At 43.5% G+C, this 72,089-nt stretch overlaps 1 long non-coding RNA gene across 1 annotated transcript; it reads right to left on the bottom strand.

The window, feature by feature from the left end:
- Nucleotides 1-28,848: 28,848 nt before the first annotated feature.
- Nucleotides 28,849-35,673, bottom strand: LOC138649380 (uncharacterized). Its single transcript, XR_011315299.1, has 2 exons — nt 32,460-35,673; nt 28,849-29,312 (listed from the first exon to the last, which is right to left on the bottom strand). It is a non-coding gene; the product is annotated as an uncharacterized lncRNA (long non-coding RNA).
- Between the last annotated feature and the right edge of the window lie 36,416 nt (nt 35,674-72,089).

The raw sequence follows: 72,089 nt of genomic DNA, 5'->3' as shown, positions 1-72,089 counted from the left end.
TGTCTAGTGAAGATTGTCTTCTGTCCCATGCTGTGAGAACCGCTCTTTGTAAAGGCCCCTTCACATTAAGCGACGCTGCAGCGATACCGACAACGATCCGGATCGCTGCAGCGTCGCTGTTTGGTCGCTGGAGAGCTGTCACACAGACCGCTCTCCAGCGACCAACGATGCCGGTAACCAGGGTAAACATCGGGTAACTAAGCGCAGGGCCGCGCTTATTAACCCGATGTTTACCCTGGTTACCATCCTAAAAGTAAAAAAAAACAAACACTACATACTTACCTACAGCCGTCTGTCCTCCAGCGCTGTGCTCTGCACTCCTCCTGTACTGGTTGTGAGCACAGCGGCCGGAAAGCAGAGAGGTGACGTCACCGCTCTGCTTTCCGGCTGACCGGCGCTCACAGCCAGTACAGGAGGAGAGCAGAGCACAGCGCTGGAGGACAGACGGCTGTAGGTAAGTATGTAGTGTTTGTTTTTTTTTACTTTTAGGATGGTAACCAGGGTAAACATTGGGTTACTAAGCGCGGCCCTGCGCTTAGTTACCCGATGTTTACCCTGGTTACCAGTGAAGACATCGCTGGATCGGTGTCACACACGCCGATCCAGCGATGTCCGCGGGAGATCCAGCGACGAAATAAAGTTCTGGACTTTCTTCAGCGACCAACGATCTCCCAGCAGGGGCCTGATCGTTGGTCGATGTCACACAACGATTTTATTAACGATATCGTTGCTACGTCACAAAAAGCAACGATATCGTTAACAATATCGTTATGTGTGAAGGTACCTTAACTGACGGGAATGAAATTGGCTCCATCTGACACATGGAATGAAGGCTGTCATTAAACCCAGGATCTTCATCGCATCCCTGAATGATACTCGACTTCTTGAAAACTGACGAATTCTTTTTATCAGGTCGGACAGCCTCTTGTCCGGAAGAAAAGACTTTCTGACCTTCGAATCTAGTATGACACCTAGAAACTGTATCTTTGATTTTGGAATCAGGTGTGACTTTGACCAGTTCAACACCCAGCCTAATTTCTGTCGTGTGGAGATCACCAACCGACAATCGATTTTGAGCTGCCCCACAGAGTCTGCCACTAACAGGAAATCGTCCAGATAGGGTATTATGGTGACGTCTCGTTTTCTTAGATAAGACACAATTTCTACGATGAGTTTTGTAAAAACTCTGGGTGCTGACGCCAATCCAAATGAAATAGAACAAGCCCAAAATGAAAGATAAGTGTCTGATTTTCTCCAACATGCTCTCAACCACAGTGGGGGAGCCTACAAAGGAGAAGTGTATCTAGAAAATGCGCATAGGACACTCCCACAACTAGATCCATAGAAAAAAACAACGGAGTACATGTCCATAAATAAACACGTTACAATTTTATTTAGTCACAAAATCACAACAATTAAATATATACAAATTAGTTCACACAAAAATAAGAACTATTTCAGACAGAGAGAAACCAGGTAGCACAGACCACAAACCCAGTGTGGATCACAGCTGATGCCACATACAAACGTAAAGTGCATAGTGCAAAAATAGACAGGCATGAGACCGGGGGTATAATAAATCCATATGGGAAGATCACTTAGCCCTGTACACAGGCTACAAAAGTTACTAGATAAACAGTCACTCCCACCCCGGGTTCTTACCCATGTGCTGGCATCAAAAGGGATCCACACCGTAGAACGGGAGTCTCTTGCTGAAGGGGTAAGTGCCGCTCCACCTCCTATATCAGCCAGATGTACCACATTTCCCCCCTTCTCCCTTTGCCCACAGGTCGAAATTTTTACAAAATTAGTGATGGAAGATTTTAATAAAATAACTAACTATAAAAAGAGAGATAATCTTACGGCCACGCAGAGGGAGGCGTTACAGGAAATCAAAATGTGGGATGACGTTGTTATAAAACCGGCAGATAAGGGGGGAAATGTGGTCATCTGGCCTGTGGAGAGATACGAGAAAGAAGCCTTCAGGCAATTAAGAAATCGAGACACCTATACTCCATTATCACAAAATCCCCTTCCTAAGTTTCAAACTCAACTACAGAACATCCTTGTAATTGCATTTGAAAGGGGTATCATTAACAAAAAAACTTTAGGTGGACTATTGGTCAAATGTCCGGTGATACCCACTTTTTATTTACTCCCCAAGGTCCACAAAGATCTGGTTTCTCCCCCAGGGCGTCCGATTGTTTCTGGCATGGGAGGGCTGTGTGATGCAACATGTAAATTTATTGAATATTACTTAAAACCACAGGTTGAGCTGCTGCCCTCCTATGTCAGGGACACCACGGACGTCCTGCGATGGGTTGATGGCCTTATCGTGGAGAAGGACATGTTATTGGTTACGGCGGACGTCGAATCATTATATACCAGTATCCGCCATGTGGATGGGATGAGGGCCACCAGGTTTTTTCTAGAATCCAGCAATCTGGATCCTGATTTACGTGAGCTGGTGTTGGAGTTCATCCTGACACACAATTTTTTTGTTTTTAAGGATCGTTTTTTTCTCTAGCGACAGGGCACCGCTATAGGGGCGGCCTGTGCGCCGTCCTATGCTAATTTATTCCTAGGATACTGGGAAGGTGAGATTTTTCAGGGTGGCGCACAGTCTGCCCCCCAAATTCTTGGTTGGTACAGATATATCGATGATGTTTTGTTTATATGGCATGGACCTGTCCTGGAGTTACAGGAATTTATGGTGGGATTGAACAACAACGGCTCCAACATCAGGCTCACGTATCTGTACCATCATAGAGAGATCTCCTTCCTGGACATTGTGCTAAGGGTTCAAGAGAATGGGTTTATTTACACTATGTACCGGAAGGAGACCTCTGTTAATGCATTTATGCATTCAACCTCATCCCTGTTGTGAATTCTGTGGCTGAGTTCACTTCTGTGGTCACAAGTGGTATTGCAGTCTCTGGGCTTCCTCCCTCAGGTGTTTTGGTGAGCTCGTTGGCTGCCTTGCTATTTAGCTCCACCTGAGTCTGTCTTCCTTGCTCCTTGTCAATGTTCCAGTGTTGGATCTGAGCTACTGCATCTTTCCTTGGGCCTGCTGCTCTGCTAGATAAGTGCTTCTAGTTTGTTTTCTGTTTTTTCTGTCCAGCTTGCTATTAACTTTTGCTGGAAGCTCTGAGAAGCAAAGGGGTGCACCGCCGTGCTGTTAGTTCGGCAAGGTGGGTCTTTTTGCCCCTTTGCGTGGTTTTCGTTTTAGGGTTTTTTGTAGACTGCATAGTTCTCTTTGCTATCCTCGCTCTGTCTAGAATATCGGGCCTCACTTTGCTGAATCTATTTCATTCCTACGTTTGTCTTTTCATCTTGCTAACAGTCATTATATGTGGGGGGCTGCCTATTCCTTTGGGGTATTTCTCTGAGGTAAGTCAGGCTTGTATTTCTATCTTCAGGCTAGTCAGCTCCTCAGGCAGTGCCGAGTTGCATAGGTAGTTGATAGGCGCAATCCACTGCTGCTTATAGTTGTGTGAGGATAGATCAGGTACTGCAGTCTACAGAGATTCCACGTCTCAGAGCTCGTCCTATTGTTTTTGGTTATTGCCAGATCTCTGTATGTGCGCTGATTACTGCACGCTGTGTTGCCTGATTGCCAGCCATAACACATCCCATCCACCCTCCACGATAAGAACCATCCCCATAGGACAGTTTCTTCGGGCCCGAAGGACCTGTGCCTCTGACACACTGTTTGAAAGGCAAGCCGTGGACCTTGGGGAGCGTTTTAGGCAGCGTGGCTACAGTGGTCGGGTTGTTAAAAAAGGCTACCTAAGGGCTAAAAAGACCAGTAGGAATGACCTTCTGGCCGAGAGGAGGAAGACTAAACAAAAAACCTGGGATGTTCAACCTAGATTTGTGTCCACATTCAATCACAAGTGGGAGGAAATGAGGCGTATTTTGAGAAAACATTGGCCCGTTTTAACAACTGATCCCTTGCTTGGGAGATGTTTGTCTGACCAACCTCTTATGACAGCACGAAGGTGTAATAATATTAGAGACATACTCGTGCACAGTCACTACGTGGCTAAAACACCAGACCCATTTAAAGCAGGGAGACAAAAAAATGGCTTTTTTCCATGTGGTGACTGTCTCGCGTGTAAAAACCTTGTCAGATCCTCAGTATTCGTGTCATCAGACGGAAAGCGCGAATTTAGAATAAAAGAATATATCACATGTAGTACAACTCACGTTGTATATTATGCCACCTGTACATGTAAGTTAGTCTGTATTGGGTTGACGTCTAGAGAGTTGCGTGTTCGCATACGTGAACACATAAGAGACATAAAGGCAGCACGTGATGTGGAGGATGAAAACAGCTTAAGACCCATTCCGAAACATTTTTGCCGATATCATAAATGTAATCCTAAAGATCTAAAGGTTTGGGGGATTGACAGGATTCGGGTAGGCATAAGATGTGGTGACGCAAAACAGAAGATGGCACAGAGAGAATGCCATTAGATTACGGTATTAACCCCTTCATGACCCAGCCTATTTTGACCTTAATGACCTGGCCGTTTTTTGCAATTCTGACCAGTGTCCCTTTATGAGGTAATAACTCGGGAACGCTTCAATGGATCCTAATGGTTCTGAGATTGTTTTTTTTCGTGACATATAGGGCTTCATGTTAGTGGTAAATTTAGGTAAAAAATTTTGTGTTTATTTGTGAAAAAAATGGAAATTTGGCTAAAATGTTGAAAATTTCGCAATTTTCAAATTTTGAATTTTTATTCTGTTAAACCAGAGAGTTATGTGACACAAAATAGTTAATAAATAACATTTCCCACACGTCTACTTTACATCAGCACAATTTTGGAAAAAACTTTTTTTTTTTGCTAGGAAGTTATAAGGGTTAAAATTTGACCAGCGATTTCTCATTTTTACAACGAAATTTACAAAACCATTTTTTTTAGGGACCACCTCACATTTGAAGTCAGTTTGAGGGGTCTATATGGCTGAAAATACCCAAAAGTGACACCATTCTAAAAACTGCACCCCTCAAGGTGCTCAAAACCACATTCAAGAAGTTTATTAACCCTTCATGTGCTTCACAGCAGCAGAAGCAACATGGAAGGAAAAAATGAACATTTAACTTTTTAGTCGCAAAAATGATCTCTTAGCAACAATGTTTTTATTTTCCCAAGGGTAAAAAGAGAAACTGGACCCCAAACGTTATTGTACAATTTGTCCTGAGTACGCCGATACCCCATATGTGGGGTGGGAACTACTGTTTGGGCGCACGACAGGGCTCGGAAGGGAAGGAGCGCCATTTGACTTTTTCAATGAAAAATTGGCTCCAATCTTTAGCGGACACCATGTCGCGTTTGGAGAGCCCCTGTGTGCCTAAACATTGGAGCTCCCCCACAAGTGACCCCATTTTGGAAACTAGACCCCCCAAGGAACTTATTTAGATGCATAGTGAGCACTTTGAACCCCCAGGTGCTTCACAAATTGATCCGTAAAAATGAAAAAGTACTTTTTTTTCACACAAAAATTCTTTTAGCCTCAATTTGTTCATTTCCACATGGGCAACAGGATAAAATGGATCCTAAAATGTGTTGGCCAATGTATCCTGAGTACACCGATACCTCATATGTGGTCACAAACCACTGTTTTTGCACACGGCAAGGCTCGGAAGGGAAGGAGTGCCATTTGACTTTTGAATGAAAAATTAGCTCCAATCGTTAGCGGACACCATGTCGCGTTTGGAGAGCCCCTGTGTGCCTAAACATTGGAGCTCCCCCACATGTGACCCCATTTTGGAAACTAGACCTCCCATGGAACTAACCTAGATGTGCGGTGACCACTTTAAACCCCCAAGTGCTTCACAGAAGTTTATAACGCAGAGCCGTGAAAATAAAAAATCATTTTTCTTTCCTCAAAAATTATTTTTTAGCCCGCAATTTTTTATTTTCACAAGAGTAACAGGAGAAATTGGACCCCAAAAGTTGTTGTCCAGTTTGTCCTGAGTACGCTGATACCCCATATGTGGGGGGAACCACTGTTTGGGCACACGTCAGTGCTCAGAAGGGAAGTAGTGACGTTTTGGAATGCAGACTTTGATGGAATGGTCTGCGGGCATCATGTTACGTTTGCAGAGCCACTGATGTGCCTAAACAGTAGAAACCCCCCACAAGTGACCCCATTTTAAAAACTAGACCCCCCAAGGAACTTATCTTGATATGTGGTGAGCACTTTGAACCCCCAAGTGCTTCACAGAAGTTTACAACGCAGAGCCATGAAAATAAAAAAATAATTTTTCTTTCCTCAAAATGATGTTGTAGCAAGCAATTTTTTATTTTCACAAGGGTAACAGGAGAAATTGGACCCCAATAATTGTTGCCCAGTTTGTCCTGAGTACGCTGATACCCCATATGTGGGGGTAAACTACTGATTGGGCACACGTCGGGGCTCGGAAGGGAAGTAGTGGCGTTTTGAAATGCAGACTTTGATGGAATGGTCTGCGGGCGTCACGTTGCATTAGCAGAGCCCCTGATGTGCCTAAACAGTAAACCCCCCCCACAAGTAACCCTATTTTGGAAACTAGACCCCCAAAGGAACTTATCTAGATATGTGGTGAGCACTTTGAACCCCCAAGTGCTTCACAGAAGTTTACAACGCAGAGCCGTGAAAATAAAAAAAATCATTTTTCTTTCCTCAAAATTGATGTTTTAGCAAGCAGTTTTTTATTTTCACAAGGGTAGGAGGAGAAATTAGACCCCAATAGTTGTTGCCCAGTTTGTCCCGAGTATGCTGGTTCCCCATATGTGGGGGTAAACCACTGTTTTGGCGCATGTCAGGGCTCGGAAGGGAGGGAGCACCATTTGACTTTTTGAACGTAAGATTGGCTGGAATCAATGGTGGTGCCATGTTGCGTTTGGAGACCCCTGATGTGCCTAAACAGTGGAAACCCCTCAATTCTAACTCCAACACTAACCCCAACACACCCCTAACCCTAATCTCAACTCTAGCCATAACCCTAATCACAACCCTAACCCCAACACACCCCTAACCACAGTCCTAACCCCAACACACCCCTAACCCTAATCCCAACCCTAAACATAATCCTAACCCTAATTCAAACCCTAACCACAACCCTAACCTCAACACACCCCTAACCATAACCCTAACCACAAGCCTAATCTTAACCCTATTTCCAACCCTAGCCCTAATTCCAACCCTAACTCTAATTCCAACCCTAAACCTAAGGCTATGTGCCCACGTTGCGGATTTGTGTGAGATTTTTCCGCACCATTTTTGAAAAATCCGCGGGTAAAAGGCACTGCGTTTTACCTCCGGATTTACCATGGATTTCCAGTGTTTTTTGTGCAGATTTCACCTGCGGATTCCTATTGAGGAACAGGTGTAAAACGCTGCGGAATCCGCATAAAGAATTGACATGCTGCGGAAAATACAACACAGCGTTCCCGCGCGGTATTTTCCGCACCATGGGCACAGCGGATTTGGTTTTCCATAGGTTTACATGGAACTGTAAAGCTGATGGAAAACTGCTACGAATCCGCAGCGGCCAATCCGCTGCAGATCCGCAGCCAAATCCACACCGTGTGCACATAGCCTAATTCTAAGGGTATGTGCACACAATGCGGAAAACGCTGCGGTTCCACAGCGTTTCTGCCGCTGCGGGTCCACAGCAGTTTCCCATGAGTTTACAAAAACCGCTGCGCACATGCTGCGGAAAAAACTGTGCGGAAACGCAGCGGATTTACAACTGCTCCAATAGAAAACCGCAGTGAAATCTGCAGAAAAACCGCGGTAAATCCGCGATAAATCCGCAGCAGTTTTGCACTGCGGATTTATAAAAACCGCTGCGGAAAAATCCGCAGAGGACCAGAATACGTGTGCACATTCCCTAACCCTAACCCTAGTTCTAACTGTAGTGGAAAACATTTTTTTTTTCTTTGTTTACATTTATGATTATACTGTTTTTTTTCACAGTGTCACCTTCCTTTCTCCCTTTTCTTATCTTATAGACATGTATATAGGGTTTTTTTTTTATAGAGATATTGTATATTAAGTAGATTTTTCTTAATATCAGCACCTTGCACTTTTTTGTGGGTTTTTCCCCTCCTGTGATTTAGGATATGTGGGATCAATAATTCTTTCTATTTTTATGATGGCATCATCTGTCATTAGATTCGGGTGTTCTTGGCATTTTACCGGCTTGATCCATTGTGCGCATGTCCCCTGCCGTCTTAAGTTCGGGGCATTGTGGGCGGCGCAGTTTAATGATGCGTGCGGTGCAGTGACGTCATCGCGACGAAGCTGTGGACCGCGGCGCCATGTTGGACACCGTTCGTGATGCAATTCCTGGCCGGGTGAGCGGGGGACATGCGCCGCAACAGGTGGAATCAATACAACTATTGGGGGACCTATAAATAGTATCTATGGACATTCAGCAGCACCGCCCCCTGACGAAGCCGACGCGAAACGCGCATTGGGGCTATGGTGTGGATCCCTTTTGATGCCAGCACATGGGGTAAGAACCCGGGGTGGGAGTGACTGTTTACCTAGTGACTTTTGGAGCCTGTGTACAGGGCTAAAGGTACCGTCACACATAACGATATCATTGCTTTTTGTGACGTAGCAACGATATCGTTACCGAAATCGTTATGCGTGACAGCGACCAACGATCAGGCCCCTGCTGGGAGATCGTTGGTCGCTGGGGAAAGTCCAGGACTTTATTTCGTCGCTGGATCACCCGCTGACATCGCTGAATCGGCGTGTGTGACGCCGATCCAGCGATGTCTTCACTGGTAACCAGGGTAAACATCGAGTTACTAAGCGCAGGGCAGCGCTTAGTAACCTGATGTTTACCCTGGTTACCATTGTAAAAGTTACAAAAAAAAACACTACATACTTACATTCCTGTCACGTTCCTCAGCGTCAGCTTCCCTGCGTCCCCCAATGTCAGCGCCGGCTGGCCGTAAAGCAAAGCACAGCGGTGACGTCACCGCTCTGCTTTCCGGCCAGCGCTTACCCAGTGCAGGGAAGCTGACGCTGGGGGACGCGACAGGAATGTAAGTATGTAGTTTTTTTTTTTACTTTTACAATGGTAACCAGGGTAAACATCGGGTTACTAAGCGCAGCCCTGCTGCGATGTTTACCCTGGTTAACCCGATGTTTACCCTGGTTACCCGGGGACTTCGGGATCGTTGGTCGCTGGAGAGCTGTCTGTGTGACAGCTCCCCAGCGACCAAACAGCGACGCTGCAGCGATCGGCATCGTTGTCTATATCGCTGCAGCGTCGCTTAATGTGACGGTACCCTAAGTGATCTTCCCATACGGATTTATTATACCCCCGGTCTCATGCCTGTCTATTTTTGCACTATGCACTTTACGTTTGTATATGGCATCAGCTGTGATCCACACTGGGTTTGTGGTCTGTGCTACCTGGTTTCTCTCTGTTTGAAATAGTTCTTATTTTTGTATGAACTAATTTGTATATATTTAATTGTTGTGATTTTGTGACTAAATAAAATTGTAACGTGTTTATTTATGGACATGTACTCCAGTCCAAATGGAAGGCAACGAAATTGGTAATGGAAAATTGACCCTTCTTTTTCTACCGCAAACCTCAGGTATTTTTGGTGATCTGGAAAAATTGGTACGTGATAATATGCACTTTTTAAGTCCAAAGTACACATTACCACGTCCTTTCCCAATAGGGGAATTGTGGTGCGTATAGACTCCATTTTGAACCTTTTGTACTGTAGCCACTTGTTTAGGGGCTTGAGGTTTATTATGGTTCCGGATTCCCCCGAAGGTTTCTTTATTGAGAAGAGCCTGAGTAATGACCTCTTCCTATTTGGTGAGGAGGGACGGGAGATATTGCCTCCATCCGGAGGAGATCCTGTATGTCTGACCACATTGGGGAGACCGAAGAGACATGGGCGTTGGAAACAAAATATTTTTCTGGGGGAAGGGAGTCGAATTCTATCCTGTACCCCTGGGAGATAATCTGGAGGACCCAAGGACTTGTGGTAATCTTTTCCCATTCCCCTAGGTAGTTCAGCAACTGCCCCCCTATCCTGGTGGCGTCATTTTCTCTGGAACTCTGACCTAGAGTTTGAGGGATCTGAATCCCTATTTCGGTTCCTATTTTCTCCCCCTTTTTGGTATCTCCATCTCCCCTGTTTTCCCTTACCCCTATAGTCTGATCTCTGTCCGTAATAGGGTCTGCGAAAGAGCTGGAATTTTTTCCGTTTTTCCTCTGGAAACCCCTTCTTTTCATCAGAAGCTTTCTCCAGAATATCGTCTAATATGGGGCCAAAGACCCTGCCCCCTGAAAAGGGAATGGGACACAACTTATTTTTCGAATGAACGTCTCCCGACCAGCTCTTTAACCATATAGCCCTTCGGGCTGCGTTTGATAAAGATTGGCCTATAGCTGTAAACCTAACCGATTCTGCAGTAGCATCTGCAAGAAAACCGGTTGCTAGTTTGAGTAGAGGGATAGCTTTTATAATAGAATCTCTAGCGGTTCTGGCTGACAACTGATCTTTTAATTCATCTACCCACAAATGCATTGCCCTCACCACAGATGTTGCTGCTATATTTGTGCGGATCACTGCAGCAGAGCTTTCCCATGCTCTTTTTAGGAGTCCATCCGCCTTTCTGTCCATAGGCTCCTTTAAGTTGGAGGAGTCCTCAAATGGTATGGCGGTTCTTTTAGACACCTTTGCAAGTGGGATGTCAATTTTAGGTATATCTTCCCAATCTTTGACCTCCTCATGGTCAAAGGGAAGACGAAGTCTAAAGTCTCTAGGAATGGATATCCTTTTTTCTGCCTCTTCCCACTCTTCTAAAATCATTGAACAAATGTGGGCATTTACAGGGAAGACTTTCGATGTTTGCGAACGCAGCCCCCCAAACATCTCATCCTGAACTGATTGATTGATAGGTTGAGGGTTCCTCAACCTGCATAGTCTGTCTGACCGCTCCCAGAAGCTCATCTATATCATTAGACGAGAACAATTTTTTTTATCCCTTTTTGAGGAGGGTCCCTACTCAATTCCTCCTCTTCCATATCAGATTCAAAAGAGCTGTCCTCAGATGACAGATCCGACTCCCTCTGTCTTTTCCTGGACCTGGGAGGATCCTGGGGGTCAGACTGGACAGAGTGGGGAAACGATAAGTTAGAAATCGAAGCCTGCACTTCTTCTCTAAGAATGGCTCTCATGCTCGTCATCAGGGAAGCATGTTCCTCTCCCACAACACGATTAGTGCAAAACTCGCAGAGCGACTTCTGCCAAGAGTCCTTAAGTTTTACGGCACAAATAGGGCACTTCTTAGTCTTGCCGGTCTTCTTACCCCCCCGATGAGGGAAGCCCCTAAAATAAATAACAAAGATCGCTGATGGTATCTTTATTGGAGGCTATAGGGAGCATACACCTAAGTGGGAACTCACATGTGCCTGGGTGTCCTGCAGTGCGTCGGATTTTGCCTCCTCCATACTACTGCTGCTGGCTAGGCTGGAAACCTAATGTGTACCCCCCGTAGCCCACACATGCCTCTTTATCCTGGAGCTGTCGGCGCCACCTGTCCCGGAGCTCCTATCGTTACCGAGCATAGGAGTGAAGAGGATGCAGCCCCCTGCTGCCGGCCGCAACCCGGAAGTGACGCGCGCAGCAGCGGCGAACCGGAAATGACTCGCCGCACTGAGCTCCATGGACCCCGGCATTCCCGGTCGGCGTCCTGAGATGCCTGCACACACTATGTCACCGGATTCACTTGCGAAGGGAGCGCCCTTGCAGGAGCGAAAAGAGGCAGGTACATCTGGGGTTTAATCCCGTGTCGGGAGGCCCCCCCCCAGGGGGAAGCGACCCTTTCAACCAGGAGCAGCGCTACACAGGTGCTGCTGAGGGACCCTATTACTCGGGTGTCAGCTACGCAAAGTCCATGTAGTGGGAAGGAAGAGGCCGAGCCCCCCCGATCCTCACACTCTGCACGGGACAGACGGAACTCTCGTCGTTTCCATCCACAGTGGGACAGGAAAAACACTGAAGGGTGGAAGGGGGAGGGTCCTTTTAAACTCTCGTGGTTTCCTGTCCCACTATGGATAAGAAGGACGTCCTCCATGGTGCTGTCAGGTGGTGACCTGGAAAGGAGGCTTTTACAGAGACTGCCTCTTAACAGAAACTGTTGTTAAATCTTGCTGTAATAATTGCTTTACAGACCTGAAGAAAAACCCGTTGGTGTGGCAGAATTCCGGGTCAGGATTACACGTCTTGTAGCCCACCCAAGATCAACGTTGGGGGTTTGTCACGGGTCCCTCGCTTCACGTCGCCTTTAAATAGACTTGAATATTGATGATGTGATTAATGCTTTGCACTACCTCAGAAAAAGACTTGACTTTGCCCTTAAAGGGATTGGTTACTTGTTGCACTGTGTTGAAAAGTTAATATATTATAGAAGTAATATAATAGATAGTGAGTTAATGTAATAAAGAGAAAGTAGATAATAATGTTTACATAGCTGATAGTATGCAGCTAATGTGGTAAAATTAAGGTTAGATAGTTAAAATGATGTACTGAGAATAAAATTGGAAGAAAGATACAGTGAGCCCATAAGGGAGGTGATATCTGTTCTGCGTTTCAATAAAGTGAACTCGTGGGGGTCAGTGAGTCATTTAGTGAGTTACTTAGTTAGCTAGTTGGTTGCTAAATTTGCACTTAGGAAAGAATAATTGTTGCACTTGAATAAAGAAATGTTTGCACGTCATAGATAGTATACCTCTATGGGTAATAGTATTTTATAGTTAACACAAGATGAGCCAAGCAGTCATGTAAATATGTTATTGTTTGCAACGTTCAAATGTCCTCACCTCCCATAAAGGGAAGCACAGTTATATAAAATTGTTTTATAGCATTTTAAAAATTTGCATGACTTTTACTAATGTATTGTTGTTTTCTTTTCCCAGTCCGGGAGTACTGGATTTAACGGGGGGGTGGAGTGCAGCGCCCCAGGGTCCTGGTCGTTGCAGTATTGTCATTCTTCCACCGGGAAGAGTGATGTTACGTCTGATGGCAATAAAGGAGATCACCTTACCAGGTATCACAAACCACACAACACACTTCACACTCCAGGCCGCCAGTGGGAGCCATGTTCCTATTTAGTAGGGCACTTCTCACAATTAGGTAAAACTGGTGGTTTGGACAGGAAGTTAGGCAGAAGCTTACTGGGCTTCACCCAGGCAGCACCTGTAAGGCAGCCAGTGGGGAAAGGAGGAACATCTAGCAGCTGCAGACAGGAGGGTCCCTGACAAGGGTGGGATCCTAAATAAATATAGAATCACTGCACTCGATGAGAAAATATGCTTTCAAGTGAATAAATTTTATTAACGGTGGTGGGTGAAGCGACAGTTTTTTTGACGTTTCGGCCGGAACTGAGAAGAATTGGTGGTGTAGTAGTCCTGCAGGAGCAACGGCGTGCTAGTGCAGTATATGTGTACTGCACGGGAGCGGCGAGCCAGGGGAGCGCTGTCCTGCCCGTGATAACTGGACTGTGGATGCTGAACCTTCAGTAAAAAGGTAAAGAGACTGCACCCGTGTCCTCGTTCTTCACTGCGCCTCACACCATCTATCACTTGTTTTTTGTTTGGCTTTTTTGCTAGGTTCACTAAATGCTAAAACTAACCTGCCATTATGATTCTCTAGGTCATTACGAGTTCATAGACACCTAACATGTCTAGTTTATTTTTTATCCAAGTGGTGAAAAAAAATTCCAAACTTTGCTTAACCCCTTTCTGCCATTAGACGTACTATTCCGTCCATGTGGGGTGGGCTTTACTTCCCAAGGACGGAATAGAACGTCATAGGCGATCGGCCGCCCTCACGGGGGGAGCGCGGCCGATCGCGGCCGGGTGTCAGCTGCTTATCGCAGCTGACATCCGGCACTATGTGCCAGGAGCGGTCACGGACCACCCCCGGCACATTAACCCCCGGCACACCGCGATCAAACATGATCGCGATGTGCCAGCGGTGCAGGGAAGCATCGCGCAGGGAGGGGGCTCCCTGCGGGCTTCCCTGAGACCCCCACAGCAACCTACCTTCCTCCCTGCAGCAAATCCCGGATCCAAGATGGCCGCGGATCCGGGTCCTGCAGGGAGGGAGGTGGCTTACCAAGTGCCTGCTCAGAGCAGGCACTTGGTAACGCTGCAGCGCTGTTTGACAGATCGGTGATCTGTCAGAGTGCTGTGCAAACTGGCAGATCACCGATCTGTATTGTCCCCCCCTGGGACAAAGTAAAAAAAATTTTTTTACAAGTGTGTAAAAAAAAAAAAAAAAAATCCTAAATAATGAAAAAAAAAAAATATATATTATTCCCATAAATACATTTCTTTATCTAAATAAAAAAAACAAAACGATAAAAGTACACATATTTAGTATCGCCGCGTCCGTAACGACCCCACCTATAAAACTGGCCCACTAGTTAACCCCTTCAGTAAACACCGTAAGAAAAAAGAAAAAAAAACGAGGCAAAAAACAACACTTTATTATCATACCGCCAAACAAAAAGTGGAATAACACGCGATCAAAAAGACAGATATAAATAACCATGGTACCGCTGAAAGCGTCATCTTGTCCTGCAAAAAACGAGCCGCAATACAGCAACATCAGCAAAAAAATAAAAAAGTTATAGTCCTCAGAATAAAGCGATGCAAAAATAATTATTTTTTCTATAAAATAGTTTTTATCATATAAAAGCGCCAAAACATAAAAAAAATGATATAAATGAGGTGTCGCTGTAATCGTACTGACCGAAGAATAAAACTGCTTTATCAATTTTACCAAACTCGGAACGGTATAAATGCCTCCCCCAAAAGAAATTCATGAATAGCTGGTTTTTGCCAATTCTGCCTCACAAAAATCGGAATAAAAAGCGATCAAAAAATGTCACGTGCCCGAAAGTGTTACCAATAAAAATGTCAACTCGTCCCGCAAAAAACAAGACCTCACATGACTCTGTGGACTCAAATATGGAAAAATTATAGCTCTCAAAATGTGGTAACGCAAAAAATATTTTTTGCAATAAAAAGCGTCTTTCAGTGAGTGACGGCTGCCAATCATAAAAATCCGCTAAAAAACCCCCACTATAAAAGTAAATCAAACCCCCCTTCATTACCCCTAGTTAGGGAAAAATAAAAAAAAAAATGTAAAAAATGTATTTATTTCCATTTTCCGGTTAGGGTTAAGGCTACAGTTAGGGTTAAGGCCACAGTTAGGGTTAAGGCCACAGTTAGGGTTAAGGCCACAGTTAGGGTTAAGGCCACAGTTAGGGTTAAGGCCACAGTTAGGGTTAAGGCTACAGTTAGGGTTAAGGCTACAGTTAGGGTTAAGGCTACAGTTAGGGTTAAGGCTACAGTTAGGGTTAAGGCTACAGTTAGGGTTAAGGCTACAGTTAGGGTTAAGGCTACAGTTAGGGTTAAGGCTACAGTTAGGGTTAAGGCTACAGTTAGGGTTAAGGCTACAGTTAGGGTTAAGGCTACAGTTAGGGTTAAGGCTACAGTTAGGGTTGGGGATAAAGTTAGGGTTAGGTTTGGATTACATTTGCGGTTGGGAATAGGGTTGGGATTAGGGTTAGGGGTGTGTCTGGGTTAGAGGTGTGGTTAGGGTTACCGTTGGAATTAGGGTTAGGGGTGTGTTTGGATTAGGGTTTCAGTTATAATTGGGGGGTTTCCACTGTTTAGACACATCAGGGGCTCTCCAAACGCGACATGGCGTCCGATCTCAATTCCAGCCAATTCTGCGTTGAAAAAGTAAAACAGTGCTCCTTCCCTTCCGAGCTCTCCCGTGTGCCCAAACAGGAGTTTACCCGAACATATGGGGTATCAGCGTACTCAGGACAAATTGGACAACAACTTTTGGGGTCCAATTTCTCCTGTTACCCTTGGGAAAATACAAAACTGGGGGCTAAAAAATAAGTTTTGTGGGAAAAAAAAGATTTTTTAATTTTCACGGCTCTGCGTTATAAACTGTAGTGAAACACTTGGGGGCTCAAAGTTCTCACAACACATCTAGATAAGTTCATGGGGGGGTCTAGTTTCCAATATGGGAGCCCTCCCATGCGCCCAAACGGTGGTTCCCCCCCACATATGGGGCATCAGCGCACTCAGGACAAATTTTGGGGTCCAATTTCTCCTGTTACCCTCGAGAAAATACAAAACTGGGGGCTAAAAAATAATTTTGAGGGGAATTTTTTTTTTATTTTCACGTCTCTGCGTTAGAAACTGTAGTGAATCACTTGGGGGCTCAAAGTTCTCACAACACATCTAGATAAGTTCGTTGGGGGGTCTAGTTTCCAATATGGGGTCACTTGTGGGGGGTTTCTACTGTTTAGGTACATCAGGGGCTCTGCAAACGCAATGTGACACCTGCAGACCATTCCATCTAAGTCTGTATTTCAAATGGCGCTCCTTCCCTTCCGAGCCTTCCCATGCGCCCAAACGGTGGTTCCCCCCCACATATTGGGTATCAGCGCACTCAGGACAAATTGCACAACAAATTTTGGGGTCCAATTTCTCCTGTTACCCTCGGGAAAATACAAAACTGGGGGCTAAAAAATAATATTTGTGGGAAAAAAATGTTTGTTTTATTTTTACGGCTCTGCATTATAAACTTCTGTGAAGCTCTTGGTGGGTCAAAGCACTCACCACACATCTAGATAAGTTCCTTAGGGGGTCTACTTTCCAAAATGGTGTCACTTGTGGGGGGTTTCAATATTTAGGCACATCAGTGGCTCTCCAAACGCAACATGGCGTCCCATCTCAATTCCAGTCAATTTTGCATTAAAAAGTCAAATGGCGCTCCTTCGCTTCCAAGCTCTGTCATGCGCCCAAACAGTGGTTTACCTCCACTTATGGGGTATCGGCGTACTCAGGACAAATTGTACAGCAAGGTTTGGGGTCCATTTTCTCCTGTAACTCTTGGCAAAATAAAACAAATTGGAGCTGAAGTAAATTTTTTGTGAAAAAAAGTTAAATGTTCATTTTTATTTAAACATTCCAAAAATTCCTGTGAAACACCTGAAGGGTTAATAAACTTCTTGAATGTGGTTTTGAGAACCTTGAGGGGTGCAGCTTTTAGAATGGTGTCACACTTGGGTATTTTCTATCATATAGACCCCTCAAAATGACTTCAAATGAGATGTGGTCCCTAAAATAAAATGGTGTTGTAAAAATGAGAAATTGCTGGTCAACTTTTAACCCTTATAACTCCCTAACAAAAAAAAATTTGGGTTCCAAAATTGTGCTGATGTAAAGTAGACATGTGGGAAATGTTACTTATTAAGTATTTTGTGTGACATATCTCTGCGATTTAATTGCATAAAAATTCAAAGTTGGAAAATTGCGAAATTTTCAACATTTTCGCCATGTTTCCGTTTTTTTCACAAATAAACGCAGGTAATATCAAAGAAATTTTACCACTATCATGAAGTACAATATGTCACGAGAAAACAATGTCAGAATCACCGGGATCCGTTGAAGCGTTCCAGAGTTATAACCTCATAAAGGGACAGTGGTCAGAATTGTAAAAATTGGCCCGGTCCATAACGTGCAAACCACCCTTGGGGGTAAAGGGGTTAAAAAAAAATAAAATAAAATAAAATAAAAGTGCCATTTTCCGATACCCGTGGCGTCTCCATTTTTCGTGATCTGGGGTCGGGTGAGGGCTTATTTTTTGCATGCCGAGCTGATGTTTTTAATGATACCATTTTTGCGCAGATACGTTCTTTTGATCGCCCGTTATTGCATTTTAATGCAATGTCGCGGCGACCAAAAAAACGTAATTCTGGCATTTCGGATTTTTTTTATTGTTTTATTTAGAATGGGGCGAAAGGGGGGTGATTTAAACTTATATTTTTTTCATATTTTTAAAAACATTTTTTTTAACTTTTGCCATGCTTCAATAGCCTCCATGGGAGGCTAGAAGCTGGCATGGCCTGATCGGCTCTGCTACATAGCAGCGATCATTAGATCGCTGCTATGTAGCTGAAATGCAGGTGTGCTGTGAGCGCCGACCACAGGGGGGCGCTCACAGCAGGCCTGCATCAGTAACCATAGAGGTCTCAAGGACCTCTATGGTTACCTTCCTGATGCATCGCCGACCCCCGATCATGTGACGGGGGTCGGCGATGACATCATTTCCGACCGCCCGGCCGGATGCTGTAGTTAAATGCAGCTGTCTGTTTGACAGCGGCATTTAACAGGTTAATAGCGGTGGGTGAATAGTGATTTCACCCGCCGCTATTGCGCACACATGTCAGCTGTACAAAACAGCTGACATGTCGCGACTTTGATGTGTGCTCACCGCCGGAGCCCACATCAAAAGGGGCGACACGGCATGCGCTGTACTAGTACGGCGCATGTCGTGAAGGGGTTAAGCTCTTGGCTGTGAGATAACTTCCTGCTGGCCATGATTTCTCTGCACAAAAATGCAGCAAATAATGCTACATGCGTTTTTGCAGCGTTTTTTTCCCATCACCCATTCAAGTCAATGGGTGAAAAAACGCTGCAAAAACGCTGAAAGTAGTGACATGCCCTACGTCCAAAAAAAACGCAGCAAAGCAGAAAATACTGATCAAACAAAAACCCAGTGTGCATGAGATTTCTGAAATCTCATAGGCTTTGCTGGTACTGTAAAAAGCAGCTGAAAATTAGCATAAAAAAAGCAGCAAAAATACGAAGCAAAAAAGTCCTGTGTGTAGTTACCCTTAAGGGCATGAAAATTCAAAGTTGGAAATTTTCAAAATTTTCACCAAATTTCCGGGTTTTTTTTTTTTACAAATAAACTCAAGTAATGTCAAGGAAATTTTACCACCATCATGAAGTACAATATGTCACGAGAAAACAATGTCACAATCAACAGGATCTGTTGAAGCGTTCCAGAGTTATAATTTCATAAAGAAACAGTGGTCAGAATTGTAAAAATTGGCCCGATCATTAACATGCAAACCACCCTTGGGGGGGTAAAGGGGTTAAAGCCACTTTCTCCTGTTTCTGGTCAGACCTTCATGCTGACATCTCCCAGCCACGACTTGTCTTGTCACAATGATCATCACAGCCCTGAAAATAACAAGGTCACATATTGTATACATACATGTGTATCCCCCTGAATACAGATATGTACCCCACCATTAATATACTATTAGCCACGCAACATTAATAATATAAAGTGATAAGCAGCACTGTGCCCCCCATTAATTATAATTTTTGCTGCCCAATATAAATTATTGAGTCTGACTGCTCAATTACCTGTAAGGCTATGTGCACACAAACTACACAATGTTTTACAGTACAAGAAAAGTGAATGAGATCCCTGAAGTCTCATGCACACGCTGCTTATTTTTTCCTTGCAGATTTGCAGCAAATTCAAATCTGTATAATGACAATTCTTGCAGCGTATTTCACCCGTTCTAATGGGGGAAAATACGTAACAAAAGCATGCAAAAATGTAGGGGAGAAAAAAATGTTTTTTACGCAGCGTCCTTCTTGCCAACACATTAAAGGTACCGTCACATTTAGCGACGCTCCAGCAATATAGACAACGATCCGACCTAAACTAGATCGCTGGAGCGTCGCTGTTAGATCGCTGTAGAGATGTCAAACACAGCAACTCCAGAACGATGCAGGAGCGTTCCAGTAACGTACTTATTGTTCTCGCTGGTTGTTGGCTCTGAAAAAACATTACAGGCATCGTTGCTTTTGCTGTCAAACATGACGAATCACGCCGACCTGATGACCAAATAAAGTTCTGGACTTTCAGCTCCGACCAGCGATGTCACAGCAGGATCCTGATCTCTGCTGCGTGTCAAACACAACGAGATCGCTATCCAGGACGCTGCAATGTCACGGATCGTTGTCGTTCTCGTTGTAAAGTTGCTCAGTGTGAAGGTACCTTAAGATATGCAGCTGAATTTTCTTCTGCAAATATTGAACGTCTGCACATAGTCCCTGACCTGTGTACTCCCCATTCATTATAAGTCCTTTATAGCATCTTAATGAATTTGGGGCTGGGAGAAGACATTATCAGGTACTGAGCATCCTCCGCCTCCTGACAATATATTACAAGTCCCTGACCGTCTTCTCCCACCATTCAGTTCATTATAAAATGTCCTATGGACCTTATCGCCTCCTCTCCCCAATAAATTTTAAGTCCTTGATAGCATTACAATGAATTGAGAGATGGGGGAGGATGCTATCAGTTGCTTAGCACCCTCCTCCACTTCCCAATTTATTTCACATCCATATCTTATCCCATCCCAATCCCCCACATCAATCATTGTCCTCTACCACCCCATTGTTCTCCCTCACCACCTACATCATTGCACTCTCCAACACCACTCCCACCATTGTCCTCCACCCCATCATTGTACTTCCCCCACCTCCATCATTGCCTTCTCCGCCACCACCCCCATCACTGCCCTCTCCACTCTGCTCCAGAAGGGGGATTCAGTGATTGCTGTAGCTAGAGATCTGGGAGTGTCAAGAGAAGCAATTTATCAACTGAAGCGGTTGGCGGCATCATTGCCTCCTGGGATGGTACCGCAGAGGAAGTCAGGCTCTGGCGCACCTAAGAAGACTTCACCAAGGACTGATAAGCTTCTGAAGCGTTAAGTGATGTCACATCCTTCTATAACTGCCGTTGAACTAAAAAACAAGTACCCTATGCTGCTCCAGAACATTGCAACTAGACAATTCATCACAGCTTGCAGAAGAACCTGGGTCTACCAAGCGACTGCTTCAGTTGATAAATTGCTTCTCTTGACACTCCCAGATCTCTAGCTACAGCAATCACCGAGTCCCCCTTCTTGAGCAGAGTCAAGGTACGGGATTTCTCTTCCATTTTAAGCTTCTTTCGACCCATTGTGGGAGATAATAAAAAAACTATTTAATAGCAAAACTGGCTGAGCTGCACATAACCATCAGAGTGCAGCTTTCGCTTTACCAGAGAAGTGAAAACTGAGCGTTGATTGGTTGATATTTGCAACAAAGCCAGCTTTAATATTAGACAGTTTATTATCTTCCCCATTGTGTACACTTTTTAATAAGTGAAATGTGGATTTTATGTGTAAAGATTTTTTTTGCCGACACTGAGCATTACAGATCAGGTAGTTCAGTTGAGTTTAACTGCAATATCATACATCCCATTTTTACTTGCACTGTTTTCTAATCCATCACAGCTCCTAAATTAAAGTAGTATGAGGGCCTATTGAACTATTGGTTTTGGCCTGTAACTTCAGTAGGCATTCACAGTGTTTACTTTGAGTGCAAAATAAGATTACGGTATATCCCATGAAAAATTAATCTGCCCACAGCATATGACAACTGCAGTGCAATGGAGGGGACGGTAATACATAAAATGAGTGGATATGAAAACAGAAGGAAGGAAAGTGCACAATCAGCAATGAGACACCGCAGGGATTTGAACCCCATCCTGTATAACAGGAGTGCCAGCCACTGGCATCTTTTGCTTTTTTTGTGCAAGTGTAAAGGAACAGGAGAAAAGCAAAACCTGGGACAACAAGTTTGTTCTCCCAGGAAAAAGAAAACCTTTGTAAGACTATCGGAAGAGCAGTAGTTTTCTACATCTTCTAATTTATTCTTCTTTTCGTGTTAATATTCACTTGATGCACTTTTGACCTGAAAAAGTTAAACAGACTGCTTTACAGCCACCCCCCTCCCATTACCACCCTCCAGTGTGTAGGGACACATTCCCCTAAATTCTGTTCCAAGATTACATGAATGTAACATTAATAGCCAAACACAGCGTATGACAAATACAGTTTGGTGTTCCCTTTATAACCACTTGCCAAGATACTAAGAAAACGATTTTTCAACTTTTCTGGAAGCAATGTAGTAAGTCATACCTTTTGTATAGCAGCAACTGATATCCTTTGTTCCTAGAAGATGCTACACAGTGCAAATTTAAAGTCAACCCCCCACCCTACTACAATTTCCATGATGCCCTCTACCAGAATAACCCTCTTCCCTTCTTCAAATGCCCTTTACCTTACTAGTTCAGTAAAGCACCCTTCCTCCTCCCCCAGTAGAAAGGTCCATTATTCGTGATGTATTAAAATCTGTGTTCAAGTGACACAGCTTAGATACCATGATTCATCAGTTACCAAAACAATAAGAACAGCTCAAAGTTGCAACGGGTTTAAGTTAGCAACCAGGTATTAAACATTAATGAGCTGAATGGGTGGGAAATAAAACTGTGCCCTGTAATGTGTGCTTCCCCAGTTTTATTAAGATACATACCGCTGTTTTTTCCCATGGCAACAAGAATGCTCTGAAACTTTATACATATGAAGATGGAAGAGACTATTCTTGAAGAACAAGCCAAAAGTTAAGCCTGCCCTGAAGCATTTTACGAAAAATAATTCTTAATGCCTTGTACTGGAGCCAGATATCACCAACCTGAAAAAAAATAATCTGAAAGCAAGCTTGATGGTTAGCCCTCCCCATCCCCAAAAAATAAAATGCTATAATAAAGTGGGTTATTATCCATAGTGGCCGGCAACTGAAAAGTAAAAATGAACCATTGTGTAGTAAAAGAAAATTCCAGAATACGGGAATTATGAAAAATCCAAGATGTGAAGAGTATGCTCCCACTAAAATAGAAAGAGACCAACCTCACTGTAGACCATTTTCCAATATCGTAATATGGCAGCTGACCAAACACTTAGCAAAAACTGCTAATTTGTCTTCATGTTTTTCCACTAGACCCCCAAAAATGTGTTCTATTCCATCTGTACATCATGTGGGAATCAAGACTGGATAAATCCTTTCCACAACTAGTTTAATATTGGAAGCCAGGCATGATTTTCCTGTTGCTGAAATATTATGGACCAGATATCTGCATGTCCATCACCATGAAATGGGCCAATATGGTCACTTGCCACTAATTGTGCAGTTCTCAGCGATATTTAAAGGGTCTCAAAGTTTCTGAAAGAAAACAGAACAAAATTCCACCCAACCCAAGAGTTTACAACAACCAATAGTCACACTCACAGGGTATGGGAACATAAAGCAAGTGCTCATGGACTACAAGGGACAGTCTACAGAAAAGATGAAGATAAGGAGGCTCATGCACACAAGGCAAGTTACCTGCTACAGACTCCAAGCACTTATGTTCTATGTAGTTTGCAAAAGAAAGACACCAAGCCAGACAGTTTGTGCATTTCCTATATGCCCCATTCCAGTGTGCTGTGTCACAAGATACTGTCAACGCCACCTTATGAAGAAATGCTACATGCCGAACTGCAAAGGAAGACTAGGATAGAACCAAGCTCAAGCCTTTTTCATCAGGTGCCAAGTTTCAAGGAATGCAGTTTTCGCTTTGATGTAGGTACACCATGAAGATTCTGAAAAGAAAATCTGAAACAAAGTTGCCCATATCCACCCACCCAATAATAAAAAAAAGTCCATAAGCTTTAAATATGGATGGCTTGTTTCTCTTAATTATACATAGTTTGTATTCTAGCAATCTAGGCTAGTTTTCAGACTAGCAGAAAAATATCACTTTATCCTACTTGGGCCAATCATTGCTGAAGTCAGCCATCTGAAAAGCCATTAGGTAGAAGTGAAGAAGAATTATGCACCACTTGCTAACTCTTTTTTTTTACTGTCGCCATGGGACATGCTTTAGCTTTCCAATAAAATCTTGTTAGTGACTGAATATTGATTAAATTTGTAGTTTGATGAGGGGGGGGACCCACACACCACATTAAGGCTTTGTGCCCATGACCAGGAATAGCGTCTGAGACCGCTCACCTGCTGTGTCCAAAAGGTTGCATTCTACATTAGAAGCACTGTGGATGGAATTCATAGAAAACTTGAACCCACTGTGCTTCCATTTAGCACTGCATAAACTCACCCACACGGCAGGTTTACGAGCCGCAGCATGTCAACTTCTGTTGGAGACACTAGCATCCACAATAGACTAGAATGTGTTGGATGCAGTAGATCCACATTGTTCAGTGAACACAAGGATTTACCTGCATGATTAGAACACCCCGTTTTGGATGCAGCGAGAAAACGGAGTCCAAAACGCTGCTACTGCCTGATCGTGGGCACATACCCTAAAGGGAATCTCTCAGGTGATTTCATGCTACCCATGGTTTGGGCAGTATGAATCACATGATAGTAACTAACTTTTAAAGGGAACCTAAGAACAAATGCTAGAAGGGAATGACACCAGGTTTATGCAACCTGACACCAAAATAAGGAGGGAGATCCTGATCCCAAGAATGTGTCACTGGGCTGCTTGCTGCAGTTTTGTTTTTTTTTGTCTGTTTTTTTTTTTTTCAGTCAGCAGGGGATCACTAGAAGACTAAAACCTGCTGCCATGTAGTTCTCCATAACCTCACTTGTTACCAGTGTATACTGTGCATAGGCAGAAAGCTGCCAGTGGTGTAGGTGCAGTTACAGACCTCAGCATTCTGAGTACTAGTAGATTTGCAGCAGATATTTTGCAGTTTACACATGCTATTTGAGCCCACTACATGACAATGGAATCAGGGTCTCCGCTTCTACATCATGATGCTCTCAGGTGTAGTAACAAACCTGGTACAGATTTTTTTTTAATTAGCTGGAGAAAAATAAGCCATGAACAGAACTGAATGATAAAAGTTAATAATGGATTGGCCAACTGCAGTTAAGGTTAACTCCCATTAGCATGCAAAGGTAACAAGTACAGCACTTATCTGTTAAGAGACTGAGTTTCCAAATCCCAAGACTAGTGCAGAACTAGTATCCATCCTCCCATACCTGCCTTGAACAAGTCTCACACATTCAGCCTTTAGTTGTATAGTCATCCACTTTCTTTTACTAGCTTGAGACTGACCATTCCCCTTGTGTCTTTATTAAGATGAGTAATATTTGTATCAATATGGATTTCTTCTTGGCCCTTTGTTAATACATTAACTCTTCAGATGTAATACAGATTGTTCAAGACTCTGAAAAGGTAGGTGAAATTTTGGAAAGGTACAAACAAGCCTTTTAAGGCTTGTGACATACTTTGCATTTAAGATTCTTACGGCTTCATTTGAGAATGTAGACAAGACTTATTTTAAGAAATTACTCAATTCTTCAGAAGAAATAAAAGGTCTGTACCAACACATCTGGCCTGAGCTCATTTCCAATACAGAGGGTTATTTTCCGATCTGAAAGCTACCAAGACGTTTTGTTTTATTTTCAGCGAATCGTCAAATACCTCAACGTCAGTACTCCAAATACTGTTCTCAATTACTGATCTCAGAAGATGAATCTGAAAGAGTCTAGACAAAAGATATTGCCACACAAGCCCACCCCTTCAACTAGAAACAAGATACTCTGCATATTAAACCATTTCTCACAAGTTTGTTTTGTTTTAGTAAACTCTACATAAGCAGCATAATTAAAATATGTAACAAAAAAAATCCAAAAGAGTTATAATTCATCCCTTATACAGCAGCAAACTGTCCATTATGGCTTACAGTATATTTATGGGAAAGTATTAATATAAGCCCAATATATAGATTTCCCACATTAAACCATGTTCTTATATATGAAAGCACATAATGGGGAGTATATGTTAAATGACAAACACTGGGTGGGTGCACTGCTACAAGAATAGAGAAAGGCATTTATTTACCTTATAATCTACACCGATTTGTGTTGTAAAACAAGGTCAAGATACCTGGACAAATGTGTCACCAACTTTCTAAAAGCACAGTAGATCTCTGGCTTCTTCAGAAGTTCAGAAGACTATGAAAATCTGCAAAAATCTAGGAAAAAGTTTTAGGACTGCCCTCCCACCCTCCCCCCAAAAAAGGGAGTATTGTCAAGTGACACTAAGGATTGCTTTACAAGGAACACCAGATATATATATTAAAAAAAAAAAAAATCTTACCAAATTCCTCTAGAGGCTCCCGATTCCCTTTCTGCAGTTTTCCTATAACCACCTTATATAAAAGCTATCTATACCGCAAGTAATGCTCTGCTACTTTCTCCATACATAGATATTCTGGACTGGAAAGCCTTGAAACGTCAACTGGAATGGCCCTAGAGTAAAAAGCCTGAAAAAAAACAAAAGCCACAAGTGTTCCCCGTACCACCCGAGACCCTTACTTACAAACCCATTTCAGGTTGTCACCAGCAAGTAGGATGAACTACTACAAATGAAGTTTTGTTTCTATCTTCTAGAAGACTTCACCACCAGCTACAGGGTCACACCAGGCTCTTCTCAACACATATGGAGGTTTATTCTTGGAATTCGCTCAGACTAAATTCACTGGATTTCATTTGGCCACATCAAATACCCATCAACAGCTCATTCACCAACATCTGGTACATCAACGAGACCCTTTGGGTTATGACAACCTTACACTTGCAGTCGACAAGTCTTCCTGCATAAACTTCAAGTATTCAAGGCGTACAGTCCTGAGTCCACAGCTAGTTTTGCCTGGCAGCGCCGCTATCCTGCAGATTATGTCCTTGAGAACTTTCTGGCTTTCCTTTCCAAGATATTCTGATCCTGCTTCTTATTTGCGGTTCTTCTAAATCTTCCTCATGTAACCTATTAAGAAAACCTACTTCCCTCCCTAGATTACCCAAATTAAAGGCATTTCATTGTACAATACCAATATTTAAGAGGAGAGTTCTTGAATAATTCATCTGACTGCCTTCTTCTGCTATAAGGAACGCATGGACGAACTGCCGGGGGCTCTGGCCTTTCACAAAATGTCACCAGAGCCCCCCGCAGCACCGGAGACAGCCCTGTAGCACAGGAGCCCCCCTGCAGACCCCTCATCCCAGCCTGCAGCACAGGAGCCCCCTGCAGACCCCCTCATCCCAGCCTGCAGCAATGCTCCACTCCTGCCTCCAGCAACGACCCTGGGACCCTGATCCACCACAGCCACAACCACAGCCACCAATTTATTTAAAAAAAGTTTTTTCCTATTTTTCTCCTCAAAATTTGGGGTGCGTCTTATAATCCGGAGCGTCTTACAAAGCGAAAAATAAGGCAGCACACTGCAGCGCTAAAACATGCAAACATGAAATAAGAAAATTGAACTGCATTACTGCACTAGAAATATGAAAAATGAGTGTTTAGCGCATAAAAATGGCCAATTTTATGTGTACCTGGTAGCCACATTAGGGCATCTCTCTTATACCAGGTCCTAAACTTGCCTTTCCTCGCTGAGAATAAACGTCTCCATCTGAATGGGTACATGTGAAACCTCTTCTTAGAGTAAAATTCTCTCTCTGTGGAGACGTTTATTGGCCATTTTTATGCGCTAAACACTCTCATTTTTCATATTTCTAGTGCAGTAATGCAGTTCAATTTTCGTGTTTCATGTTTGCATGTTTTAGCGCTGCAGTGTGCTGCCTTATTTACTTAACTATATACGAGTTGGCAACTTTAGGTTCAGCACCTGTTCACACTTAGTCTATGTTTGGATGTGATGGTCAGGTTTTTGAAATGTATTCTTTAGCCTTCTGATTGAGCACTCTGCCTCCTAGCCACGTGTTTTAATTACAGCAGGTCCCATACCCCTCCACAGAGAGAGAGAATTTTAGTCTAAGAAGAGGTTTCACATGTACCCATTCAGATGGAGACGTTTATTCTCAGCGAGGAAAGGCAAGTTTAGGACCTGGTATAAGAGAGATGCCCTAATGTGGCTACCAGATACACATAAAATTGGCCATTTTTATGCGCTAAACGCTCTCATTTTTCATATTTCTAGTGCAGTAATGCAGTTCAATTTTCGTGTTTCATGTTTGCATGTTTTAGCGCTGCAGTGTGCTGCCTTATTTACTTATCCCTTTTAATTGCGACCGGACCCGGTATCGAGTACCCCACGGCCCTGGTGGGTGACTCATAAGTTTTCTCAAAATTAATCCATTTGTATTGAACTTTTAAAATATTTCAGTAGTCCATTTAAAATGGGCAAGGCAAGGGACGGGGAAGTGGACGTGATGCTGATGGTGGATGCAGAGGACAAGACCAAGGCAAGCTGAAAGTGGGCCACAACAAAGACCAACATCTTCTCGCTTGACCTTCCTGTCCTAGGACCGCAGCACACCATTATTGAAGCCAGAGCAGTGTGAAACGGTTGGTGGTTGGATAACGGATAATGCTTCCAGTCACTTAGCCACCACGTCTTCCACACGGTCAAGTCTGAGTAGCAGTGAGTGGGGACTGCATATTTCTCACCCTGATCCTCCTTCCTTCCCACCATGCCGAGTGCCCCGAGACAACTCATCCCACACTTGGATACTCCGAAGCATTGATACTTTTGTTATCCATGAATTCAAGCATTGCTCTGCACTTGAAGAAACCAACCCAATGGAAGGACATTAGCTGTAACTGCAGACAGGATACCTTTAGCCATCACGTGAAGTTTTGTGGCACCCTCCCAAGATATGCCTCCACAGCCCATCACTCACAGACCGCCAAACATGTCACAAACGATGATTCAGCAGGCAGCATAATGTTTGACACAGCCATCTCCAGGCTCTTTTATATCTGCCAAAACTGGTAAATTCTATTCAAAGTAGGAATGAAGTTTAAAGGGGTGGTCCGGCAGCTAAAATGTATTTTCTGCGGTGGAGACAGAAACACAGTCGGCGCTGCACTCGCACCAGCCACAGAGTCCATCACCCAGGAGATCTTCAGAGTAGCTAGCGATGCAAGAAACTAGTAACTGCAGCATCCTGTTCTAGTAGGGACCATAAGACGCTGCATACATTTATTGGCCACCTACGACAATTATTTCTAGATAAGATTGCTAAATGCAAGAACAACACCATAGCTCTCTGGATAAAAGTTCATAAAATTTTTATTGACACATTATATGCTTTTGACGAACAGCATTTATCTAAGGATGTGAATGAGAATGATCGTAATCACAGAACATGACAGAGGTTTCCAGTATAACATTACAAAAAGAATCTAACAGTCCTTTTATGAAAAGTCCCGGCCAAAATGTCCTTGTGTAGTTCAAGAAAATATGGGCTTGTGGTTCCTCCATCACTCAGTACAAGTCAATATTAAAAGGAACACCAGTAGATCGACTCCAGAAGCATATGAGAAGGATCCGCGTATCCTAATGTGGAAAACCGGCAGCACTCTGGCCAACAAGTGGACTATTTCAAGCCGCGGCGATGAGACGTGACGAGTGGAATACTGAGAAGGATGGCATCCCGGTCTGGATGAAGATGAAGGATTTTACTATAGACAGTGAGAACAAAATGTAACTGAAGCGTCGACAAGGAGTCTGAAGGTCTGTGGAAGAAGAAAAAGAAATTGGTTAGGTTTCATAGCGAACTTTAATTTCATGGGGACTGCATTCCTCACCAACTATGTTCCACTGGGAGAGCTGCCGATAACTAACAGATTGAAAAGTGACTAAGATACATTCCTTTCCTACACACCCCTCATCCTAATAGTTAACTGCACCTTCACCTCTGTGGCCTCACTGCTCTCAACATAATCCGCTCATCTAAACTTCAATTTATGTTACTGATATTTCCGAGGCAAGATCTTCGGCATAAAATAGGAGAACTATCAAATTTGCTAGATGGGGGGTGATGTGCTAAATTCAGTAGCCTTTTGTTAATTTCATGGTAAAAAAAAAAAATCAATAAAGACAACAACGTTCCCCCACTTCAAGAACAACATTTTTCTAAAAATCTTCAACAATCCAAAACTTGTATACATATACAGTATGTGTGTAGATACCACAGTAATCAAGTTGAGGTCACATTATAGCGGTGTCAAGTTTCTGGATGGGGGTCCCTTTGCCTTCTTTATCCCGGATGATAAAAAAAATAAAAACACAACAACCCCCCTCCCCTTGAATATCATTTACAACAATATATACTAACAGCTATAATGCAAATTCCTAGCAATCTGCAGTGAAGTGCCACGAGGGTCTCAATACTGAACTGCACTGCTGAAATTAATAATAAAGACAAATCTCCCCAAACCTGCTCCAAGTGGACTAAGGGTACCGTCACACAGTGGCACTTTGATCGCTAGGACGGCACGATCCGTGACGTTCCAGCGATATCCTTACGATCTCGCTGTGTCTGACACGCTACTGCGATCAGGGACCCCGCTGAGAATCGTACGTCGTAGCAGATCGTTTGAAACTTTCTTTCGTCGCTGGATCTCCCGCTGACATCGCTGAATCGACGTGTGTGACGCCGATTCAGCGATGTCTTCACTGGTAACCAAGGTAAACATCGGGTTACTAAAAAAACCAAACACTACATGCTTACTACATGCTTACCTTCCGTGTCTGTCCTCCGGCGCTGTGCTTCTCTGCACTGGCTGTGAGCGCCGGCCAGCTGGAAAGCACAGCGGTGACGTCACCGCTCTGCTTTACGGCTGACCGGCGCGGACAGTGCAGAGGAAAGCACAGCGCCGGAGGACAGACACGGAAGGTAAGTATGTAGTGCTTGTTTTTTTTACGTTTACGCTGGTAACCAGGGTAAACATCGGGTTACTAAGCGCGGCCCTGCGCTTAGTAACCCGATGTTTACCCTGGTTACCAGTGGACTTCAGGATCGTTGGTCGCTGGAGAGCTGTCTGTGTGACAGCTCTCCAGTGACCAAACAGCGACGCTGCAGCAATGGACATCGTTGTCGTATCGCTGCAGCGTCGTTTCAGTGTGACGGTACCCTTACAAATTGGACACTATTACTTAAATATGATCGCTTACTTGCATTCTGTGGGGGTCATTATTCCTCCACCACTTTATTCTATTGAGGAGTCACTGAGAAACGGATCTGAAAAACTTCAAGTGGGAATCCCTTCCCTGCACTCGCATCCCCCAATAGGAGACTGAATCCTGTCATAAACCTATAAAGAACATTGGAAAATCTTCACTGTCACCCTAATTACACCTAATCACCCTAATTAGTGGCAGATCGGACCCGGAGACAGCAGATTGGGCCTGTCTGGAAGGCGCCAGGGGGCGTCCGCGAGAAGATTGACGATCTCCACAAACCAAGCCCTCCTGGGCCAATCCGGGGTGATCAGAATGATCGGCACCCCTTCCGCTTTGATCTTTTTCAACAGCTTGGGAAGCAAGGGAAGGGGTGGGAACAGATAAGGCAGCACGAACTGCGACCAAGGAATGGCCAGAGCGTTGACGCCCACTGCAAGAGGATCGCGAGACCTGGAGACGTACCGAGGAACCTTCCTGTTCATTCGGGACGCCGTGAGGTCCACGTCCGGAGTCCCCATCGAAGACAAATCTGATGGAAGACCTCCCGATGCAAGGACCATTCCTCTGCCACGAGACCCTCGCGGCTGATGAAGTTGGCGACCCAAATGTCCACGCCAGGGATATGCACCGCTGATATCACCAGAACCGTTGCCTCTGCCCAGAGGAGGATCTTGTATACCTCAGCCAGGGCCAAGGAGCTCCGAGTACCCCCTTGATGGTTGACATATGCCACCGCCGTGCCATCCGTCTGGATTCAATAGGTAAACCCCTGAGAATCCTTTCCCAGTGACGAAGGGAGAGAAAGATGGCCCGAAGCTTGAGAAAGTTGATCGGCAGAGAAGACTCCTGCGCCGACCAACGACCCTGAACAGTCAGGTGGCGAAACACCGCACCCCAGCCGAGCAGGCTGGCGTCCGTCGTCACCACCTGCCAGTGAACTGGAAGGAGGGACTTGCCCCTGAAGATGAGAGGTGACGTCAGCCACCAGTTGAGAGACCGTTTGACCCGAGAAAACGACGCACATTGAGGTAGAAAAAGGTGTAATGAAAGACCCGTGTCCATCTCCTACTGACACTAAGCTAAACTGAAGTGCATAATGCCAGTCGGTGGGGTGTACACTGCAGAGGAGGAGCTAACATTTTTTGTGCATAGTGTCAGCCTCCTACTGGCAGCAGCATACACTCATGGTTCCTGTGTCCCCCAATGAGAGGCGATAGAGAAACAATAATAATAATAATCTTTATTTTTATATAGCGCTAACATATTCCGCAGCGCTTTACACACATTATCATCAGTGTCCCCAATGGGACTCACAATCTAAAATCCCTATCAGTATGTCTTTGGAAAACAAACGGGAAACCCTTCCCTGCACTTGCCTCCCCTAATAGGAAACTGAATCCTATTAGATCTATATAGAACATTAGAACGTCTCCATAATCACCCTGATTACAACGTATCCCAATAACATTTTCTTTCAATGTTTTTATGGATTTTTATAACTATAACAAATATCAAGATCAAAATTCAACAATCAATTCTGACAAACTAAACATTCAGTAGTACAGATTACTCCAAACATTAAGTTATTCCATATATGAGATGTTATTACAAGGATTTGATGTTATTATAAGAGGAATGAGTCCAAACTCTCCATTTACATAAGATAAGACAAAGACTTTTTATATGTATTTAACTACCAGAGTATGCAGGTTCCTGGTGATCTTCAGTGCAGTCAAAAGGGTCTCCAGACTTATAATGCCCTGTTGAGATTAATAAGACAATCAAACCAAACCAACTCCTACATATTTGATAACAAGACACCCGGTTGCTCAGTTACATAGCATACCTGCCTTTTGTTGGGGTTGTATTTCCCAACCACTTGATTCTCCTGAAGAAGTACTGATAACATATGGATCTGAAAAACATCAAGTGGGAAACCCGACCATGCACTCACCTCTCCCTAATAGGAAACTGAATCCAGTCACAGATCTATACAGAACATTGGAAAGTCTCCATCATCACCCAAATTACAACAACTTCAGCTAATAATATTTTCACAGAAAGAACTTTTCTTCGTGCTATAGGATTAATAAATAAGATGGTGGTCTCACATTTCTGCGTGTTGGTCCTCTGCCAAATTAAGTTGCTTTCTTCAACTCTAAAGACAAAGGGTGGTGGTTTTGAGCCGGGTTGAAGTAGCGTATAAGTGTAGAGTTCTTAGAGACCCGATGGTATGCGTGCTGGGATATGTGGAAGAAATTGGAGTTGATAATACTTGGAAGGTTGCAATTGCTAGGCTACTCTACATGGCAAGGAAAGTGATAGCACGAAATTGGATTAATGTGGAACCACCTACGAGAAGGGAATTTCTTCAATATGTTCAAAATGGTTTAAAATTGGAAAAGGGGGTGTACAAAAAAAGGGGGAAAATAGATATGTATAATAGGATGTGGTCTCCTTGGCTTGAATTGGAATGAGGAGTATAGACGTCGAGTTTCTTAAGATCTGGATTAGGATAAACTACACAAGGCAGATAATGCCTCAGTGGGGTATAGATTGGGAATAAGCTGTCTTAGGGGGGTGGGGGGTAGTTGGGGTAATGTTGGGGTGTATTGAAATAAGAAAACGTGCATGTGATATAATGCAATGTAAATGACATCCGGATGTTCTTTATTTTGTTAATAAAAAAATGTATTTAAATAAAAAAAAAAAAAAAAACTCTAAAGACAAAGAACGGGAAAGGAAAACACTTCCCCCCTCCCCTTCAAATATAATATATGTGACTATATTCACCACAGTAAGCAGGTTCCAAGTCCTCTTCGGAGCCGTCATACAGGGGTCTCCATACCAGAACTGTGCTGCGGAGATCAATAAGAAATTGCCCCAAACCGGATCCAACTTATCTGACAATGTGGACACACTGCTGCTCAAGGTTTCAGAGTCGCTTTCAGATCATAGGGGTTGCGTTCCTACACCACGTTACTTTCTATTGCAGAAACACGGATAAAAAGTGGATCTGAAAAACACAAAGTGAGAAAACCCTTCCCTGCACTCGCCTCCTCCTCATCGTAAACTACAATTCACCTTGTCTTAATCTCTGCTGATAGCATTATCCAGTGACAGATCTGTAGATATATCTGTAAATATTCGAGATATCCTCACCACAACTCCATCATTTATGCCATAATTTCCATATCAAATTCTTTTCTCAATAGTATAAGAACAATAAAGTACGATAAGACAGTGGTCTCACGTTTCTGCATGGGGTCCGGCACCAAATTCAGTTGCCTTCTTGAACTCTGATAATAAAGCACAGTGACACAAAACAAATCCCCCCTTCAAGATCATTTACAAGAATATATACGGACATTTCCCATGTAATATGTGTATATATATCTGTATATTCACCACAGTAAGCTGCTCCTAGCAATCTTCAGTGTCATCATACAGGGCTCTCCATACTTGACCTGCACCAGATCAAGAAAAAGAATCACTCCAAACCCACTCAGAATAATAGGCTACTTTCATTTTTTTGGTGAGCTGCATTCTGCAATTATTTGACTCCTAGATAACCATGGATAACAGGCGTATCTGAAAAATATCAAAAGAGAAAACCCTTCCCTGCACTCACCTCCTCACTATAGTAATCTGTAATTCTCTGCGCCATCACTGCCCCCGGCGTTATCCTGTGTGTCATCTGCATCGTCACCACAACTCCACCTTATGCCACTAATATTTCCACTTACAGATCTCTTCACAGAACTACAGGATCAATAACGTACACAAAGAAGGTGGTCTTACTTTTCTCTATTGGGGTCCTGGGTCAAATTCAGTTGCAAATTTCAACTCTGAAGACAAAGCACAGTAAAGCAAAAATATATGCCTCCCCCAAACTGTTATATTAAAAGCAACAAAAAATGACCCCACTTTAAGCACAATCTATTACAACAAAATATACTGGTAACATCTATAGTCCAATATGTTCAAAACAGTAAGAGGCTTACTGGAAATCTTCAGTGGCATCATACAGGGGTCTCCAGACTTGTACTGCCCTGCTGAGATCAATAAGACAATCGCCCCAAACCCGCTCCTATATATTTGATAACTGGACACCCCGTTTGCTCAAGTTAAATAGCGTACCTGCCTTTTATTGGGGCCGTATTCCCCAACCACTTTATTTTCTTGGAGCCACTGATAACAAACAGATCTGAAAAACATCAAGTGGGAAACCCGACCCTGCACTCACCTCTCTCTAATAGGAAACTGAATCTGGTCACAGATCTATACAGAACATTGGAAAGTCTCCATCATGACCCAAATTACAACTTCTGCCAATAACATTACAGGATCTATAACGTACACAAAGAAGGTGGTCTTACTTTTCTCTATTGGGGTCCTGGGTCAAATTCAGTTGCAAATTTCAACTCTGAAGACAAAGCACAGTAAAGCAAAAATATATCCCTCCCCCCCAAACTGTTATATTAAAAGCAACAAAAAATGACCCCACTTTAAGCACAATCTATTACAACAAAATATACTGGTAACATCTACAGTCCAATATGTTCAAAACAGTAAGAGGCTTACTGGAAATCTTCAGTGCCATCATACAGGGGTCTCCAGACTTGTACTGCCCTGCTGAGATCAATAGGACAATCGCCCCAAACCTGCTCCTATATATTTGATAACTGGACACCCCGTTTGCTCAAGTTACATAGCGTACCTGCCTTTTATTGGGGCTGTATTCCCAACCACTTTATTTTCATGCAGCCACTGATAACAAACAGATCTGGAAAACATCAAGTGGGAAACCCGGCCCTGCACTCACCTCTCTCTAATAGGAAACTGAATCCGGTCACAGATCTATACAGAACATTGGAAAGTCTCCATCATCACCCAAATTACAACTTCTGCCAATAACAATTTCACATAAAGAACTGTTCTTTGTGCTATAGGATTAAAGATGGTGGTCTCCCATTTTTGGATGATGGTCCTGTGCCAAATTCTTCAATTCTAAATATAAAGAACAGGAAAGCAAAACACCCTCCCCGCCCTTCAAATATAATATATGTGACTATATTCACCACAGTTCTCAGGTTCCTAGTCATCTTCAGTGCTGTCATACAGGGGTCTCCATACCAGAACTGTGCTGCGGAGATCAATAAGACAAATCGCCCCAAACCGGCTTCCAACTTATCTGACAATGTGGACACACTGGTTTCAGAGTCGCTTTCAGATCGTAGGGGCTGCGGTCCTACACCACGTTTTTTCTATTATTAAGACACTGATAAAAAGTGGATCTGAAAAATACAAAGTGAGAAAACCCTTCCCTGCACTCACCTCCTCCTCATCGTAAACTACAATTCACCTTGTCTCAATCTCTGCTGTTGGCATTATCCAGTGACAAATCTGTAGATATATCTGCAAATATCCGACATAGCCTCACTACAGCTCCATCATTTATGCCATAATTTCCATATCAAATCCTTTTGTCAATAGTATAAGAACAATAAAGTATGATAATAATGGTCTCACGTTTCTGGATGGGGGTCCAGCACCAAATTCAGTTGCCTTCTTTAACTCTGATAATAAAGCACAGTGACACAAAACAAATCCTCCCTTCAAGACTATTTAGAACAATATATACGGACATTTCCCACGTAATATGTGTGTATATACATATATATATATCGGTATATTGACCACAGTAAGCTGCTGCTAGCAATCTTCAGTGGCATCATACACTTGATCTGCACTGTTGAAATTAATAATACGACAATTGCCCCAAATCCTCTCCAAATAGACTGAATGTGGGCACTATTTCTTAAATGTATTTACTTGCATTTTGTGGGGGCCATTGTTCCTTCCACCACTTTATTATATTGTCGAGAAATAGGATCTGAAAAACATCAAACGGGAAATGCACTCACCTCCTCCTAATAGGAAACTGAATCCTGCCGTAGCTCTGTACAGAACATTGGAAAGTCTCAATTGTCGCCCTGATTACAACAATGCCCATTACATTTTTATGCAAAGATCTTCACACTTGGACTGCAGCATTGAGATCAAGAAGAAGACAATCACCCCAAACCCACTCAGAATAATAGGTTACTTTCATTTTTTGGTGGGCTGCATGCTGTCATTATTTTTTTTTCCTGGAGATCCATGGATAACAAACGTATCTGGAAAATACCAAGAGAGAAAACCCTTCCATGCACTCACCTCCTCCCAATAGTAATCTGTAATTCTCCTCTGCGCCATCACCGCTGCCGGCGTTGTCCTGTGTAAAGAGATCCAGTATAGGACCATCTGCATCGTCACCACAACTCCACCTTATGCCACTAATATTTCCTCTTACAGATCTTTTCATAGAACTACAGGATCAATAACGTACGCAAAGAAGGTGGTCTTACTTTTCTCTATTGGGATCCTGGGTCAAATTCAGTTGCAGATTTCAACTCTGAAGACAAAGCACAGTAAAGCAAAAATATCTCCCTCCCCCAAACGGTTATATTAAAAGCAGCAAAAAATGACCCCTCTTTAATCACAATCTGTTACAACAAAATATACTGGTAACATCTATAGTCCAATATGTTCAAAACAGTAAGAGGCTTACTGGAAATCTTCAGTGCCATCATACAGGGGTCTCCAGACTTGTACTGCCCTGCTGAGATCAATAAGACAATGGCCCCAAACCCGCTCCTATATATTTGACAACTGGACACCCCGTTTGCTCAAATTAAATAGCGTACCTGCCTTTTATTGGGGCCGTATTCCCCAACCACTTTATTTTCTTGGAGCCACTGATAACAAACAGATCTGAAAAACATCAAGTGGGAAACCCGACCCTGCACTCACCTCTCTCTAATAGGAAACTGAATCTGGTCACATATCTATACAGAACATTGGAAAGTCTCCATCATGACCCAAATTACAACTTCTGCCAATAACAATACAGGATCTATAACGTACACAAAGAAGGTGGTCTTACTTTTCTCTATTGGGGTCCTGGGTCAAATTCAGTTGCAAATTTCAACTCTGAAGACAAAGCACAGTAAAGCAAAAATATATCCCTCCCCCCCAAACTGTTATATTAAAAGCAACAAAAAATGACCCCACTTTAAGCACAATCTATTACAACAAAATATACTGGTAACATCTACAGTCCAATATGTTCAAAACAGTAAGAGGCTTACTGGAAATCTTCAGTGCCATCATACAGGGGTCTCCAGACTTGTACTGCCCTGCTGAGATCAATAAGACAATCGCCCCAAACCTGCTCCTATATATTTGATAACTGGACACCCCGTTTGCTCAAGTTACATAGCGTACCTGCCTTTTATTGGGGCCGTATTCCCCAACCACTTTATTTTCTTGGAGCCACTGATAACAAACAGATCTGGAAAACATCAAGTGGGAAACCCGGCCCTGCACTCACCTCTCCTTAATAGGAAACTGAATCCGGTCACAGATCTATACAGAACATTGGAAAGTCTCCACCATCACCCAAATTACAACTTCTGCCAATAACAATTTCACATAAAGAACTGTTCTTTGTGCTATAGTATTAAAGATGGTGGTCTCCCATTTTTGGATGATGGTCCTGTGCCAAATTCTTCAATTCTAAATATAAAGAACAGGAAAGCAAAACACCCTCCCCGCCCTTCAAATATAATATATGTGACTATATTCACCACAGTTCTCAGGTTCCTAGTCATCTTCAGTGCTGTCATACAGGGGTCTCCATACCAGAACTGTGCTGCGGAGATCAATAAGACAAATCGCCCCAAACCGGCTTCCAACTTATCTGACAATGTGGACACACTGGTTTCAGAGTCGCTTTCAGATCGTAGGGGCTGCGGTCCTACACCACGTTTTTTCTATTATTAAGACACTGATAAAAAGTGGATCTGAAAAATACAAAGTGAGAAAACCCTTCCCTGCACTCACCTCCTCCTCATCGTAAACTACAATTCACCTTGTCTCAATCTCTGCTGTTGGCATTATCCAGTGACAAATCTGTAGATATATCTGCAAATATCCGACATAGCCTCACTACAGCTCCATCATTTATGCCATAATTTCCATATCAAATCCTTTTGTCAATAGTATAAGAACAATAAAGTATGATAATAATGGTCTCACGTTTCTGGATGGGGGTCCAGCACCAAATTCAGTTGCCTTCTTTAACTCTGATAATAAAGCACAGTGACACAAAACAAATCCCCCCTTCAAGACTATTTAGAACAATATATACGGACATTTCCCACGTAATATGTGTGTATATAAATATATATATATCGGTATATTCACCACAGTAAGCTGCTGCTAGCAATCTTCAGTGGCATCATACACTTGATCTGCACTGTTGAAATTAATAATACGACAATTGCCCCAAATCCTCTCCAAATAGACTGAATGTGGGCACTATTTCTTAAATGTATTTACTTGCATTTTGTGGGGGCCATTGTTCCTTCCACCACTTTATTATATTGTCGAGAAATAGGATCTGAAAAACATCAAACGGGAAATGCACTCACCTCCTCCTAATAGGAAACTGAATCCTGCCGTAGCTCTGTACAGAACATTGGAAAGTCTCAATTGTCGCCCTGATTACAACAATGCCCATTACATTTTTATGCAAAGATCTTCACACTTGGACTGCAGCACTGAGATCAAGAAGAAGACAATCACCCCAAACCCACTCAGAATAATAGGTTACTTTCATTTTTTGGTGGGCTGCATGCTGTCATTATTTTTTTTTCCTGGAGATCCATGGATAACAAACGTATCTGGAAAATACCAAGAGAGAAAACCCTTCCATGCACTCACCTCCTCCCAATAGTAATCTGTAATTCTCCTCTGCGCCATCACCGCTGCCGGCGTTATCCTGTGTAAAGAGATCCAGTATAGGACCATCTGCATCGTCACCACAACTCCACCTTATGCCACTAATATTTCCTCTTACAGATCTTTTCATAGAACTACAGGATCAATAACGTACACAAAGAAGGTGGTCTTACTTTTCTCTATTGGGATCCTGGGTCAAATTCAGTTGCAGATTTCAACTCTGAAGACAAAGCACAGTAAAGCAAAAATATCTCCCTCCCCCAAACGGTTATATTAAAAGCAGCAAAAAATGACCCCTCTTTAATCACAATCTGTTACAACAAAATATACTGGTAACATCTATAGTCCAATATGTTCAAAACAGTAAGAGGCTTACTGGAAATCTTCAGTGCCATCATACAGGGGTCTCCAGACTTGTACTGCCCTGCTGAGATCAATAAGACAATGGCCCCAAACCCGCTCCTATATATTTGACAACTGGACACCCCGTTTGCTCAAATTAAATAGCGTACCTGCCTTTTATTGGGGCCGTATTCCCCAACCACTTTATTTTCTTGGAGCCACTGATAACAAACAGATCTGAAAAACATCAAGTGGGAAACCCGACCCTGCACTCACCTCTCTCTAATAGGAAACTGAATCTGGTCACAGATCTATACAGAACATTGGAAAGTCTCCATCATGACCCAAATTACAACTTCTGCCAATAACAATACAGGATCTATAACGTACACAAAGAAGGTGGTCTTACTTTTCTCTATTGGGGTCCTGGGTCAAATTCAGTTGCAAATTTCAACTCTGAAGACAAAGCACAATAAAGCAAAAATATATCCCTCCCCCCCAAACTGTTATATTAAAAGCAACAAAAAATGACCCCACTTTAAGCACAATCTATTACAACAAAATATACTGGTAACATCTACAGTCCAATATGTTCAAAACAGTAAGAGGCTTACTGGAAATCTTCAGTGCCATCATACAGGGGTCTCCAGACTTGTACTGCCCTGCTGAGATCAATAAGACAATCGCCCCAAACCTGCTCCTATATATTTGATAACTGGACACCCCGTTTGCTCAAGTTACATAGCGTACCTGCCTTTTATTGGGGCCGTATTCCCCAATCACTTTATTTTCTTGCAGCCACTGATAACAAACAGATCTGGAAAACATCAAGTGGGAAACCCGGCCCTGCACTCACCTCTCCTTAATAGGAAACTGAATCCGGTCACAGATCTATACAGAACATTGGAAAGTCTCCACCATCACCCAAATTACAACTTCTGCCAATAACAATTTCACATAAAGAACTGTTCTTTGTGCTATAGGATTAAAGATGGTGGTCTCCCATTTTTGGATGATGGTCCTGTGCCAAATTCTTCAATTCTAAATATAAAGAACAGGAAAGCAAAACACCCTCCCCGCCCTTCAAATATAATATATGTGACTATATTCACCACAGTTCTCAGGTTCCTAGTCATCTTCAGTGCTGTCATACAGGGGTCTCCATACCAGAACTGTGCTGCGGAGATCAATAAGACAAATCGCCCCAAACCGGCTTCCAACTTATCTGACAATGTGGACACACTGGTTTCAGAGTCGCTTTCAGATCGTAGGGGCTGCGGTCCTACACCACGTTTTTTCTATTATTAAGACACTGATAAAAAGTGGATCTGAAAAATACAAAGTGAGAAAACCCTTCCCTGCACTCACCTCCTCCTCATCGTAAACTACAATTCACCTTGTCTCAATCTCTGCTGTTGGCATTATCCAGTGACAAATCTGTAGATATATCTGCAAATATCCGACATAGCCTCACTACAGCTCCATCATTTATGCCATAATTTCCATATCAAATCCTTTTGTCAATAGTATAAGAACAATAAAGTATGATAATAATGGTCTCACGTTTCTGGATGGGGGTCCAGCACCAAATTCAGTTGCCTTCTTTAACTCTGATAATAAAGCACAGTGACACAAAACAAATCCCCCCTTCAAGACTATTTAGAACAATATATACGGACATTTCCCACGTAATATGTGTGTATATACATATATATATATCGGTATATTCACCACAGTAAGCTGCTGCTAGCAATCTTCAGTGGCATCATACACTTGATCTGCACTGTTGAAATTAATAATACGACAATTGCCCCAAATCCTCTCCAAATAGACTGAATGTGGGCACTATTTCTTAAATGTATTTACTTGCATTTTGTGGGGGCCATTGTTCCTTCCACCACTTTATTATATTGTCGAGAAATAGGATCTGAAAAACATCAAACGGGAAATGCACTCACCTCCTCCTAATAGGAAACTGAATCCTGCCGTAGCTCTGTACAGAACATTGGAAAGTCTCAATTGTCGCCCTGATTACAACAATGCCCATTACATTTTTATGCAAAGATCTTCACACTTGGACTGCAGCACTGAGATCAAGAAGAAGACAATCACCCCAAACCCACTCAGAATAATAGGTTACTTTCATTTTTTGGTGGGCTGCATGCTGTCATTATTTTTTTTTCCTGGAGATCCATGGATAACAAACGTATCTGGAAAATACCAAGAGAGAAAACCCTTCCATGCACTCACCTCCTCCCAATAGTAATCTGTAATTCTCCTCTGCGCCATCACCGCTGCCGGCGTTATCCTGTGTAAAGAGATCCAGTATAGGACCATCTGCATCGTCACCACAACTCCACCTTATGCCACTAATATTTCCTCTTACAGATCTTTTCATAGAACTACAGGATCAATAACGTACACAAAGAAGGTGGTCTTACTTTTCTCTATTGGGATCCTGGGTCAAATTCAGTTGCAGATTTCAACTCTGAAGACAAAGCACAGTAAAGCAAAAATATCTCCCTCCCCCAAACGGTTATATTAAAAGCAGCAAAAAATGACCCCACTTTAATCACAATCTGTTACAACAAAATATACTGGTAACATCTATAGTCCAATATGTTCAAAACAGTAAGAGGCTTACTGGAAATCTTCAGTGCCATCATACAGGGGTCTCCAGACTTGTACTGCCCTGCTGAGATCAATAAGACAATGGCCCCAAACCCGCTCCTATATATTTGACAACTGGACACCCCGTTTGCTCAAATTAAATAGCGTACCTGCCTTTTATTGGGGCCGTATTCCCCAACCACTTTATTTTCTTGGAGCCACTGATAACAAACAGATCTGAAAAACATCAAGTGGGAAACCCGACCCTGCACTCACCTCTCTCTAATAGGAAACTGAATCTGGTCACAGATCTATACAGAACATTGGAAAGTCTCCATCATGACCCAAATTACAACTTCTGCCAATAACAATACAGGATCTATAACGTACACAAAGAAGGTGGTCTTACTTTTCTCTATTGGGGTCCTGGGTCAAATTCAGTTGCAAATTTCAACTCTGAAGACAAAGCACAGTAAAGCAAAAATATCTCCCTCCCCCAAACGGTTATATTAAAAGCAGCAAAAAATGACCCCTCTTTAATCACAATCTGTTACAACAAAATATACTGGTAACATCTATAGTCCAATATGTTCAAAACAGTAAGAGGCTTACTGGAAATCTTCAGTGCCATCATACAGGGGTCTCCAGACTTGTACTGCCCTGCTGAGATCAATAAGACAATGGCCCCAAACCCGCTCCTATATATTTGACAACTGGACACCCCGTTTGCTCAAATTAAATAGCGTACCTGCCTTTTATTGGGGCCATATTCCCCAACCACTTTATTTTCTTGGAGCCACTGATAACAAACAGATCTGAAAAACATCAAGTGGGAAACCCGACCCTGCACTCACCTCTCTCTAATAGGAAACTGAATCTGGTCACAGATCTATACAGAACATTGGAAAGTCTCCATCATGACCCAAATTACAACTTCTGCCAATAACAATACAGGATCTATAACGTACACAAAGAAGGTGGTCTTACTTTTCTCTATTGGGGTCCTGGGTCAAATTCAGTTGCAAATTTCAACTCTGAAGACAAAGCACAGTAAAGCAAAAATATATCCCTCCCCCCCAAACTGTTATATTAAAAGCAACAAAAAATGACCCCACTTTAAGCACAATCTATTACAACAAAATATACTGGTAACATCTACAGTCCAATATGTTCAAAACAGTAAGAGGCTTACTGGAAATCTTCAGTGCCATCATACAGGGGTCTCCAGACTTGTACTGCCCTGCTGAGATCAATAAGACAATCGCCCCAAACCTGCTCCTATATATTTGATAACTGGACACCCCGTTTGCTCAAGTTACATAGCGTACCTGTCTTTTATTGGGGCCGTATTCCCCAACCACTTTATTTTCTTGGAGCCACTGATAACAAACAGATCTGGAAAACATCAAGTGGGAAACCCGGCCCTGCACTCACCTCTCCTTAATAGGAAACTGAATCCGGTCACAGATCTATACAGAACATTGGAAAGTCTCCACCATCACCCAAATTACAACTTCTGCCAATAACAATTTCACATAAAGAACTGTTCTTTGTGCTATAGTATTAAAGATGGTGGTCTCCCATTTTTGGATGATGGTCCTGTGCCAAATTCTTCAATTCTAAATATAAAGAACAGGAAAGCAAAACACCCTCCCCGCCCTTCAAATATAATATATGTGACTATATTCACCACAGTTCTCAGGTTCCTAGTCATCTTCAGTGCTGTCATACAGGGGTCTCCATACCAGAACTGTGCTGCGGAGATCAATAAGACAAATCGCCCCAAACCGGCTTCCAACTTATCTGACAATGTGGACACACTGGTTTCAGAGTCGCTTTCAGATCGTAGGGGCTGCGGTCCTACACCACGTTTTTTCTATTATTAAGACACTGATAAAAAGTGGATCTGAAAAATACAAAGTGAGAAAACCCTTCCCTGCACTCACCTCCTCCTCATCGTAAACTACAATTCACCTTGTCTCAATCTCTGCTGTTGGCATTATCCAGTGACAAATCTGTAGATATATCTGCAAATATCCGACATAGCCTCACTACAGCTCCATCATTTATGCCATAATTTCCATATCAAATCCTTTTGTCAATAGTATAAGAACAATAAAGTATGATAATAATGGTCTCACGTTTCTGGATGGGGGTCCAGCACCAAATTCAGTTGCCTTCTTTAACTCTGATAATAAAGCACAGTGACACAAAACAAATCCCCCCTTCAAGACTATTTAGAACAATATATACGGACATTTCCCACGTAATATGTGTGTATATACATATATATATATCGGTATATTCACCACAGTAAGCTGCTGCTAGCAATCTTCAGTGGCATCATACACTTGATCTGCACTGTTGAAATTAATAATACGACAATTGCCCCAAATCCTCTCCAAATAGACTGAATGTGGGCACTATTTCTTAAATGTATTTACTTGCATTTTGTGGGGGCCATTGTTCCTTCCACCACTTTATTATATTGTCGAGAAATAGGATCTGAAAAACATCAAACGGGAAATGCACTCACCTCCTCCTAATAGGAAACTGAATCCTGCCGTAGCTCTGTACAGAACATTGGAAAGTCTCAATTGTCGCCCTGATTACAACAATGCCCATTACATTTTTATGCAAAGATCTTCACACTTGGACTGCAGCACTGAGATCAAGAAGAAGACAATCACCCCAAACCCACTCAGAATAATAGGTTACTTTCATTTTTTGGTGGGCTGCATGCTGTCATTATTTTTTTTTCCTGGAGATCCATGGATAACAAACGTATCTGGAAAATACCAAGAGAGAAAACCCTTCCATGCACTCACCTCCTCCCAATAGTAATCTGTAATTCTCCTCTGCGCCATCACCGCTGCCGGCGTTATCCTGTGTAAAGAGATCCAGTATAGGACCATCTGCATCGTCACCACAACTCCACCTTATGCCACTAATATTTCCTCTTACAGATCTTTTCATAGAACTACAGGATCAATAACGTACACAAAGAAGGTGGTCTTACTTTTCTCTATTGGGATCCTGGGTCAAATTCAGTTGCAGATTTCAACTCTGAAGACAAAGCACAGTAAAGCAAAAATATCTCCCTCCCCCAAACGGTTATATTAAAAGCAGCAAAAAATGACCCCACTTTAATCACAATCTGTTACAACAAAATATACTGGTAACATCTATAGTCCAATATGTTCAAAACAGTAAGAGGCTTACTGGAAATCTTCAGTGCCATCATACAGGGGTCTCCAGACTTGTACTGCCCTGCTGAGATCAATAAGACAATGGCCCCAAACCCGCTCCTATATATTTGACAACTGGACACCCCGTTTGCTCAAATTAAATAGCGTACCTGCCTTTTATTGGGGCCGTATTCCCCAACCACTTTATTTTCTTGGAGCCACTGATAACAAACAGATCTGAAAAACATCAAGTGGGAAACCCGACCCTGCACTCACCTCTCTCTAATAGGAAACTGAATCTGGTCACAGATCTATACAGAACATTGGAAAGTCTCCATCATGACCCAAATTACAACTTCTGCCAATAACAATACAGGATCTATAACGTACACAAAGAAGGTGGTCTTACTTTTCTCTATTGGGGTCCTGGGTCAAATTCAGTTGCAAATTTCAACTCTGAAGACAAAGCACAGTAAAGCAAAAATATCTCCCTCCCCCAAACGGTTATATTAAAAGCAGCAAAAAATGACCCCTCTTTAATCACAATCTGTTACAACAAAATATACTGGTAACATCTATAGTCCAATATGTTCAAAACAGTAAGAGGCTTACTGGAAATCTTCAGTGCCATCATACAGGGGTCTCCAGACTTGTACTGCCCTGCTGAGATCAATAAGACAATGGCCCCAAACCCGCTCCTATATATTTGACAACTGGACACCCCGTTTGCTCAAATTAAATAGCGTACCTGCCTTTTATTGGGGCCGTATTCCCCAACCACTTTATTTTCTTGGAGCCACTGATAACAAACAGATCTGAAAAACATCAAGTGGGAAACCCGACCCTGCACTCACCTCTCTCTAATAGGAAACTGAATCTGGTCACAGATCTATACAGAACATTGGAAAGTCTCCATCATGACCCAAATTACAACTTCTGCCAATAACAATACAGGATCTATAACGTACACAAAGAAGGTGGTCTTACTTTTCTCTATTGGGGTCCTGGGTCAAATTCAGTTGCAAATTTCAACTCTGAAGACAAAGCACAGTAAAGCAAAAATATATCCCTCCCCCCCAAACTGTTATATTAAAAGCAACAAAAAATGACCCCACTTTAAGCACAATCTATTACAACAAAATATACTGGTAACATCTACAGTCCAATATGTTCAAAACAGTAAGAGGCTTACTGGAAATCTTCAGTGCCATCATACAGGGGTCTCCAGACTTGTACTGCCCTGCTGAGATCAATAAGACAATCGCCCCAAACCTGCTCCTATATATTTGATAACTGGACACCCCGTTTGCTCAAGTTACATAGCGTACCTGCCATTTATTGGGGCCGTATTCCCCAACCACTTTATTTTCTTGCAGCCACTGATAACAAACAGATCTGGAAAACATCAAGTGGGAAACCCGGCCCTGCACTCACCTCTCCTTAATAGGAAACTGAATCCGGTCACAGATCTATACGGAACATTGGAAAGTCTCCATCATCACCCAAATTACAACTTCTGCCAATAACAAATTCACATAAAGAACTGTTCTTTGTGCTATAGGATTAAAGATGGTGGTCTCCCATTTTTGGATGATGGTCCTGTGCCAAATTCTTCAATTCTAAATATAAAGAACAGGAAAGCAAAACACCCTCCCCGCCCTTCAAATATAATATATGTGACTATATTCACCACAGTTCTCAGGTTCCTAGTCATCTTCAGTGCTGTCATACAGGGGTTTCCATACCAGAACTGTGCTGCGGAGATCAATAAGACAAATCGCCCCAAACCGGCTTCCAACTTATCTGACAATGTGGACACACTGGTTTCAGAGTCGCTTTCAGATCGTAGGGGCTGCGGTCCTACACCACGTTTTTTCTATTATTAAGACACTGATAAAAAGTGGATCTGAAAAATATAAAGTGAGAAAACCCTTCCCTGCACTCACCTCCTCCTCATCGTAAACTACAATTCACCTTGTCTCAATCTCTGCTGTTGGCATTATCCAGTGACAAATCTGTAGATATATCTGCAAATATCCGACATAGCCTCACTACAGCTCCATCATTTATGCCATAATTTCCATATCAAATCCTTTTGTCAATAGTATAAGAACAATAAAGTATGATAATAATGGTCTCACGTTTCTGGATGGGGGTCCAGCACCAAATTCAGTTGCCTTCTTTAACTCTGATAATAAAGCACAGTGACACAAAACAAATCCCCCCTTCAAGACTATTTAGAACAATATATACGGACATTTCCCACGTAATATGTGTGTATATACATATATATATATATCGGTATATTCACCACAGTAAGCTGCTGCTAGCAATCTTCAGTGGCATCATACACTTGATCTGCACTGTTGAAATTAATAATACGACAATTGCCCCAAATCCTCTCCAAATAGACTGAATGTGGGCACTATTTCTTAAATGTATTTACTTGCATTTTGTGGGGGCCATTGTTCCTTCCACCACTTTATTATATTGTCGAGAAATAGGATCTGAAAAACATCAAACGGGAAATGCACTCACCTCCTCCTAATAGGAAACTGAATCCTGCCGTAGCTCTGTACAGAACATTGGAAAGTCTCAATTGTCGCCCTGATTACAACAATGCCCATTACATTTTTATGCAAAGATCTTCACACTTGGACTGCAGCATTGAGATCAAGAAGAAGACAATCACCCCAAACCCACTCAGAATAATAGGTTACTTTCATTTTTTGGTGGGCTGCATGCTGTCATTATTTTTTTTTCCTGGAGATCCATGGATAACAAACGTATCTGGAAAATACCAAGAGAGAAAACCCTTCCATGCACTCACCTCCTCCCAATAGTAATCTGTAATTCTCCTCTGCGCCATCACCGCTGCCGGCGTTATCCTGTGTAAAGAGATCCAGTATAGGACCATCTGCATCGTCACCACAACTCCACCTTATGCCACTAATATTTCCTCTTACAGATCTTTTCATAGAACTACAGGATCAATAACGTACACAAAGAAGGTGGTCTTACTTTTCTCTATTGGGATCCTGGGTCAAATTCAGATGCAGATTTCAACTCTGAAGACAAAGCACAGTAAAGCAAAAATATCTCCCTCCCCCAAACGGTTATATTAAAAGCAGCAAAAAATGACCCCTATTTAATCACAATCTGTTACAACAAAATATACTGGTAACATCTATAGTCCAATATGTTCAAAACAGTAAGAGGCTTACTGGAAATCTTCAGTGCCATCATACAGGGGTCTCCAGACTTGTACTGCCCTGCTGAGATCAATAAGACAATGGCCCCAAACCCGCTCCTATATATTTGACAACTGGACACCCCGTTTGCTCAAATTAAATAGCGTACCTGCCTTTTATTGGGGCCGTATTCCCCAACCACTTTATTTTCTTGGAGCCACTGATAACAAACAGATCTGAAAAACATCAAGTGGGAAACCCGACCCTGCACTCACCTCTCTCTAATAGGAAACTGAATCTGGTCACAGATCTATACAGAACATTGGAAAGTCTCCATCATGACCCAAATTACAACTTCTGCCAATAACAATACAGGATCTATAACGTACACAAAGAAGGTGGTCTTACTTTTCTCTATTGGGGTCCTGGGTCAAATTCAGTTGCAAATTTCAACTCTGAAGACAAAGCACAGTAAAGCAAAAATATATCCCTCCCCCCCAAACTGTTATATTAAAAGCAACAAAAAATGACCCCACTTTAAGCACAATCTATTACAACAAAATATACTGGTAACATCTACAGTCCAATATGTTCAAAACAGTAAGAGGCTTACTGGAAATCTTCAGTGCCATCATACAGGGGTCTCCAGACTTGTACTGCCCTGCTGAGATCAATAAGACAATCGCCCCAAACCTGCTCCTATATATTTGATAACTGGACACCCCGTTTGCTCAAGTTACATAGCGTACCTGCCTTTTATTGGGGCCGTATTCCCCAACCACTTTATTTTCTTGCAGCCACTGATAACAAACAGATCTGGAAAACATCAAGTGGGAAACCCGGCCCTGCACTCACCTCTCCTTAATAGGAAACTGAATCCGGTCACAGATCTATACAGAACATTGGAAAGTCTCCACCATCACCCAAATTACAACTTCTGCCAATAACAATTTCACATAAAGAACTGTTCTTTGTGCTATAGGATTAAAGATGGTGGTCTCCCATTTTTGGATGATGGTCCTGTGCCAAATTCTTCAATTCTAAATATAAAGAACAGGAAAGCAAAACACCCTCCCCGCCCTTCAAATATAATATATGTGACTATATTCACCACAGTTCTCAGGTTCCTAGTCATCTTCAGTGCTGTCATACAGGGGTCTCCATACCAGAACCGTGCTGCGGAGATCAATAAGACAAATCGCCCCAAACCGGCTTCCAACTTATCTGACAATGTGGACACACTGGTTTCAGAGTCGCTTTCAGATCGTAGGGGCTGCGGTCCTACACCACGTTTTTTCTATTATTAAGACACTGATAAAAAGTGGATCTGAAAAATACAAAGTGAGAAAACCCTTCCCTGCACTCACCTCCTCCTCATCGTAAACTACAATTCACCTTGTCTCAATCTCTGCTGTTGGCATTATCCAGTGACAAATCTGTAGATATATCTGCAAATATCCGACATAGCCTCACTACAGCTCCATCATTTATGCCATAATTTCCATATCAAATCCTTTTGTCAATAGTATAAGAACAATAAAGTATGATAATAATGGTCTCACGTTTCTGGATGGGGGTCCAGCACCAAATTCAGTTGCCTTCTTTAACTCTGATAATAAAGCACAGTGACACAAAACAAATCCCCCCTTCAAGACTATTTAGAACAATATATACGGACATTTCCCACGTAATATGTGTGTATATACATATATATATATATCGGTATATTCACCACAGTAAGCTGCTGCTAGCAATCTTCAGTGGCATCATACACTTGATCTGCACTGTTGAAATTAATAATACGACAATTGCCCCAAATCCTCTCCAAATAGACTGAATGTGGGCACTATTTCTTAAATGCATTTACTTGCATTTTGTGGGGGCCATTGTTCCTTCCACCACTTTATTATATTGTCGAGAAATAGGATCTGAAAAACATCAAACGGGAAATGCACTCACCTCCTCCTAATAGGAAACTGAATCCTGCCGTAGCTCTGTACAGAACATTGGAAAGTCTCAATTGTCGCCCTGATTACAACAATGCCCATTACATTTTTATGCAAAGATCTTCACACTTGGACTGCAGCATTGAGATCAAGAAGAAGACAATCACCCCAAACCCACTCAGAATAATAGGTTACTTTCATTTTTTGGTGGGCTGCATGCTGTCATTATTTTTTTTTCCTGGAGATCCATGGATAACAAACGTATCTGGAAAATACCAAGAGAGAAAACCCTTCCATGCACTCACCTCCTCCCAATAGTAATCTGTAATTCTCCTCTGCGCCATCACCGCTGCCGGCGTTATCCTGTGTAAAGAGATCCAGTATAGGACCATCTGCATCGTCACCACAACTCCACCTTATGCCACTAATATTTCCTCTTACAGATCTTTTCATAGAACTACAGGATCAATAACGTACACAAAGAAGGTGGTCTTACTTTTCTCTATTGGGATCCTGGGTCAAATTCAGATGCAGATTTCAACTCTGAAGACAAAGCACAGTAAAGCAAAAATATCTCCCTCCCCCAAACGGTTATATTAAAAGCAGCAAAAAATGACCCCTCTTTAATCACAATCTGTTACAACAAAATATACTGGTAACATCTATAGTCCAATATGTTCAAAACAGTAAGAGGCTTACTGGAAATCTTCAGTGCCATCATACAGGGGTCTCCAGACTTGTACTGCCCTGCTGAGATCAATAAGACAATGGCCCCAAACCCGCTCCTATATATTTGACAACTGGACACCCCGTTTGCTCAAATTAAATAGCGTACCTGCCTTTTATTGGGGCCGTATTCCCCAACCACTTTATTTTCTTGGAGCCACTGATAACAAACAGATCTGAAAAACATCAAGTGGGAAACCCGACCCTGCACTCACCTCTCTCTAATAGGAAACTGAATCTGGTCACAGATCTATACAGAACATTGGAAAGTCTCCATCATGACCCAAATTACAACTTCTGCCAATAACAATACAGGATCTATAACGTACACAAAGAAGGTGGTCTTACTTTTCTCTATTGGGGTCCTGGGTCAAATTCAGTTGCAAATTTCAACTCTGAAGACAAAGCACAGTAAAGCAAAAATATATCCCTCCCCCCCAAACTGTTATATTAAAAGCAACAAAAAATGACCCCACTTTAAGCACAATCTATTACAACAAAATATACTGGTAACATCTACAGTCCAATATGTTCAAAACAGTAAGAGGCTTACTGGAAATCTTCAGTGCCATCATACAGGGGTCTCCAGACTTGTACTGCCCTGCTGAGATCAATAAGACAATCGCCCCAAACCTGCTCCTATATATTTGATAACTGGACACCCCGTTTGCTCAAGTTACATAGCGTACCTGCCTTTTATTGGGGCCGTATTCCCCAACCACTTTATTTTCTTGCAGCCACTGATAACAAACAGATCTGGAAAACATCAAGTGGGAAACCCGGCCCTGCACTCACCTCTCCTTAATAGGAAACTGAATCCGGTCACAGATCTATACAGAACATTGGAAAGTCTCCACCATCACCCAAATTACAACTTCTGCCAATAACAATTTCACATAAAGAACTGTTCTTTGTGCTATAGGATTAAAGATGGTGGTCTCCCATTTTTGGATGATGGTCCTGTGCCAAATTCTTCAATTCTAAATATAAAGAACAGGAAAGCAAAACACCCTCCCCGCCCTTCAAATATAATATATGTGACTATATTCACCACAGTTCTCAGGTTCCTAGTCATCTTCAGTGCTGTCATACAGGGGTCTCCATACCAGAACTGTGCTGCGGAGATCAATAAGACAAATCGCCCCAAACCGGCTTCCAACTTATCTGACAATGTGGACACACTGGTTTCAGAGTCGCTTTCAGATCGTAGGGGCTGCGGTCCTACACCACGTTTTTTCTATTATTAAGACACTGATAAAAAGTGGATCTGAAAAATACAAAGTGAGAAAACCCTTCCCTGCACTCACCTCCTCCTCATCGTAAACTACAATTCACCTTGTCTCAATCTCTGCTGTTGGCATTATCCAGTGACAAATCTGTAGATATATCTGCAAATATCCGACATAGCCTCACTACAGCTCCATCATTTATGCCATAATTTCCATATCAAATCCTTTTGTCAATAGTATAAGAACAATAAAGTATGATAATAATGGTCTCACGTTTCTGGATGGGGGTCCAGCACCAAATTCAGTTGCCTTCTTTAACTCTGATAATAAAGCACAGTGACACAAAACAAATCCCCCCTTCAAGACTATTTAGAACAATATATACGGACATTTCCCACGTAATATGTGTGTATATACATATATATATATCGGTATATTCACCACAGTAAGCTGCTGCTAGCAATCTTCAGTGGCATCATACACTTGATCTGCACTGTTGAAATTAATAATACGACAATTGCCCCAAATCCTCTCCAAATAGACTGAATGTGGGCACTATTTCTTAAATGTATTTACTTGCATTTTGTGGGGGCCATTGTTCCTTCCACCACTTTATTATATTGTCGAGAAATAGGATCTGAAAAACATCAAACGGGAAATGCACTCACCTCCTCCTAATAGGAAACTGAATCCTGCCGTAGCTCTGTACAGAACATTGGAAAGTCTCAATTGTCGCCCTGATTACAACAATGCCCATTACATTTTTATGCAAAGATCTTCACACTTGGACTGCAGCACTGAGATCAAGAAGAAGACAATCACCCCAAACCCACTCAGAATAATAGGTTACTTTCATTTTTTGGTGGGCTGCATGCTGTCATTATTTTTTTTTCCTGGAGATCCATGGATAACAAACGTATCTGGAAAATACCAAGAGAGAAAACCCTTCCATGCACTCACCTCCTCCCAATAGTAATCTGTAATTCTCCTCTGCGCCATCACCGCTGCCGGCGTTATCCTGTGTAAAGAGATCCAGTATAGGACCATCTGCATCGTCACCACAACTCCACCTTATGCCACAAATATTTCCTCTTACAGATCTTTTCATAGAACTACAGGATCAATAACGTACACAAAGAAGGTGGTCTTACTTTTCTCTATTGGGATCCTGGGTCAAATTCAGTTGCAGATTTCAACTCTGAAGACAAAGCACAGTAAAGCAAAAATATCTCCCTCCCCCAAACGGTTATATTAAAAGCAGCAAAAAATGACCCCTCTTTAATCACAATCTGTTACAACAAAATAACAGGATTTTTGGTTGCTTACCGTAAAATCTGTTTCTTGAAGCCTCCATTGGGGGACACAGGAACCATGGGTGTATGCTGCTGCCACTAGGAGGCTGACACTATGCAAATAAAAAAGTTAGCTCCTCCTCTGCAGTGTACACCCCACCGACTGGCATTATACTCTTCAGTTAGTGAGAAAGCAGTAGGAGATAATGAAACAAGGTTGAAAAACCATAACCACAAACTTGAGAACTGTAACGTGAGAACAGTCATAGAACAGATAACAACAGAAAACATTGGGAGGGTGCTGTGTCCCCCAATGGAGGCTTCAAGAAACAGATTTTACGGTAAGCAACCAAAAATCCTGTTTTCTTTATCGCCTCTCATTGGGGGACACAGGAACCATGGGACGTCCCAAAGCAGTCCCAAGGGCGGGAAAACAGACTTCCATCAGGTCAGAGGACTCACCACTGCCGCCTGCAGGATCCTTCTGCCTAGGCTGGCGTCCGCCGATGCGTAGGTATGGACCTTGTAAAATTTGGCGAACGTGTGGATGGAAGACCAAGTTGCCGCTTTGCAAAGCTGTAGGGCGGAAGCCCTGTGGTGCACCGCCCAGGAGGCGCCGACTGCCCGGGTAGAGTGAGCCTTAATCCCAGGAGGGGGCACTCTGTTCTTGACCCGGTAAGCCTCTAAAATTGCCGTTCTGATCCAGCGAGCAATAGTCGCTTTAGAAGCCGGCTGGCCTCTGCGTGTGCCATCAGGAATGACGAAAAAAGAATCCGTCTTCCGGAAAGAGGATGTTCTATCCAGATAAATCCTCACTGCCCTGACTAGGTCTAGCTTGTTCAACGATCGCTCCAGAGGATGAGTCGGAGCTGGACAAAAGGAAGGTAGAACGATGTCCTCGTTGAGGTGGAAGGTGGAAACCACCTTAGGAAGAAAAGAAGGTGGAGGTCGGAAGACCACCTTGTCCTGGTGAATGACCAAAAACGGAGGGCGGCAAGACAGTGCCGCCAGCTCGGAAACGCGGCGAATGGACGTGATGGCCACAAGAAAGGCCACCTTCCAAGATAAAACTGATAGAGGAATCTCCCTAAGAGGTTCAAAGGGAGAAACCTTCAAAACGTCCAGTACCAGGTTTAGGTCCCAAGCCTCCACAGGGGCCCTGAACGGCGGGACGGCGTGGGCTACCCCCTGAAAGAAGGTCTTAATCTGTGGCCGAGAGGCCAAGGTCTTCTGAAAGAGGATGGAAAGCGCAGAGACCTGACCCTTCAGGGAACTAAGAGCCAGGCCCGAATCCAGTCCTGCCTGAAGGAAGGCCAAAAGAGAAGGCAGAGAAAAAACCATAGGCGGCACGCGGTTGGACTCGCACCAACGGAAGTAGGCCTTCCAGGTGCGGTAGTAGATCCTGGAAGACGAAGGCTTCCGAGCCTGAATCATGGTGTGAATCACCCGGTCCGAAAGGCCGGACGCTCTTAGAACCGCGGTCTCAACAGCCACGCCGTTAAACTGAGCGACCGAGAATTAGGGTGGCAGATCGGACCCTGGGACAGCAGATCGGGCCTGTCTGGAAGGCACCAGGGAGCGTCCGCGAGAAGGTTGACGAGCTCCGCGAACCAAGCTCTCCTGGGCCAATCCGGGGCGATCAGGATGACCGTCACCCCTTCCGCTTTGATCTTCTTCAACAGTTTGGGAAGTAATGGAAGGGGTGGGAACAGGTAGGGCAGCTCGAACTGTGACCAAGGAATGGCCAGAGCATCGACGCCCACTGCGAGAGGATCGCGGGACCTGGAGACGAATTGCGGAACCTTCCTGTTGATTCGAGACGCCGTGAGATCCACATCCGGAGTTCCCCATCGAAGACAAATCTGATGGAAGACCTCCGGATGCAGGGACCATTCCCCTGCCGCGAGACCCTCGCGGCTGAGGAAGTCGGCGGCCCAGTTTTCTACGCCGGGGATATGCACCGCGGATATCACCGGAACCGTTGCCTCTGCCCAAAGGAGGATCTTGGATACCTCGGCAAGGGCCAAGGAGCTCCGAGTCCCCCCCTGATGGTTGACATATGCCACAGCCGTGGCGTTGTCCGTCTGGATCCGGACTGGAAGGCCCCTGAGGATCCTTTCCCAATGGCGGAGGGACAGAAAGATGGCCCGAATTTCGAGGACGTTGATCGGCAGCGCAGACTCCTGCGTCGACCAACGGCCCTGAACCGTCAGGTGGCGAAAAACCGCACCCCAGCCGATCAGGCTGGCATCCGTTGTCACCACCTGCCAGTGAACCGGAAGGAAGGACCTGCCCTGGGAGATGAGAGGAGACGTCAGCCACCAGTTGAGAGACCGCTTGACCCGAAAGGAGAGTCTGATCGGCCGATCCAGGGAGAAGACCGACCTGTCCCACTGAGACAGAATGGCTTGCTGAAGGGGTCGAGAATGGAATTGGGCGAAGGGAATCGCTTCCAAGGTAGCTACCATCCTCCCCAGAACCTTCATGGCCGATCGGAGGGAGGGAGGCCGAGGACCCTGGAGCAAGAGTATGTCCCGACAAAGGGTGGATCTCTTGTCTTTGGGAAGGAAGACTCTGGACTGACGAGTGTCGAAGAGCATGCCCAGAAAGATGATGCGCTGAGAAGAAATAAGGCAGGACTTCTTCCGGTTGACCAGCCATCCGAAACGGGATAAGGTGTCGAGAACAATGGACAAGCTTTCGTGGGCCTGAGCAAAGGACGGAGCCTTGATGAGGATGTCGTCGAGGTATGGAAACAGGACCAAGCCTCTGACCCTCAAAATGGCCATCAGCGCCGCCATGATTTTCGTGAACACCCTTGGCGCGGTTGCGAGACCGAACGGCAGGGCGACGAACTGAAAATGATCTTGTTGCACTGCAAAGCGCAGGAAACGGTGATGTCCGGGAAATATTGGAACATGTAGGTAGGCGTCCTGGATATCTATAGAGCATAGAAATTCCTGAGCCTCCATGGAAGCAATTACTGAACGAAGGGATTCCATCCTGAAGTGTCTCAGGCGAACCCTCCTGTTCAGCAATTTGAGGTCCAGAATGGGACGAACCTTGCCGTCTTTCTTCGGTACCACAAAGAGGTTCGAGTAGAAACCCGTGTACCGTTCCTTTTCTGGGACGGGAACAATTACCCCGGATTTTAGCAGAGAAGCGATGGCTGCGAAGAAGCCCGGAAACAAAGCGGGATCTTTTGGAGGACGAGATTGGAAGAAACGATCCCTGGGTCGGGAGGCGAACTCTATTTTGTATCCCGAGGATACAACTTCCCTGACCCATGCATCCTCTACTGCGGAAATCCAGACGTCCCTGAAACGGAGAAGACGGCCCCCCAACCTGGGAGTTGGGCTGGAGTCTTGCCGAGAGTCATGCGGAAGTGGATCTTCCAGTCCTGGGCCTGGACGATCTACCCTGGGAATAGCGAGGACGCCAGGACGGAGTGGGCCTGAAGGACACCGCCTTCTTCTCTTGACGTGCCTGTGGCCTCTGTTGCTGCTGGGAAAAGGAGTTTGATGCAGCGAAGCGACGAAAAGGCCGAAACGAGCGAAACTGCCGTCTGGGGGGAGGGCGACGAGGTTTAGCCTGGGGGAGAAGGGAACTTGTGCCCCCAGTGGCGTCCTTAATGATCTGGTCCAGCTGGGAACCAAAGAGACGAGAGCCCTGGAAGGGCAGACTAGTGAGGGACTTTTTGGAGGACAAGTCCGCCTGCCAGGCCTTGAGCCAAACGGTCCGGCGGATGGCAACGGCATTGCTGGAAGCCTGAGCCGCACAAGAGGCGACATCCAGGGAGGCGGAAACCAGGTATTCACCCGCGTGGGAAATCTGGTTGGCAAGTTCCGCTAATTGCGCGGGAGGAGCCCCGTCCAGGATACCTCGCCGTAGATCCTTGGCCCATTTTGAGATGGATTTTGAAGCCCAAGTGGAAGCAAAGGCTGGGCATAGCGCTGCTGAAGCCGCTTCAAAGGCAGATTTCGCGAAGGATTCTATAACTCTGTCGTTAGAATCCTTCAGAGACGCTCCGCCGGACAGTGGAAGCACCGTGTTGGTGGACAGCCTGGAAACAGGGGGATCCACCGAGGGAGAGACCGTCCAATTGGCGGTAAGATCTGGTGAAAAAGGATATAACACCCCCAGGCGTTTTCCCCTCTGAAAACGTCTGGTCGGATTCTCTCTCTCTCTGGCCAGGATTTCCTCGAATTCAGGATGAGGAGCAAAAAAATTTTGAAGGTGGTTTGGCCCGTCTAAACGAAACCGCCTGATCTGCGGGTTCCATAGAGGGATCCTTAATGCCACAGGTTTGGTTTATAGCCCGAATGAGGTTCTGGACCGACTCACTCATGGTGGCGATTTGGCTAGGATCCAGCTCCGAAATCTCCTCTGAGGGCGCATCAGATAAAGCCTCGCCTGACTCAGGGGAGGAGGAACGGTGCGACACCAACCGCGGGGGAGGGCCGGGCGGCGAGATGGAACGCGAAGAGGACTCAGACCGACGTTCCTGTCTGGACCTTTTGTAGCTTGGCAAGGAGGTCTCGGGTGGCGGTTCCTGCGACCCGCTGGCCACGGCAGGGGTCTGCAGGGGTAACCGATCCAGCGCGGACACCAAGGTTTGAGATACCCGTGTTAAATCGGCCACCGATTGTGACAGAGAGGCGGCCCAGCCTGGGATGGGGGGATCACTCTCGGGCGGAACAGTCGGGGGATCCTGGGCGGTGGGAACAATCGGGTTGCTGCAGGACTGACACAGCGGAGAGGACTGACCTGAGGGAAGTTTGCTGTTACAGGACAAACATGCAAAGTACGTGACTAAGGCAGAAGATGAAGAGGTAGGGGGGCGAGAGCGGCCCCCTTTAGAAGACATTTTGAGAGATCCCTGAAGATGCCAGTGGGTTAGGGGACAGTGGGGCAGAGAAGGGTGTCAGTCTGCAGTGCAGCTACTCACGGACCCGGTCCTGGAAGATGTCCCACTTGTTGCTGTATTCTTGCGATGCTGAGCCCACAGAAGATGCGGGCGAAGGAGCGTGGCGCGCTGCGTGAGGTGCTGCGAGGGCTGCTTGCTGTGTGAAGCGGCGCACACCAGCTGAGAGTCCCACGAGGAAGGGGGGCGGAGCCAGACGTAGAGGCGCCGGTAGGCAGGGCGCAGTATGTCGGGCGGGAAAAAGCCCGCCCGCAGAAGCGGAAATGGAGAAAGCCGACAACCGGAAGTAGGCCCCGGCCGAAGCCGGGGCCTAAATTAGGGACCGGCGGCCGAGAAAAAAAGGCCGCGGCGCCGAAATAGAGCGCCGGAAACAATGCGGCGTGAGGGAGGCTGGGGCCGCTGAAGGGCGCCGCAGACAACACCCTCCCGCGGCGCCAGAGCAATGCGCCGCAGGGAGAAGCGGCGTGACAGCCTGCAGGTCACAGAAGGGCGCCGCAGATAACCACCTCCTGCGGCGCCAGAGCAAAGCGCCGCAGCGAGAAGCGGCGCGACCGCCTGCAGGGCTGCCGCGCAAAGGATGTGCCCAGAGTAAAAACCGCAGCGCCGGTAATGCGCCGCGGAAGGAGCGTACGGCAGCCATAGAGCTGTCGTGGAAGAAATGCTGGCCACAGGGGAAAAGAGCGCGGTGGCCTAAAAGGGGGGCCCCGCGCTGGAGAGCAGAAGGCCCCTGCAGAAAAGGGGAAGAAATGTGGAAATACCAGCCGCGCCACCGAAAGACAGGCGATGACCGGGTAAGCGAGTCGCCAGGGAGCCCCTAACAAGAACCCTATCAAAGGTCTGGGATGGGAGGGGAAGGGAGAATATACTCACCTAAAAATTCCACGCGTACTAACCTTGAAAAAGGGTTGAGACGTCCAGGGAGCTGATGGACGTCCTCGTCTCCTCAACCGACAGGCTCTGGTGGGCGAGTGGGTGGGTGACGGAGCCAGGACCGGACTTCTGAGCACGCTTGTGTGCTAGGCTCTTGGTCCTGGAGAGGGATCTATGAGGATACGGGGTGGCAGTACACACCGTACTCATAGTCCGCCTTGTGGGACTACAGGTGTGACTGTCCACCCTGTATCCCTCCGGGAAACCTGTAAAGGAAGCGACGCACATAGAGGTAGATAAGGGTCTAATGAAAGACCCGTGTCCACCTCCTACTGACACTAAGCTAAACTGAAGAGTATAATGCCAGTCGGTGGGCTGTACACTGCAGAGGAGGAGCTAACTTTTTTATTTGCATAGTGTCAGCCTCCTAGTGGCAGCAGCATACACCCATGGTTCCTGTGTCCCCCAATGAGAGGCGATAAAGAAATACTGGTAACATCTATAGTCCAATATGTTCAAAACAGTAAGAGGCTTACTGGAAATCTTCAGTGCCATCATACAGGGGTCTCCAGACTTGTACTGCCCTGCTGAGATCAATAAGACAATGGCCCCAAACCCGCTCCTATATATTTGACAACTGGACACCCCGTTTGCTCAAATTAAATAGCGTACCTGCCTTTTATTGGGGCCGTATTCCCCAACCACTTTATTTTCTTGGAGCCACTGATAACAAACAGATCTGAAAAACATCAAGTGGGAAACCCGACCCTGCACTCACCTCTCTCTAATAGGAAACTGAATCTGGTCACAGATCTATACAGAACATTGGAAAGTCTCCATCATGACCCAAATTACAACTTCTGCCAATAACAATACAGGATCTATAACGTACACAAAGAAGGTGGTCTTACTTTTCTCTATTGGGGTCCTGGGTCAAATTCAGTTGCAAATTTCAACTCTGAAGACAAAGCACAGTAAAGCAAAAATATATCCCTCCCCCAAACGGTTATATTAAAAGCAGCAAAAAATGACCCCTCTTTAATCACAATCTGTTACAACAAAATATACTGGTAACATCTATAGTCCAATATGTTCAAAACAGTAAGAGGCTTACTGGAAATCTTCAGTGCCATCATACAGGGGTCTCCAGACTTGTACTGCCCTGCTGAGATCAATAAGACAATGGCCCCAAACCCGCTCCTATATATTTGACAACTGGACACCCCGTTTGCTCAAATTAAATAGCGTACCTGCCTTTTATTGGGGCCGTATTCCCCAACCACTTTATTTTCTTGGAGCCACTGATAACAAACAGATCTGAAAAACATCAAGTGGGAAACCCGACCCTGCACTCACCTCTCTCTAATAGGAAACTGAATCTGGTCACAGATCTATACAGAACATTGGAAAGTCTCCATCATGACCCAAATTACAACTTCTGCCAATAACAATACAGGATCTATAACGTACACAAAGAAGGTGGTCTTACTTTTCTCTATTGGGGTCCTGGGTCAAATTCAGTTGCAAATTTCAACTCTGAAGACAAAGCACAGTAAAGCAAAAATATATCCCTCCCCCCCAAACTGTTATATTAAAAGCAACAAAAAATGACCCCACTTTAAGCACAATCTATTACAACAAAATATACTGGTAACATCTACAGTCCAATATGTTCAAAACAGTAAGAGGCTTACTGGAAATCTTCAGTGCCATCATACAGGGGTCTCCAGACTTGTACTGCCCTGCTGAGATCAATAAGACAATCGCCCCAAACCTGCTCCTATATATTTGATAACTGGACACCCCGTTTGCTCAAGTTACATAGCGTACCTGCCTTTTATTGGGGCCGTATTCCCCAACCACTTTATTTTCTTACAGCCACTGATAACAAACAGATCTGGAAAACATCAAGTGGGAAACCCGGCCCTGCACTCACCTCTCCTTAATAGGAAACTGAATCCGGTCACAGATCTATACAGAACATTGGAAAGTCTCCACCATCACCCAAATTACAACTTCTGCCAATAACAATTTCACATAAAGAACTGTTCTTTGTGCTATAGGATTAAAGATGGTGGTCTCCCATTTTTGGATGATGGTCCTGTGCCAAATTCTTCAATTCTAAATATAAAGAACAGGAAAGCAAAACACCCTCCCCGCCCTTCAAATATAATATATGTGACTATATTCACCACAGTTCTCAGGTTCCTAGTCATCTTCAGTGCTGTCATACAGGGGTCTCCATACCAGAACTGTGCTGCGGAGATCAATAAGACAAATCGCCCCAAACCGGCTTCCAACTTATCTGACAATGTGGACACACTGGTTTCAGAGTCGCTTTCAGATCGTAGGGGCTGCGGTCCTACACCACGTTTTTTCTATTATTAAGACACTGATAAAAAGTGGATCTGAAAAATACAAAGTGAGAAAACCCTTCCCTGCACTCACCTCCTCCTCATCGTAAACTACAATTCACCTTGTCTCAATCTCTGCTGTTGGCATTATCCAGTGACAAATCTGTAGATATATCTGCAAATATCCGACATAGCCTCACTACAGCTCCATCATTTATGCCATAATTTCCATATCAAATCCTTTTGTCAATAGTATACGAACAATAAAGTATGATAATAATGGTCTCACGTTTCTGGATGGGGGTCCAGCACCAAATTCAGTTGCCCTCTTTAACTCTGATAATAAAGCACAGTGACACAAAACAAATCCCCCCTTCAAGACTATTTAGAACAATATATACGGACATTTCCCACGTAATATGTGTGTATATACATATATATATATCGGTATATTCACCACAGTAAGCTGCTGCTAGCAATCTTCAGTGGCATCATACACTTGATCTGCACTGTTGAAATTAATAATACGACAATTGCCCCAAATCCTCTCCAAATAGACTGAATGTGGGCACTATTTCTTAAATGTATTTACTTGCATTTTGTGGGGGCCATTGTTCCTTCCACCACTTTATTATATTGTCGAGAAATAGGATCTGAAAAACATCAAACGGGAAATGCACTCACCTCCTCCTAATAGGAAACTGAATCCTGCCGTAGCTCTGTACAGAACATTGGAAAGTCTCAATTATCGCCCTGATTACAACAATGCCCATTACATTTTTATGCAAAGATCTTCACACTTGGACTGCAGCACTGAGATCAAGAAGAAGACAATCACCCCAAACCCACTCAGAATAATAGGTTACTTTCATTTTTTGGTGGGCTGCATGCCGTCATTATTTTTTTTTCCTGGAGATCCATGGATAACAAACGTATCTGGAAAATACCAAGAGAGAAAACCCTTCCATGCACTCACCTCCTCCCAATAGTAATCTGTAATTCTCCTCTGCGCCATCACCGCTGCCGGCGTTATCCTGTGTAAAGAGATCCAGTATAGGACCATCTGCATCGTCACCACAACTCCACCTTATGCCACTAATATTTCCTCTTACAGATCTTTTCATAGAACTACAGGATCAATAACGTACACAAAGAAGGTGGTCTTACTTTTCTCTATTGGGATCCTGGGTCAAATTCAGTTGCAGATTTCAACTCTGAAGACAAAGCACAGTAAAGCAAAAATATCTCCCTCCCCCAAACGGTTATATTAAAAGCAGCAAAAAATGACCCCTCTTTAATCACAATCTGTTACAACAAAATATACTGGTAACATCTATAGTCCAATATGTTCAAAACAGTAAGAGGCTTACTGGAAATCTTCAGTGCCATCATACAGGGGTCTCCAGACTTGTACTGCCCTGCTGAGATCAATAAGACAATCGCCCCAAACCTGCTCCTATATATTTGATAACTGGACACCCCGTTTGCTCAAGTTACATAGCGTACCTGCCTTTTATTGGGGCCGTATTCCCCAACCACTTTATTTTCTTACAGCCACTGATAACAAACAGATCTGGAAAACATCAAGTGGGAAACCCGGCCCTGCACTCACCTCTCCTTAATAGGAAACTGAATCCGGTCACAGATCTATACAGAACATTGGAAAGTCTCCACCATCACCCAAATTACAACTTCTGCCAATAACAATTTCACATAAAGAACTGTTCTTTGTGCTATAGGATTAAAGATGGTGGTCTCCCATTTTTGGATGATGGTCCTGTGCCAAATTCTTCAATTCTAAATATAAAGAACAGGAAAGCAAAACACCCTCCCCGCCCTTCAAATATAATATATGTGACTATATTCACCACAGTTCTCAGGTTCCTAGTCATCTTCAGTGCTGTCATACAGGGGTCTCCATACCAGAACTGTGCTGCGGAGATCAATAAGACAAATCGCCCCAAACCGGCTTCCAACTTATCTGACAATGTGGACACACTGGTTTCAGAGTCGCTTTCAGATCGTAGGGGCTGCGGTCCTACACCACGTTTTTTCTATTATTAAGACACTGATAAAAAGTGGATCTGAAAAATACAAAGTGAGAAAACCCTTCCCTGCACTCACCTCCTCCTCATCGTAAACTACAATTCACCTTGTCTCAATCTCTGCTGTTGGCATTATCCAGTGACAAATCTGTAGATATATCTGCAAATATCCGACATAGCCTCACTACAGCTCCATCATTTATGCCATAATTTCCATATCAAATCCTTTTGTCAATAGTATACGAACAATAAAGTATGATAATAATGGTCTCACGTTTCTGGATGGGGGTCCAGCACCAAATTCAGTTGCCCTCTTTAACTCTGATAATAAAGCACAGTGACACAAAACAAATCCCCCCTTCAAGACTATTTAGAACAATATATACGGACATTTCCCACGTAATATGTGTGTATATACATATATATATATCGGTATATTCACCACAGTAAGCTGCTGCTAGCAATCTTCAGTGGCATCATACACTTGATCTGCACTGTTGAAATTAATAATACGACAATTGCCCCAAATCCTCTCCAAATAGACTGAATGTGGGCACTATTTCTTAAATGTATTTACTTGCATTTTGTGGGGGCCATTGTTCCTTCCACCACTTTATTATATTGTCGAGAAATAGGATCTGAAAAACATCAAACGGGAAATGCACTCACCTCCTCCTAATAGGAAACTGAATCCTGCCGTAGCTCTGTACAGAACATTGGAAAGTCTCAATTATCGCCCTGATTACAACAATGCCCATTACATTTTTATGCAAAGATCTTCACACTTGGACTGCAGCACTGAGATCAAGAAGAAGACAATCACCCCAAACCCACTCAGAATAATAGGTTACTTTCATTTTTTGGTGGGCTGCATGCCGTCATTATTTTTTTTTCCTGGAGATCCATGGATAACAAACGTATCTGGAAAATACCAAGAGAGAAAACCCTTCCATGCACTCACCTCCTCCCAATAGTAATCTGTAATTCTCCTCTGCGCCATCACCGCTGCCGGCGTTATCCTGTGTAAAGAGATCCAGTATAGGACCATCTGCATCGTCACCACAACTCCACCTTATGCCACTAATATTTCCTCTTACAGATCTTTTCATAGAACTACAGGATCAATAACGTACACAAAGAAGGTGGTCTTACTTTTCTCTATTGGGATCCTGGGTCAAATTCAGTTGCAGATTTCAACTCTGAAGACAAAGCACAGTAAAGCAAAAATATCTCCCTCCCCCAAACGGTTATATTAAAAGCAGCAAAAAATGACCCCTCTTTAATCACAATCTGTTACAACAAAATATACTGGTAACATCTATAGTCCAATATGTTCAAAACAGTAAGAGGCTTACTGGAAATCTTCAGTGCCATCATACAGGGGTCTCCAGACTTGTACTGCCCTGCTGAGATCAATAAGACAATGGCCCCAAACCCGCTCCTATATATTTGACAACTGGACACCCCGTTTGCTCAAATTAAATAGCGTACCTGCCTTTTATTGGGGCCGTATTCCCCAACCACTTTATTTTCTTGGAGCCACTGATAACAAACAGATCTGAAAAACATCAAGTGGGAAACCCGACCCTGCACTCACCTCTCTCTAATAGGAAACTGAATCTGGTCACAGATCTATACAGAACATTGGAAAGTCTCCATCATGACCCAAATTACAACTTCTGCCAATAACAATACAGGATCTATAACGTACACAAAGAAGGTGGTCTTACTTTTCTCTATTGGGGTCCTGGGTCAAATTCAGTTGCAAATTTCAACTCTGAAGACAAAGCACAGTAAAGCAAAAATATATCCCTCCCCCCCAAACTGTTATATTAAAAGCAACAAAAAATGACCCCACTTTAAGCACAATCTATTACAACAAAATATACTGGTAACATCTACAGTCCAATATGTTCAAAACAGTAAGAGGCTTACTGGAAATCTTCAGTGCCATCATACAGGGGTCTCCAGACTTGTACTGCCCTGCTGAGATCAATAAGACAATCGCCCCAAACCTGCTCCTATATATTTGATAACTGGACACCCCGTTTGCTCAAGTTACATAGCGTACCTGCCTTTTATTGGGGCCGTATTCCCCAACCACTTTATTTTCTTACAGCCACTGATAACAAACAGATCTGGAAAACATCAAGTGGGAAACCCGGCCCTGCACTCACCTCTCCTTAATAGGAAACTGAATCCGGTCACAGATCTATACAGAACATTGGAAAGTCTCCACCATCACCCAAATTACAACTTCTGCCAATAACAATTTCACATAAAGAACTGTTCTTTGTGCTATAGGATTAAAGATGGTGGTCTCCCATTTTTGGATGATGGTCCTGTGCCAAATTCTTCAATTCTAAATATAAAGAACAGGAAAGCAAAACACCCTCCCCGCCCTTCAAATATAATATATGTGACTATATTCACCACAGTTCTCAGGTTCCTAGTCATCTTCAGTGCTGTCATACAGGGGTCTCCATACCAGAACTGTGCTGCGGAGATCAATAAGACAAATCGCCCCAAACCGGCTTCCAACTTATCTGACAATGTGGACACACTGGTTTCAGAGTCGCTTTCAGATCGTAGGGGCTGCGGTCCTACACCACGTTTTTTCTATTATTAAGACACTGATAAAAAGTGGATCTGAAAAATACAAAGTGAGAAAACCCTTCCCTGCACTCACCTCCTCCTCATCGTAAACTACAATTCACCTTGTCTCAATCTCTGCTGTTGGCATTATCCAGTGACAAATCTGTAGATATATCTGCAAATATCCGACATAGCCTCACTACAGCTCCATCATTTATGCCATAATTTCCATATCAAATCCTTTTGTCAATAGTATACGAACAATAAAGTATGATAATAATGGTCTCACGTTTCTGGATGGGGGTCCAGCACCAAATTCAGTTGCCCTCTTTAACTCTGATAATAAAGCACAGTGACACAAAACAAATCCCCCCTTCAAGACTATTTAGAACAATATATACGGACATTTCCCACGTAATATGTGTGTATATACATATATATATATCGGTATATTCACCACAGTAAGCTGCTGCTAGCAATCTTCAGTGGCATCATACACTTGATCTGCACTGTTGAAATTAATAATACGACAATTGCCCCAAATCCTCTCCAAATAGACTGAATGTGGGCACTATTTCTTAAATGTATTTACTTGCATTTTGTGGGGGCCATTGTTCCTTCCACCACTTTATTATATTGTCGAGAAATAGGATCTGAAAAACATCAAACGGGAAATGCACTCACCTCCTCCTAATAGGAAACTGAATCCTGCCGTAGCTCTGTACAGAACATTGGAAAGTCTCAATTATCGCCCTGATTACAACAATGCCCATTACATTTTTATGCAAAGATCTTCACACTTGGACTGCAGCACTGAGATCAAGAAGAAGACAATCACCCCAAACCCACTCAGAATAATAGGTTACTTTCATTTTTTGGTGGGCTGCATGCTGTCATTATTTTTTTTTCCTGGAGATCCATGGATAACAAACGTATCTGGAAAATACCAAGAGAGAAAACCCTTCCATGCACTCACCTCCTCCCAATAGTAATCTGTAATTCTCCTCTGCGCCATCACCGCTGCCGGCGTTATCCTGTGTAAAGAGATCCAGTATAGGACCATCTGCATCGTCACCACAACTCCACCTTATGCCACTAATATTTCCTCTTACAGATCTTTTCATAGAACTACAGGATCAATAACGTACACAAAGAAGGTGGTCTTACTTTTCTCTATTGGGATCCTGGGTCAAATTCAGTTGCAGATTTCAACTCTGAAGACAAAGCACAGTAAAGCAAAAATATCTCCCTCCCCCAAACGGTTATATTAAAAGCAGCAAAAAATGACCCCTCTTTAATCACAATCTGTTACAACAAAATATACTGGTAACATCTATAGTCCAATATGTTCAAAACAGTAAGAGGCTTACTGGAAATCTTCAGTGCCATCATACAGGGGTCTCCAGACTTGTACTGCCCTGCTGAGATCAATAAGACAATGGCCCCAAACCCGCTCCTATATATTTGACAACTGGACACCCCGTTTGCTCAAATTAAATAGCGTACCTGCCTTTTATTTTTTTTTAAATTCGTTTATTGAATTCAGGAAAGATCATACACATTTTGTTTGTATTTATCATTATCCATTGATTACAGGAAATCACCATACATAGCCATGTATAAGATATTATAAGGATAATAAATTGTGCATGTTAATCATTAATGCCTTATTTTAAACCTTAACTGTAACTACATTAACTTCTAATAAAGCCTCTAATACTAACGTAATGCCGCTTACGAAAAAGAGTTCTAAATAAAACCCGCTCTGTTGGTAAATAGTGTCTAGAGAATCATACACCCTTTTCTTATGCGTATATTGAGTCCTTTTAACTTATATAGTATGACAGGATGAATTCCATCTTCCCCATATCTTCTCAAATTTAGTTGGACAACCCCTATTCTGATATAGCGTCCGCTCATACGGAATAATTGAGTTTACTAAGTCAACCCATGCTCTAAGAGATGGACCAGAACCTCCCATCCAACGCAGCGCCAACACCTTTCGTGCCATAAACAGTGATTCCCTCAGAAATATTCCCGTGTGGTGATCCCAAGCCTCCGCCTCCCATACTCCAAACAAACATACCAGTGGCTCAAGTGGAACAGGGATCGACACCAAAGATGTCAATAGTACCGTCACTTCTCTCCAATATTGAAAAATAACAGGACACTTCCATATCATATGGATAAAATCTGCGTCACCAGAGTGACACCTCAAGCAGTCTGATGAATGAAGACGGCCCATTTTAAAAAGACGAGTCGGGGTCAAATAAGATTGATAGATTATATACAGTTGGATCATCTTATTATTGATTGATGGGGAGACCTTAGTTGGAGATTCCAAGATTTCATCCCATTCTTCTCCCAGTGTATCCGGAAGAAGTCTCCCCCACTTTCCCTTAATTGAATCTATGGCAGATTCTTCACCTATGGATATCAGGTAGGTGTATAGAGAGGAAATGAGTCCCTGGGGGCCCTGTGAGTTAAGAATTCCTATTAACGGCAGAGTTGAAATAGCTCTACCCGCACCCGTGTTTCGTATATGTGATTGGAAGGCAGATCTTAGTTGCAGGTAGCGGAAAAATTGAGACTTCGGTATATTATGAGTATTTTGTAATTGTTCAAAAGAAACAAAAACCCCCTGGCTATGTATATTGCTCACCGTGAGAACGCCATGTGATATCCAAAATTCGGTAGACGGGTGACCCAATAATCCCGGAAAGTAACTATTGTTCCATAACGGCATTTCTGCTGCTATATCGACATATTGTGTCACTTTTTTAATTTGTCTCCATATTGATCGTGCCAGGCGGAGCAAAGGAAGCAAACGAGGGACAGCAATTTTCTCCATCTCTAAAAAACCCATCGGGCAATCAACTTTAGCTGAATGTAATATATGGCTTTCAGAGTTGGGAAGAGATTTCCCGGGCATCCACTCACTTATCATTTTGGCCTGCCCAGCAAGGTAATACAGATAGAAGTCCGGCAAAGCCGCCCCGCCCCCCTGTTTGGGTCTCTGCAGGGTGGATAATTTAAGTTTAGGTCTAGCCTTCCCCCATATGAAGGATGTAGTAAGGGAGTTTAGGGTTGCAAAGAAAGATTTAGGTATTAAAACGGCACTATGTTGAAAACAGTAGCTCAATTTTGGGAGTAAAATCATTTTGATCAGGTTGATACGACCAGCTACAGATAGCGGGAGCTTGTCCCAGGTAGCATATTTAGATTTAACCACGTCAATTAGTGGATATATATTGAGATGTAAATCTAGGTGACTGCGCTGAGTCATATGTATCCCGAGGTACTTAAAATTGGAGACAATGGGCAGCAGCGAGAGGGTTTCAAGGCTTGGCATTGGGGTATGAGAGAGAGGCATCAGAGCAGACTTGTCCCAATTTATACATAGGCCAGAAAATTTACTAAATTTATCAATCATCGTTATTACTTTTGGTAATGTATCTTCTGTCTGGTCCATAAACACCACCATATCATCAGCATAAAGACCTATAGTGTCCACCCGATCAGCAATATGTATCCCTTTAATATCTACAGAGGACCTCATCCGTATTGCCAAGGCTTCTATTGCCAAGGCAAATAAAGCTGGGGAGAGAGGGCATCCCTGGCGAGTTCCCCTATGCAGAGAAAATGGTGCAGACACAGAGCCGTTTACCACCATTCGCGCCCCAGGCTTCGCATATAATGTACCTATCCCTCTCAGAAATTTATTCCCAAACCCATATTTCCGTAGACATGCAATTAGAAAAGACCACTCGAGGGAATCAAAAGCCTTGGCTGCGTCCAGCGAAGCCAATGCCCACTTATTGTCCGGTTCTAGTGAACTATATTGAATAACTGATTGCACCCGCCTGATATTAATAGAGGTATTTTTCCCGGGCATAAAACCAGTTTGATCTGGGTGTATGAGATCCAATATGATCGTATTCAGTCTAGTAGCTAGAATTTTCGTAAAAATTTTATAGTCAACATTCACCAAAGAAATTGGCCTATATGATCCACAATCTAGAGGATCCTTCCCTTCCTTCCTGAGCACGACAATATTAGCATCATAAAATGTTTCAGGTACAGATTCACCCTCCCATATTCCCCTAAGTACCTTTAGCAATATAGGTGCCAATTTATCACGGTATTTCCTGTAAAATTCAATGGGGAACCCATCAGGTCCCGGGGCCTTCCCAGTAGCCATATCCGCTATTGCATGTTCTACCTCTTCCAGGGTGAATTCAGCCTCCATAAGGGCTCGTTGAGATGGGCTTAGCAAAGGGAATGTTATATCTGATAGATAATCCAAGCATTCATCAACATCAAGACCACTTTTAGACTTGTATAACAAAATGTAGTAATCGTAAAAGCTCTGAAGTATTTTATCAGTAGAGGATACCAACGAGTCATCAGACGCCCGGATCTGCAATATTGTGTTGGAGGTGTTATGTTGCCGCACCAAGAAGGCCAGGAGTGTGCTGGCTTGATTGCCCAGCTCAAAATAGGACTGCCGAGTAAAAAATAGTTTGCGTTTTGACTTAGCATCTGCATGCTGGTTATATAGTCTCTGGGAAGTAAGCCATTCAATTCTATTACTGCTGGACTGATTAGCTATATAAGTGGCCTCTGAGTCTTTTAATCTTTGCTCTATCTCCTCGTCCTCCCTCGCCGTTACCCTCTTGATATAGGAAATAGTTGAAGACAAGCATCCTCTCAGGTATGCCTTCAGGGTATCCCAAAATAAACCAGAGTTTTGGAGTTCCGAATGTGTTAGAGTAAAAACGTTTAACTGATCAACCGTCCTATCACTAGAGTCTATCAATTTCAACCAAAAGGGATTCAATTTCCAGAACCTATTACTATTATCGGATTGCTCATATTTAAGTTTTAGAATAATTGGACTATGGTCCGAGATCCCCCGATTACCATGTTCAATGCTATCCACCCGTAACGCCAACTCACTCGACCCAAATATATAGTCTATTCTAGATAGAGATTGTCTAGTTGACGAGTGGCAGGTGTACCCTCTAACTTCCGGATGATTTATTCTCCATAAATCTAACCACCCGCTCCCGTTCATAAACAATGCTAATTGAGAGGGTTGTTGAGGTAAAGTGTCCCCTGGTGTTACGTCATCCAGTCTCAATCTATCCATGGATTGATTCATAACT

The sequence above is a fragment of the Ranitomeya imitator genome, chromosome 9 (genome assembly GCF_032444005.1).
Source record: "Ranitomeya imitator isolate aRanImi1 chromosome 9, aRanImi1.pri, whole genome shotgun sequence".
Lineage (NCBI taxonomy): Eukaryota > Metazoa > Chordata > Amphibia > Anura > Dendrobatidae > Ranitomeya > Ranitomeya imitator.
This window is presented reverse-complemented; position numbering and strand designations above follow the sequence as displayed.